We start from the raw sequence: 72,089 nt of genomic DNA, 5'->3' as shown, positions 1-72,089 counted from the left end.
AGTACAAATTGATATTTAGCTCCATCTTTTGTCATTTTAAAACTAACAAATTATCTTATTAAGAATGAAGTTTTTTCAATAGACAATACATTATTGGAGTTGAATGTAAAGGTATTGAAGATAATACCTTCACTATTGATGAATAACTTGAAGATTGCACAATTAGCTGATACTGGACTTTCTATTGGTGGCTCTGCTTATCTAAAGTATGTTTCTTTTATCCCCATTGAACATGATGCAGTGATTAGTTCTGTGGTTACTCTAAATGTGCATTTATATAGGTACGGAATCTAGGAGTATATTATTACATTAGCTATGTCATTGAATGATGAAATTCACAAAATATATCTTTCTAATTTTTTTTTATTTTGCTGACATGAAGTCCATTCTCTAATCTTACATCGGAAATATTTTATTGATGTCACTCGCTTACTGTTATATGACATGTCATATTTAGTTATCTGTCTCTTTGTATTGATCTCCCTTAAGATTCAGAAAGTTTATTGTATGATTGATGGGCCGCTACTGTCATCTGCTGGGATAATGTTTGTTTGATTATACTTATTGGGGTCATGCGATACTGAATTTTTTAGTCATCATGATTTAAATTCAAACACCCGCAATTGTGGTTGCTTTCCATCTGACCGAACAAATTTTGGTGCTATCAGTTTCTTTGGTGAGTTAATGTTGCTTTGATATTAGGTCAAAGAAATTACAAAAATCATAGAGAATATGAAGAAGTCAGAAATAATGAATGCCAATTTTTAGATATTTTGGTGGTCTTAAATGAAATAAAATGCAAAGTTAGCTTTCTTGAGGTATGAGAGTTCTCTCTCGGTGATTGTTATTTATCAAATCTTAAGAAGGATTAGTGACCAAATGACACTCCTATAATATGGGTTCTTTCTCTTCTCTTTTCAAAATTTTCTATGGAGTAGATGTTAATAAATCCAAAATTGAGAAATTTGTGGACTTTCTGCAACCTTGGGGTATGAGTTTTATCAATCATTTTAATCTGTTCATTTCCTAGGTAACAACAATTGCAATAGGTGGATATGGAGGATGCGATAATGTCACTTGGTAGAATGACTTTTCTTGGTTTTCAGCTCTTTTGTTGCATACTTCCGACTTTCAATAGTATTTCTAGAGTAATTGTGATCAAAATCTTTGTTAAACTTGCTTATCAAAATCAAATGATTTATATTGTCTCTTAAAAGGTTGCCGAAATTAAGTGTGTAATTCATACCCTTGATGTTGAAACTATATTTTTTTTATGAAATTAAGTGTAGTTCATTTATGACATCTGTATCGAATATTTACAATCTTTTTTGCTTATCATAGTATTATTTCTCACTCAAATTGAAATGGCTAGCAAGAAAACTATAAAAGTACTGAGAGAACATATTTGCTGCTTCTTAACTTGAGTTCAGGAAACGAGGCCTTTTAGTCATATGTTAAAACACTGGAATTTATCCACTCTTTGGAAGAACTCAATCGATTGTATTTAGATGATTATTTGAAGCTTTTATTGTTAATGTCCACCAGCTGAGCCTTGGTAGAATCATTAGGTTTGGGAATAGATGTATATGCATTAATGAATCATGAAATTTTATGATCATTTTCTATTGTGTATAAAACAAATTGCATTGTTAGTTAATTCTTTATGTTGTAGTTCTTCTTTTATTTTTCATGTGCTAAGGTATCAAATCTTCAGTATTGACCCTACGGTGGTCCCTCTTGGATTCTTGTGCTATATATGTTGCTGTCTTTGCTTTTTCAAGTAGTTTTGGGTACCAATTCTGATTTACTGTCCTGGACTGATATGGTGTACCATGGTATAACTAAGCAATGATTTCAGGTATGACTGATACACATAGTATGCCGGCATGTATCATGGTGCATTTTTCATTTTCCGTGTTTTTTTCGCGGGGGGGGGGGGGGGGGGGGGGGGGGGTGGGAGAAGAATGAAGAAGAAAAATGGATAAAGGGGTAGAGGAGAAAGATAAATACTAAAGATCAAGTCATAGCGGGTGGTGGGCAGTAGAACATGAGTTTTGGGTGATGGCTGAATGACAGCATAGAGATGTATATAACATGCAGCAATAGTCACACAACAGTATGGAGAGGAGAATGAGCATGCAAGGAGTTGAGAGCCCTAAAAGGGAACATTTCGAGTAATTAAAAAAAAAAAGTGGTTCAGTTCAGATCCTTGTAAAGAAAAAAATTAGACCCAAAATCATTTTCTAACAAAAAAAACTAGACCTAATTGTTTGAAATGGTGTGGTTTGCATCTCAAGATATGCGGTATGTACTGGTCGATACAAATCAAATCGGACAAAATGAATTCATCTAAAGTTTTGTTTTTGTCTTTTTAAAAGAGAGATTTCATATTTTTTCATTATTTTTTGTTATGAGTACATATGTTTTTAACACCGTCAATGTCGGTCCCAAGCCCGAATGAGAAAGGTGGAGGGTTGCACAAGGCCATTGAGGGTCAGTGTTCAAAAAAACATATCAAAACTCATAATATATGTTTATGCCTTTTATATTGGCCTATGTTTATGCTTTTTATATTGGCCTACGTTACCAAATCAAATGAGAAGTTTCAGAAAATTTAGATGAAATAATATAACGTAATCTTTTATTGAGAACTTATGATTAAAGATACTTGAATGATTATACAAGGAAAGAACATGGTGAATTTAGGGGAATATTTTACTAGAGTTAGGTGGCAGAACTTTAAAGACATAATTGATAGTTTTGTTTAATATTAATCCTATGGACTTTTAATGAACAATTTTCTGGATTGTGAAGTTAGAAAAAGAAAGATCAAATGCTGACATAACGTTAGGATTTTGATAAGGATGATGATCACAAGATACTTGTTAAGAATATGAAGCTAAAGGAAAGATAGAGAATTTTTTAATAAATTAGCTGATGTGCATTCTATACATAGCTTAGTTTTTTAGGTAAATAATGGTCTTGAAACCCCACCTAGATGAGCCCTTAGGGGCGTTCTCCAACTTTCTTAGATTGTAATGAAAGAATATGCTTTAACACATTCTTTTGGTCGATGTACTTTAGGCTGTAGATTGTTTGGAACATACCAAATACAACACTAGCGATGATGTGGAGTATCTGAAAACTCAAATCATTTGTGAGGCAGCTGCTCTACAATCCCAAACCTCTTTCTGCTTGTCTAGCATCTTTTGTTAAAACAAACTCTACATAGATCTTTTGTCACAGCATTAACGTCATGATGGTGTCTTCTTCCCATCCAACGCCGGTGATTGTTTCCGATGTCTATTATTGTCGTGTTCTTCGTGACATGATCTACGTGGACGAGATAAGCTGAAAGAATGGGAGGATCAGAAGGAAGATGCTACCGGTGCCACACCACCATGATTGAGTTTTCTCGTTGAATTAGTGGATGACACGTATTTTTGTGTTGAGGGTGTGGAAGAACGTGCATGGATGTATAAAACAGAATACTAACGAGCACATTAAATAATATTGATTCGAGAGATAAAGCTTATAACATAATTATAAATATAGATGTGGTATTCTTGAAGGTCTTCTCTTCTAAAGGTGTGGAAAGATTGGGAAAGAAATAAAAGTTAAGTTTTAGATTTTTTAGACAAATTGAGGTCATTAAGAGGATTGATTCTACTTGCCACCATTCTTGTGTCACATCTATGATATATGTTATACATCGATGTTATATATATATATATATATAATCATTAAGTATGAGCTAATTGTGATGAATAAATATTTATCTTATGCGGAAGAGCTACTCGGATCATTGATAAAAAGGAAAAGATCCCGAGTAATAGGATTATTCATCTCATCAAAATGATTTGAAAACACTCATTGAAATTACTTGAGAGCTAGAGAAAGAAATAAAAAAGGTTTACCATTTTCTTTTCGTCGATTAAGGTGTCATAATTTAGAAGGCTATTTTTTTTTAAGAGGGGAGTGTGTAATATCATTTATTTTTGAATTATTTATGATATCCATGATTTTTGTTTGATTATTGTAATGAGGATTTATTTAATATTTTTTTATATTAAATAAGTTTATATTGAAGCTTATTGCTAGGGACCTGATTGTGAATCTTAGAATTTGTATATAAATTATGAAAGATTCATATTAAGTTAGAAAAAAAAAGAAAAGGTGAAGGACACATGTCACTGGCTAACATAAGGAAACTAATGATACCTATGCTTCTTTGATGTATATTTGTTATATTGTCATTTTTGTGTTTGCTTACCGGAAGTAATTAGAGAAGAAAAGTAAAAAAAAACTTATCAAATGAGAATCTTGCTACAACCCATCTTAAACTAGAGAAGAGAAGAGAAAAGAAATTGAAGGAGAAGGAGAAGTGTTGATTTGGCTTGAGGATTTGGACCAATTCATCACTCTTGGGATTAAATTTTTCTAAGACAAGTATTCTAGCCCATCCTATAGTGATTTCTATCTTTAATTTCTTCCTATTTATGAGTAATTTATAGAGGTTTATCCTTTCTAGTGGCATTAACCTCATTTGAGCTACAAATTTACTAATATAGATTTTTTTAGAATCCTGACCTCTCTACCTTGTTTTAACTATAACGTTTTGTATAGAATTTTAATTTGGCAAAACTTAATTTTTTGAAAAATAAACTCTTATATCTTTATTTTACTACCTTACTTGTGCAATTGCTTACCCAAATTCTTGTTTTTTTTATTATTTAGATTCTGTAAAACAAAATTAATATTTTCTAATATCTCTATGCTAAATTACTTGTAACTTTTTATAGTCAATTTTAATTTATATAAAACTTTATCTAAAAATAGACTCATATATCTTCTATATGATACCGTGTTTGAGTAAATTAAAGTATAATTTATTATCTAAATAACTTCAGCAATATACCTCACAAATTCTATCGACATTGATTTATTTTTAAATTTACCTATTCTTGCTTCTATCAACTTGATTTTAGCTAAAATTTTCCTCTTAATTGACCCTTATGTGGTTGCTTTAAACTCTTGTATTTCTTGATATTAATTTTTATCATATCCAAATGAGTTATGCAAAAGTTCATGTTTGCCTAATATGATTTCATATGTTCTTATCATACCTCACGATATTATTTCATATTATTTTACATGTGCTTCTTACATATGCTAACTTTGTTATTCACAACATCCTTTTGTATTTGGTATTTATGGGATAATATAAATATTTGTCAGAAATGAAAAAAAGAGTTGTGAACCTTTGTTAGAATTGGGAAAGAGAGTAATGTGTAGAGCCTATGATGCTTTTGCTAGGTGGATGAAGCTCCCAAACGTAGAAGACTAATGTTAATGATTATTTAGAAATGAATGAATTATGTTATTTTGTGAAATTACTTTACCCTCTATATATATTTTTGACATGTTTGGATGGATATAAATAAAATGTCAAATGTGATTCTTAGGCTTATATTTTGTATTTGTTTTTTGATATGCTTCTATAATACTATTTCCTCTGTTGTTATGAATGAATTAATAGAAATATCAAATATGACTCTATTCTTAAGCTAGTAACTTAGCATTTTGATGTTGAGTAGCTTATATGATGCTCTTTGCTCTTTTGTTAAGTATGTTTTTAATAAAATGACATCTATATTTCTTGTATTTATGCCTTACACCTTGGTTTTTAGGTTATATGATCTATCATCTCTTCACCATAGATATCTTAGTCACTTGCTGAGTTTTATAGCTCATCTTGTTGTTATATAAATTTTTTAGGTTAGCTTGTTAGTACTGTGATGTTGTTATAAAAATATATTTTGTTTGTAATGTATTTTCAAACAAATCCGAATTGATGTGTCTTATAAAAATTAAAAGGACATTTCATATTTGGAAGTTTGAAAGGTTTAGTTTTAAAGTTTTATGTTAATATTAACTTGTGGTAAATAATTAATTTTATAATTATGTTAATTCTTACTCTTGTGTATTTATAGGTGATTGTTAATGATTTTTGAGTTGGTTTATATGAAATGATTATAAATTCTATAGGTTTTATAGATATAAATGAGAATTAAAGAATTAATGCTCTGACTATCCTCAAATATTATATCTTTTGGTCCTATATTTGGATTATAGATAAATCATAATTTCTTGATTTAAGATTGATTTAAGATAGATTCACTTGAATATTATTTGAAGGTGTGACAATGTCAAAGAACCCAGTTTGTCGGTCCACTCAAAGTCATGCATCATCTCTCTGTTAATAAGAGGGCATTCAATAAGTGTCGGTACTAATTCCCGTACCTGCTTAATATAATTGCATTGAAAGAAGAGATGTTCCACAGTTTGAATTGATTCATTACAGCAAATACAAGTAGGATTAACACTCGTTCAAAGTTCAACGAGTTCGGTGGCAATAGAAAGATTACAATGAAGGAGTTTTGAATAAAAAAATCTTGGTACTCCAAAGACATTTAGGACTTGAAGAATTTGTAAGCAAATATCCTTGTTATGATTGTCAAAATTCCATAACAAAATATCCTTGTTAGGATCCATATGAAGATTAATCCTAAATATTTTTTCCATCAAAGAGGGTCCAATAAAGCATATAATAACTCATAATTCCATCCGTCATCACAAAACAAGGAACCAATATGAGAATCCAAAGAATCGAATTGAAAGAATCAATAAAAAATGGTTTATGTGAAATAGGCAAATCAAAAATCCATGTATCTCAAACTATATGGTTGGAAGAACCATTATTTATAAATTTAAAGAAACCCATTTTCAATTGATCCAACTATTACTGAGTTAATGAGGATCACTTTCCCAACGAGCCATGTCAGTAACTAAGTCTATTAGAGATTTGCTGTATGATATGATCATGAGAATGAATTAATGGAGATTCTTTAGGGGGCAATAAAAGTGGTAAGATGTTTAAAAGAAAACATAGCCTATTAGATTTGACATCGATTATAAATATCCTATCTATTGTCTCTCGAAGTATTATTCTTAGGAAACTCGATAGTCAATTTAAGCTTATTGACTTTAAGATTGGTCAAAGATTCATACAACTTTAGGATCTGCATAATAGAGTCACAAAATTTCTTATTCACATAAAAAACATAGGAGGATGTCATCCACATAGAGAGAAGATAACATAATTTATATGTATTTTTGAACCAAAAAGGAGTGATCAGACTCCTCTCACAAGCTTGATTTAAAAGCATGCAAAGAAGTTGTAAAACAATGACAAAAGGTACGGGGAAAGGGGATCCTCTTGTCTAAAATCATATGTCTTCCCTTAAAGAAATAAGAGGGTTTACCATTGAGCAAGCAAGCAAAGGAAATACAGGAATAAGTCCAGCATATAGACTTATATGGAAATTTGGCTAGTTTAAGCATCATAAAGATAATCTCTTAAGAAAGTTTATCATAAGTTTTTTTTCAAATCAATTTTCATATGGATGTAATCATTCTTACTTCTAGAGTAATGCATAGAATATATAATCTCTTGAGCCATAAGAATATTATTATGAATATTATGATTGGCCATAAAAGTAAATTATTTTTTTAGAAATAAGGTTATTAAGAAAAAAAATAATCCGGTTAGCTAAAACTTTGGCTATCCGGTTAGCCCAATTATCATCAAGTTCATAATATAATTAGAAGTGGTCACGTCAGAATCCAATATAATTTATAATGAGCTTTTACCATTGGTAAGGGATTTTAAGGTAACAACAATTTCAACCATGCAAAAAGTTTAGGAGAGAATATATATATATATATATATATATATATATATATATATATATATATATATATATATTGTACGTATCCGCCTGCTATATATATTTTGCGTTGTCAAAGGAATTACTCCTCCATACTACCGAAGTTGTTAGGCTGGCAGCCCACAAATTCAGTCCACAGCCCACACCCCCTCTTAACCTAACCCTAATTAACATTAGGGGGTATGGTGGCTACATTTTGGAGGTAGAAAAATGTATAAATAGGACAGTAACATGGGAGAAGAATATAGCCACGGGATTCCAAAGAAAAGGAGGAAAACAAGACAGAAAAGGAAGAGAAAGAAAGGGAAGAAGATAAGGACAACGCAGAAAGGTTATTCTCAATCATCTAGTAGTGTTCTCAATCATCTAGCAGTGTTCTCATCTCAGGTTAGATCAAATCTAGAGTAGACTCTTGCTGTGATTACTTGGGGAGGTTTTAGATATTGTAGGCAGTGACATGATGCTTGTATCCCAGTTATTCTCTTGTGATTGTTGCTAGGGTTTAGGGCAAGAGATTGAGATTTGTATATTCATTATTCTCATAGTGGATTATCTCTAGTTTGCCCCGTGGTTTTTACCCTTCACATTGGAGGGGTTTTCCACTTATATCTTGGTGTTATGTTTGATTGTGCTTCCATTTAATTCTGCTGCGTATTATGGTCTTCTAGTATTTGTTCATATACAAAGGTTATTTCTGTTTATATCCCCATCAACTGCTATCAGAGCAAAGGGTTTTGGTGATTTAATTTTGTATTTGAACATGGAGGCCAGTAATGTTTCTCGCATGATTAGTTTAAATGGAAACAATAGGATGATATGGAAACCAAGAATGGAAGATCTCTTGTATTGTAAAGATTTGTATGGACCTTTGCAGGGGGATAGTGCAAAACCCACAACTATGACAGATGATGAGTGGAAGAGGTTAGATCGAAAAACAATTGGGTTTATTAGACAGTGGTTTGATGATAGTGTCTTTCACCATGTTTCTACTGAAATTTCTGCATATTCTCTTTAGAAAAAGTTGGAAAGTCTATATGAAAGAAAAACAGCTGGCAACAAAGCTTTTTTGATTAGAAAACTTGTGAACCTAAAATATAGAGAGGGTGCTTCTATTGCTGAACATTTGAATGAAATGCAAAGTATTACTAACCAGTTATCCTCTATGAAAATGTCTCTTGATGATGAGTTACAAGCATTGTTACTTCTCAGTTCATTACCATAAAGTTGGGAGACACTGGTGGTTTCTCTCAGTAATTCTACGCCAGATGGTGTTGTTACTATGAGTCAAGTAACAAGCAGTTTGTTGAATGAGGAGTTGAGAAGAAAGAGTTCGACAACATCTCAGAATGATTCACAGGCACTTATCTCAGAGAACAGAGGAAGGTCAAAGTCTAGAAGTAGTTCATGCATGGGTAGAAGCAAGTCAAGATCAAGAAAAGATATTGTTTGCTATAACTGTGGTGAGAAAGGACATTATAAGAACCAATGTAAGCAACCTAAGAAGAACAAGATAAAGGGAAAAGAAGTGGAGTCTACAAAGTCAAAGGATAATATCACAACTATAGTGCATGGTGGTGATTATTTGATTTTGTCTCCTTCTGATGATATTTTTTCTTGTGTGTGTCAGGATCTTAAGTGGGTGATTGACATAGGTGCTTCTTATTATGCTACACCACGGAGGGAGTTTTTTGCTACATACAGGTCTGAAAATTTCGGTGTTGTCAAGATGGGCAACTATGGCACTGCAGACATCATAGGTATGGGTGATATCCATTTAAAGACCAACCTTGACTGCAAGTTGGTGCTTAAGGATGTGAGGCATGTGATTGACTTGAGGCTGAATTTAATTTCAGTTGGAAGACTAGATGATGAAGACTATGAAAACAGATTTCACAAAGGGCAGTGAAAGCTCAGTAAGGGTTCTCTTGCTATAGCTAGTGGAAAGAAATGTCATACTTTGTACAGGTTGCAGGCTAAAGCTTATGGTGAGCAGTTAAATGCTACAGAGAAAGACTTCAGTATGGAGTTGTGGCATATGCAATTGGGACACATGAGCGAGAAGGGGCTGCAAGCTCTTTCTAAGAGAGAAGTATTACCAGACCTCAAAGGTATACATTTGAACTCTTGTATTGATTGTTTGGCAGGTAAACAACATAGTGTTTCATTTGCTAGTCTTGCTTTGTCTAGAAAAATGCATGTCTTAGACCGTGTTTATACAGATGTATGTGGTCTTTTGAGGACAAAAACTCATGGTGGATCTGTTGATGTTCTTGGTATAAGTGGTGCACTTTATTTTGTCACTTTTATAGATGATTTTTCCAGAAAAATTTGGGCCTATGCTTTGAAGAATAAAGATCAGGTGATTAATATCTTTAAAGAGTTTCATGCTAGGGTTGAAAGGGAGACAGAAAGGAAATTGAAATGCATAAGATCAAATAATGTTGGTGAGTATACAGGATTGTTTAATGACTATTGTAGGTCACATGAGATCCAACATGAGATGACAGTTCCTGGTACACCTCAGCATAATGCAATTGCAGATAGGATGAACCGCACCATCATGGAAAAGATCAGATGTATGCTTTCACAGGCCAAGCTACCCAAAAAGTTTTAGGATGAGGCTTTGAGGACTGCAGTTGATGTGATCAACTTATCACCATGTACAACCCTAGATGGTGATGTTGCAGAGCATGTATGGTCAGGAAAAGATATTTCCTACAAGCATTTGAGAGTGTTTGGTTGTTGTGTATTTGCACATGTTCCAAATAATGAGAGGTCCAAGCTGGATGGTAAGACTAAAGAATGTATTTTTCTTAGTTATTCACATGATCATTTTGGTTACAAGCTTTAGGATCCAGAAAAACAGAAGGTGTTTAGAAGCATAGATGTAGTCTTTTTTTAGGATCAAACTTTTGAAGATTTGAAGATGAAGACACCGGCCAAGACTTCTGCAGAAGGATTAACAGATTGTGACCCAGTTATTCCTCCAATATATCAGCGTGATGGGGGAGATGTGCAGGAAGATGGTGTAGAGCCTGACGTTGATATACTTGCAGGACATGTTGAGCAAGAAGAAGTAGGAGAGCAGGTTCCAGCAGAACCTCAGTTGAGAAGATCTTCTAGACAACGTCAACCTTCCAGAAGATACTCTACAGATGAGTATGTGATGCTTACTGATGCAGGTGAACTAGAGAGTTACCAGGAAGCAGTTGAAAGTGAGTAGAAAGAGAAGTGGTTAGTTGCTATGCAGGAAGAGATGGATGCTCTTCAGAAGAACCACACTTATGATTTGGTGCTGCTACCAAATGGAATGAAGACCTTACCAAAAGAAAGGCAGGAGATATACCGACAACTGGTCGGCATGGCTTCACATTGAGGAGTCATGGGACAGCCTCCCTTATGGGATGAAGGGGGAGGTTGTTGGGTTGACAGCCCACAGATTCAGCCCACAACCCACACCCCCTCTTAACCTAACCCTAATTAATATTGGGGGGTGTGGTGGCTGCGTTTTGGAGGCAGAAAAATGTATAAATAGGGCAGCAACATGAGAGAAGAATATAGCCACAGGATTCCAAAGAAAAGGAGGAAAACAATGCAGAAAAGGAAGAGAAAGAAAGAAAAGAAGACAAGGACAACGCAGAGAGACTGTTCTCAATCATCTAGCAGTGTTCACATCTCAGGTTAGATCAAATCTACAGTAGACTCTTGCTGTGATTACTTGGGGAGGTTTTAGATATTGTAGGTAGTGACGTGATGCTTGTATCCCAGTTATTCTCTTGTGATTGTTGCTAGGGTTTAGGGCAAGAGATTGAGATTTGTATATACATTATTTTCATAGTGGATTATCTCTAGTTTGCCCCGTGGTTTTTATCCTTGACATTGGAGGGGTTTTCCACGTATATCTTGATATTCTGTTTGATTGTGCTTCCATTTAATTCCGCTGCGTATTATGGACTTCTAGTATTTTTTTATATACAAAGGTTATTCCTGTTTATATCCCCATCAGAAGTAGCCTATCATGGGGTCGAAGGCGGACGGCAGTAGTAATTGCTGCTGCATCCCCTCGGAGAGGGAACTGTGGGGCGGTGGGGCTGACTGTTAGGGCGCAATGTAATCTCCGCTTTCGCTTCCTTCACAGGGGTCGTCTCCCCTCTTGCTACTACCATTTCAAACAATGCACAAAAGACATGCATAAGATCATTAGAGCTCGATGCAGATCGAGAGTAGATAGTTCTCAGAGGCGTAAACAAGCTTTAACTCACGGCATGCAGCAGCTGACCTGTGACGAGGAAGACGACGATGACGAGTGTGAGGAGGAGAGAAGCACGACTCTTGACGACTGTCCTCATCTTATCGTCTTCAGAGTCGTGAGAGGGTTGGCTTTTATAGAGAAGGAGAAGCGATATTTGGGACTTGCGTCACAGCGATAACGTCATGATGGTGTCTTCTTCCCATCCAACGCCGGTGATTGCTTTTCTTCGTGACATGATCTACGTGGACGAGATAAGCTGAAAGAATGGGAGGATCAGAAGGAAGATGCTACCGGTGCCACACCACCATGATTGAGGTATCTCGTTGAATTAGTGGATGATACGTATTTTTGTGTTGAGGGTGTGGAAGAACGTGCATGGATGTATAAAACAGAATACTAATGAGCACATTAAATAATATTGATTCGAGAGATAAAACTTATAACATATTTATAAGTCAATCATAATTACTAACAACTACAAGTATGATGAGCAACAGATGCTTTAACTGATAAGAACATGCATTTCTGACGTACAAAATGACCACTTATAGAGAGTCTTGTTTCATAGTTTCTTACACTAAGCTAAAACCTAAATTAAACATGAGACAGCTTATAACAAATTACCTGACATGCACATTAAAGTATCAGCAAGAGATATAAATCATAATTACTATAACCATGTGATAAGGGATCATTTGGTGCGGACCGTAAGCTCGCAAGGAATTGTCTGTGGCCCTTTCGGAGCGCTTTGGGCGATGGGTCCTTTCGGAGCATGTGAGCTCTAAAAAAACACCATTGAAGGTAAGGGAGACCTGATGGACTTATGAGCCATTGGTTCCCCATACTCCTCAACCAATGTGCAACTAAATGACCTTATCAATGCTCCTTCTGGTAGGGGAGTCAAGGTGAACGACTTATGATAAAGGACCATTTGGTCGATTGGCCATTGGTGTGGCCCGTAAGGAATTGTCCACTTTGACGATGACGTACTTGCACATTTTTTTTCTTTTCGAAGCATGTGAGTTTTAAAAAGCACCTCTAAAAGTAAGGTAGACTTGACGGACTTATGAGCCCTTGGTTCCAATGCTCAACCAATGTTGAAGTAAATGATCTTATCACCACGAGACTTAAGAAATTAATGAATGATTTATCCTTTATAGTTTTTTAAAACTTTACTAAGTTCCCCTTCTTATTCAGAAAACACTTTAAGCTAAGCAAAAAAATAAAAAACACTGTAAAAACTAAACCCGGTTTGTATTGCAAAGTAATGCAACGAAGACAATTGTTTTACTGTTTTTGCTGATCCATTTACCAGAAATCATCAGCCTCCTACTCTCAGAGCTGTCTCTCCAGGGATGGTTGGCTGCTGCCATAGAGCATTATTCTCGGAAGATCCATGATCGACCAAGATTTAAAAGTCCAGAAAAAAGGTCAAGCCCTCTGGTCTTAGTTCTATCCAATAAAACCTATATCTATTTTTTCTTGCAAAAGTAGATACATGCATACCAAGCTGTATTCAGTGAATTACTCAAGCAACTGCATAGCATCTCTAGTGACATTAAGTAATTAACGTTCGTGATCAATTTTGTATCTGCTTCTTCTAATAATTACTAGGGCTGGCTTTTGATTAACTTTGCTAATATGCTTTTCTTTTTCTTCTTCTTGTTCTTCTTCCACCTTTAAATCAATGAGTTTCACTAGCTTCCTTTTTGTTAGAGACATGTGTTGGGCTGATAGCCCATATTCAGCCCATGTGGGCTAGGGCAGCCCATAGCCCACACCCCCTCTTAACCTAATCCTAATTAAGATTAGGGGGGTGTGGTGGCTGTATTTTAGAAGCAGAAAAAGGCTATAAAAAGGCAGCAACGAGGCAGATCTTGAGTGCCACGAGATTCCAAAGAGAAGAAGGAGAAAGGCAAAAAAGGAAGAGAAAGAAAGGGAAGAAGATAAGGACAACGTAGAGACTGTTCTCAATCATCTAGCAGTGTTCTCATCTCAGGTTAGATCAAATCTACAGTAGACTCTTGCTGTGATTACTTGGGGAGGTTTTAGATATTGTGGGCAGTGATGTGATCCTTGTATCCCAGTTATTCTCTTGTGGTTGTTGCTAGGGTTTAGGGCAAGAGATTGAGATTTGTATATTCATTATTCTCATAGTGGATTATCTCTAGTTTGCCCCGTGATTTTTACCCTTCACAATGAAGTGGTTTTTCACGTATATCTTGGTGTTCTGTTTGATTGTGCTTCTATTTAATTCCGCTGCGTATTATGGTCTTCTAGTATTTGTTCATATACAAAGGTTATTCCTCTTTATATCCCCATCAACTGGTATAAGTAAGATTTGTAAGTATTTTTTTGTTTTTTCAATTGTTTAGAGAACTAAGTTACTCATAGGATAGGGAACTTAAATATACAAAGAAATATTTGATATTAAAATTTAGCTATTCTAAATTATCTCATGTATCTAAGAATTTACGATGAGGTTGGTATTGAGGGAAAAAAAAAATCAAGTATTCCTAGGATTTCTCTTAATAGATCTTGAAAGAGGGAAAAGATTATCCCATGTAACTCAAGATCTTATAATTTACTCTTACGATATTAGGATTTCTATTAAGAAACTAATAAAGTATTAAAATAATAAAATATAGGGATAAAGTTCAGAAAGAATTTGGAGGCATATGCCATCTCCCACAAGTTTCTGCCACAAGCTAGCGAGCTAATACATTTCTCAAGCATTGATGGAATATGAAATAATGATTTAATAAATCTAAATAAGTAAATATAAAATAGTAAAATAACTAGGTAAAAAAAATCAAGAGAGGTTAGAAGGCTCACTTTGGGTGGAAGGGCAAAAATAGAAGTATGCTAAGAGCTAGTTTTAAATAAGATATAATCAAGAGGTTGGATGACTTCTACTCCCCAAGTTAATACATTTCTCAAGCATTGATTGAAGGAAATATTTCTCCCATAAATAGCGCTTAACACAACTGAAAAAGATTTAATGCTTTTGGCCTTGGATGGTAAAATGGTGGTCAAGCAAATGGTGTGAGAAAAACAGTAGCACTTAGGGTGATGGTTATCGATAGGACTACGTTGATGACGATCGATGGCCAATGTGATTGCTCCTTTGGGTGGTGGTGCTGTTATGATAGGTTGAAGATAAAAGGAGAAAAGTGACGGGGAGGAGGGAAAGAATAGATTAGGTAGTGCCTATCATCCTTGAGAATTCTCTTCTCACTTGGGTGTCTAATCTAAGATTTTTTATGGCTACATGCACTCAATTCTTCATTCATTTATTCATTAATTTCAAAATGTGAAGGGTTTATAATGCTTTTATAAGAATAGATATTCCTCGGATGAGTGTCACATGCTTTCTTCTAGAAGAAAAATGACTAGGGATACATAGGATGGAAACAAGTGTTAAGAGAGGATAGAAGACAGGAATTACTGAAGAAGCTATCTTCGCATTAACATGTTCTCTCCCTATTTATATTTATACAGGTTAAGAGAGAGGATTTTTCTCAACAGAGTAAAGAGATTTTCTCATACAGTTAGGAAAATCTTATCTGCTATCATGCCCCCGCAAGATGGTACTCCTATCAAGGATACCAATCTTGGATTGATGTAATGCAAAAAGTTTATAAGCGAGATGCTTTGTGAGTGAGTTAGCTAATTGATCAGCCATATGTACATGGGAAAAACGAAGTTGACGGCGGACAACTTGATCCTGCACAAAGTGAAAGTCGATAGTGTTTATGATCTTATTTGCATTTTGAGTGACGTAGGAAGCTTCAATCAAAGAGAGACAATTAAAGTAAGAAGAATCATATTTGGTCGAAATGGAACATATTAGAAGATTATACGTTAAGCCGGAGGATCGATCGACATATTGACAGAAGGCTTCGGGCCATGGGTTTGGGCATCGGGCCAAGAAGAGTGAAAATTATGTTAAGGAAATTGGAGTTACGGAGGTCAACTAGCCGATTAGGCAATAGGCCGCAAGAGAGAATGATGCGCTAAAGAATTGGACAAAGCGTCGATGAACTAATGACATGTCGAATAACATTTGATTTAAGCTTTGTAATAATTGTCTAAATCGAAGAAGTTTTTAGGTGTAATTGGGTTGGAATTGGGCCAATTCAATTAGGGTCAAATTGTGCCAAAGTTTAGACTGTGTTGTACCAAGTGAAAGGCCCAAACAGTGATCCAAACAGGTGGAACCATTAGTGGCACAATATCCGAGATAGTGTCAGGTAGTGGTATTGCTAGTTTGGGTGGTGGTACCGCCCAGATATAGTCTCCTAGGCAATGGTACCACCTAGTGTCAATGCTGTAGGTGGTGGTACCACCCAACACAAGCGGTGGTACCGCCCAACATAGGTGGTGGTATCGTCAATACCCCGAAAATCAGGGATGAGACACTTATAGGCTCCAAGTTTGAATCCACTTAAGGCCTATAAATATCTCTCTCATCTCTGGTTAACATATACAAGCACAGAGAACTTAAAAGTGAGAAAACGTTGTAGCAATCACTTGAGAAATTCCCTCCTCTAGTCCTAAAGTTTAGAATTCTGTTTAGGGAGGAGTGAGTGCTTGTAAAAAGTTATCTCCTAAACATGTGAAAAGGAGAAGAGGGGTGTAAAAGGGTAATTGATCTTCGTTCGTTGAAAGAAGATCGTTAGTGGATGACGATGGGCTCGACGGAAGAGGAATCGACGGAGTGGATGTAGGTCACGATGACCGAACCACTATAAAAATCTGGTTTGCATTTATTTCTTACTATTTACCTTTATTGCAAACAGAATTCTTACTTTTACTACGCTTCGGCATGCTTTCAAGTTAAGCATTTTCGATATCGATTTTTATCGAACAAAAAGATTTTCAAAATCGACGTTTTTAACTACTGTACTAATTCACCGCTTCATCTTAGTACCGACTTGATCCTAACATATTGGCCTACCATAATCTTAACATAAGTTTGCTAATCTCTCATCTTCACAATATTAAAAGAAAATTAACTAGTTTTTGAGATATAGAGAATATATTGATATCACTGGAACAATTTATAGAGCTAATAATAAGATATAAATTTTAAAAATTATTACATGCGATAAACTCATGCCCCTTGTATATTCTTAGGTATACTTCAAATAAGTCATTAATGACTTCGTACCGACTCGATCCTAACATATTGGCCTACCATAATCTTAACATAAGTTTGCTAATCTCTCATCTTCACAATATTAAAAGAAAATTAACTAGTTTTTGAGATATAGAGAATATATTGATATCACTGGAACAATTTATAGAGCTAATAATAAGATATAAATTTTAAAAATTATTACATGCGATAAACTCATGCCCCTTGTATATTCTTAGGTATACTTCAAATAAGTCATTAATGACTTCGTACCGACTCGATCGTAATATATTGGCCTACCATAATCTTAACATAAGTTTGCTAATCTCTCATCTTCACAATATTAAAAGAAAATTAACTAGTTTTTGAGATATAGAGAATATATTGATATCACTGGAACAATTTATAGAGCTAATAATAAGATATAAATTTTAAAAATTATTACATGCGATAAACTCATGCCCCTTGTATATTCTTAGGTATACTTCAAATAAGTCATTAATGACTTCGTACCGACTCGATCGTAATATATTGGCCTACCATAATCTTAACATAAGTTTGCTAATCTCTCATCTTCACAATATTAAAAGAAAATTAACTAGTTTTTGAGATATAGAGAATATATTGATATCACTGGAACAATTTATAGAGCTAATAATAAGATATAAATTTTAAAAATTATTACATGCGATAAACTCATGCCCCTTGTATATTCTTAGGTATACTTCAAATAAGTCATTAATGACTTCGTACCGACTCGATCCTAACATATTGGCCTACCATAATCTTAACATAAGTTTGCTAATCTCTCATCTTCACAATATTAAAAGAAAATTAACTAGTTTTTGAGATATAGAGAATATATTGATATCACTGGAACAATTTATAGAGCTAATAATAAGATATAAATTTTAAAAATTATTACATGCGATAAACTCTCTCACATAAGTCATTAAAAATTTCTTCCACTCTCTTTAGATCTATTAAGAAAATCTTAGGTATACTTCAAATTTTATTTTTTCTTTCCATACTGACCTCCTCCTGTTAAATTATGAGATGCATGAGATAATTATAGAAAAACAAAACTTCAATATCAAAGATTTTTTCATGTACTTAGTTTCCTATCCTACTAGTAATTCTAGTTCTCCAAACAACTTAAAGAATTCAAAAATACTTACAAATCCTACCTCTCCAACAAAATGAGAGCCAGTGAAACTCATTGTCTTAAAAGGTGGAAGAAGAAGAAGAAGAACACAAGAGTAGCATGTTAGCCAAGTGATGATTAGAGGAGTATCCTTGAAGCAGATGCAGAATTGATCATGAACATTAGTTATTTAATATCACTAGAGATGATATGCAGTAGTAATGATCAGGAGGAGTATCAAGAATCATCATTAAAGCATTTGTTGCAGTAATTCACCGAATATAGCTTGGTGCGTATATATACAGAAAAGGGTAATAAGCACGCCAACTGATTGGCTAATTGGATAAGAAACAACAGATCGTCGTTTTTGTTAGAAAGAACAATGAACTATGAAGATCAGGGATGTGTTCTTTTAGATCTTTGAAATAATAAATTTATTTTTCTAAAAAATATATTAAGTTGATCACTCTTTTTGTCCTGATCATGATGGTAATGAATGTATCATGGATCTTCCAATCAAGAACAATGCATGATGATATCCATCAGAAGACAACCTATGAGCTCGTGATACAAGTCGACCATCTTGGGAGAGATAGGCTCTAAAATAGAAGTCGACTATTTATGAGGGTCATTTATGTAAACATACCATTAATTAATAGTTAATAATATCAAAGAGTAATCTTTTTTTTAATTATCAGGGCAAAATGCAAAGAAAAATTATCTTCTCAATTTTCTTTTTCTGACAACTGACCAATTATGTGGAGCTTCAGTACAACTTCAAACTATAATATTCTTTGCTCTATATATGATACAAAAGATAATTTAATTAATGTTTCGTGTAACAACAACATGTTAACTGTGTATACTTGTCAAGTACAATATAAATGAAAACATAATCACAGCCATCAAGTCTACAGCAATAATAACTCATTATGATGCATAAATTTTATCATCATTCATCTCTTATAAAAAAAAAGTTTAGTTAAATTATGTGCATATAATTATAATTAGCATCAAGGTTTTTAATTTCGAATGATATGGGTGGTACATGCTGGTCCATCAGCAGATCGGTATACAGACCGTCCGCTACCGGGTGATAGCATCGATTACGACTGTTTTCGTTCCTAAATCATAGAAGAAAGAGGTTAATGACAGAGAAGAAAGAAGAGGGAGAGGAAAAAAGAAAACTTGGAGATCCAATGCAGCGATGAAGCCTCAATGACGTCGTAAGGAGAAGCGATTTCTTCTCCCTAACAGAAGAAACCGTGTGAAGCTATGCCTTTCTCTTTTTTTTTCATGCAGGGAAACCAAGGCGATGTTGCCTTTCCCCTTTTTTTTCGCGGCGAGGAGAACTCCTCACGTGGGTAGAGTTGTCCACCAAGGCTATATATTCCGAACGGTATACTAAAATGTATCGCTCGATATACTTATATCATACCGTACCAAATTGAACTCAAAATTTTGATATGATAAGAAATTACAAACCTTCGTTAGCACATGTTCATGTCACCCAAAACAACACTTTCTCATATTTATTCTTAATTGAGAGCAAACCTAATTAATTGTTCATAACTACTAAGTAATCAAGTCTAAGTAACAATAATACATGTACACTTCTCATGTTATGAGGCAAACTGATGGAGGCAAAATCCGCATATAAATATAAATATATTTATATATTTATTTATATGACCTTTCACAAAAGATCCTGCAAAGTATAAAAGCACAACAGGGTTCTGAAACACACGCACTACAAACATGCACAACCATCCATACAGACAGTCTTATTGTACGTATCTGCCTCCTGTATATATTTTGCGTCGTCAACGGAACAACTCCTCCAGGCTGCCGAAGTAGCCTATCATGGGGTCGAAGGCGGAGGCGGAGGCGGAGGCGGAGGGGTAGAAGGCGGACGGCAGTAGTAATGGCTCCCGCATCCCCTCGTATAGGGTGTTCCACGGCGCGCGGGCTTACCGCTAGAGGCATGGTATATAATCTGCGCTTTCGCTTCCTTCACAGGGGTCGTCTCCCCTCTCGCTGCACCAGTTCAAAGAATGCACAAAAGACATGCATAGGATCATTAGAGCTCGATGCAGATTGAGAGTAGATAGTTCTCAGAGGCGTAAACAAGCTTTAACTCACGGCATGCAGCAGCTGACCTGTGACGAGGAAGACGATGATGACGAGTGTGAGGAGGAGAGAAGCACGACTCTTGACGACTGTCCTCATCCTATCGTCTTCGGTGGTGCACATATGATCGATTCAGAGTCGTGAGAGGGTTGGCTTTTATAGAGAAGGAAGGAGATGCGATATTTGGGACTTGCGTCACAGCATTAAGTATGTCTATTATTTGTCGTGTTCTTCGTGACATGATCTACGTGGACGAGATAAGCTGAAAGAATGGGAGGATCAGAAGGAAGATGCTACCGGTGCCACACCAACATGATTGAGTTATCTCGTTGAATTAGTGGATGACACGTATTTTTGTGTTGAGGGTGTGGAAGAACGTGCATGGTTATATAAAACAGAATACTAACGAGCACATTAAGTAATATTGATTCTTGAGATAAAGCTTATAACATAATTATAAATAAATCATAATTACTATAGCTACAATTATCATGAGAAACAAGTGCTTTAACTAATAAGAACGCGGGAATTTCTAACTTGCAAAATGACCACTTATAGAGAGTCTTGTTTCATAGTTTCATGCACTAAGGGAAAACCTAAATTAAACATGAGACAGCTTATAACAAATTACCCGACAAGCACATTAAAGTATCACCAAGAGATATAGATCATAATTACTATAACCACGAGACTCAAGAAATGAATGAATGATTTATCCTTTATAGTTTTTTAAAACTTTACTAAGTTCCCCTTCGTATTCAGAAAACACAATAAACTAAGCAAAAAAATAAAAAACATATATGCCTTCTCAACGATCTTTAATCGAATATAACTTCACGAAAAAGCTAAGATAGGTTGAATATACTTACATCTCTAACAATGTAGGTCTGTTGGATAGGAGGGGATGAAAACCCACAACACTGTAAACACAAGTGGAGAACATTTTCAAAGAATAAAACACACTAGGGAAACCACTTACCTCAAATATTGTCCTACCTACCTGAAAAGCATCATAATTTCTTTGAGGGAAGCCTCCCTATCACAATTCAAGATCAGAGATGGGAGAAAAGAGGAGAGAGAGTTGTTTTGATAGGTCTTTTTGAAGAAAAAGATTGAAAAAAAAGGGGAGTTAGAACGCTAAATAAGGTTTTGGACTCCAAACCACTCCTATGAATCCCTACCGATCTTCCCTAAGAACCCAATGTTTCATTCTAAGTCAAAGCATATAGATGTCAGATACCACTGGATTCGAAATGTATTTGAAGAGAAGCAGTTGCACCTTCAGAAAATTCACACAGATGACAACGGAGTAGATATGTTGACAAAGGCTTTATCAAAAGAAAGACAGGAGATATGACGACAATCGATCGACATGTCTTCATATTGAGGAGTCATGAGACAGCCTCCCTTATGGGCTGATGGGGGAGTTGTTGGGCTGACAGCCCATGTTCAGCCTATTGTGGGCTTTATCAGCCCAGAGCTCACACCCATTTGATATAACCCTAGATCAATATAAGGGGGGTGTGGTGGCTGCGTTTTAGATACAAGGTGATTGTGTTTTTTTGGGGAGAAAAACTACAACAATATAGACATCCTTGCAGCAGCAAAGAAGAGAAGAAAAAGATAGAAAAATAAGAGAAATAAAGGGAAGAAAACAAGGATTGAATTAGTGATTAAACTGCCAGGCACCTATTTTTGGCCACCTTTTTTTTTAATTTTAGGTTTATCAAGATTCATTTATTCAAGTTTAACATATTTAATTCCCTTCTAATAAAATTAAATTATTCCTCTCTTAATGATTTAGTAAAGATATCTGCTAGTTGGTATTTTATATAAACAAAATCTAAGAATATGTCATGATTGTTTATATGATCCCTAATAAAATGACGTCTAATGTCAATATACTTGGTAAGTGAATATTGAATAGGATTCTTTGACAAGCAAATTGCATTAATATTCTCATACATTATCGAGATATTTTTTAGGAAAAGTCCATAATCTTCTAAAGAAAAAAATTAGACCCAAAATAATTTTCTAAAAATAACTAGACCTAATTGTCTGAAATGGTGTGGTTTGCATCTCAAGTTATGTGGTATCGATGCGAACCAAATCGAACAAAAGTGAATTCATCTAAAGTTTTGTTTTTATCTTTTTAAAAGAGAGATTTCATATTTTTTTTCATTATTTCTTGTTATCAGTACATATGTTTTTAGCATCGCCAATATCGATCTCAAGCAAGCCCGAATGAAAAAGGTGGAGGGTTGTACAAGGCCAATGAGGGTCAGTGTTCAAAAAACATATAAAAACTCATAACTATGACCTTAAACATTTGATAATTATACTATATTATTACTTAGAATTGATGTGAGACATATTCACCATCTAAGTATCCTAAAAGGAGAAGGGTGGACGGAGGTCATATGCAATAAATCTATTATATCAATAGAGAAGTGTTTTCTTAGTCTATTTTGGACCAGCATGAGTAAAGAGTCTAAGAAATAGGATTCGGCTAATAACACAAAATATAGAAACATTTTCAGAAATAGGTTTAGATAAGATAGATACATGGAAGAAAATTTAATATATTTAATGTATAAGATACTTAGTGGGTAGGGTAAAAAAATGTTAGAGATTGCTAATACCGAAATAATTAGAAATATTAATTGTGTAAGTGGCTTTTGAAGATAAGGCTGAAAATAATGTTGTAAAATCAAAAGATATGAGAAATAATAATATTTCTATAATATTTATTATGAGAAAACATTTTTAATATATTTTTAAAGTTGAACGAGTTTAGTGGCAATAGAAAGGTTACAATGAAGGTGCCATCTATCCTACTTCTCACTAGGCTCACTGTTAATGGACTTCAAGAATTTGTAAGCAGATTTGACAGTAGGCTTACTTTGATTGTCAAAATACCACAACCAAATATCCTTGTTATGATCCATGATGGGGATATAAACAGGAATAACCTTTATATATGAACAAATACTAGAAGACCATAATACGCAGCGGAATAAAATGGAAACACAATCAAACAGAACACCAAGATATACGTGGAAAACCCCTTCAATGTGAAGGGTAAAAACCACGGGGCAAACTAGAGATAATCCACTATGAGAATAATGAATGTACAAATCTCAATCTCTTGCCCAAAACCCTAGCAACAACCACAAGAGAATAACTGGGATACAAGGATCACGTCACTGCCCACAATATCTAAAACTCCCAAGTAATCACAGTAAGAGTCTACTGTAGATTTGATCTAACCTGAGATGAGAACACTGCTAGATGATTGAGAACAGTCTCTCTGCGTTGTCCTTGTCTTCTTCCCTTTCTTTCTCTTCCTTTTCTGCCTTGTTCTCCTTCTTCTCTTTGGAATCTCGTCGCTATAAAGATCTGCCTCGTTGCTGCCTTTTTATAGCTTTAATCTGCCTCTAAAACGTAGCCACCACACCCCCCTAATCTTAATTAGGGTTAGGTTAAGAGGGGGTGTGGGCTGTGGGCTGATAAAGCCCACATAGGCTGAATATGGGCCATCAGCCCAACAACCTCCCCCTTCAGCCCATAAGGGAGGCTGTCCCATGACTCCTCAATGTGAAGCCATACCGACCAACTGTCGGCATATCTCCTGTCTTTCTTTTGGTAATGTCTTCGTCAACATGTCTGCTCCGTTGTCATCTGTATGAATTTTCTGAAGTTGCAACTGCTTCTCTTCAAATACATTTCGAATCCAGTGGTATCTGACATCTATATGCTTTGACTTGGAATGAAATATTGGGTTCTTACACAAATGGATGGCACTTTGGCTGTCACAATGCACCACATAATTTTCCTGTTTCAGCCCCAATTCTTGTAAGAATTCTTTCATCCATAACATTTCTTTGCATACCTCTGTAACAGCAATATATTCTGCTTCTGTGGTAGAGAGAGCAATACACCTTTGTAACCTGGATTGCCATGACACAGCTCCCCCTGCAAAAGTAAGTACATAACCTGAAGTAGACTTCCTCGTATCTATATCTCTTGCCATATCTGCATCTGTGTAACCTGTTAACACAGGTGGTCCACCTCCAAAGCTTAAACAAACCTTAGAGCTCCCTTTGAGATATCTAAAAATCCACTTCACTGCTGCCCAGTGCTCTTTGCCTGGATTTGCAAGAAATCTGCTAGTAACACCCACTGCATATGCGATGTCTGGCCTCGTACATACCATTGCATACATTAAACTTCCAACTGCTGAAGCATAAGGAACCTTTTGCATTTTCTCCTTCTCCTCATCACTTGACGGACTCTGTTCTGAGCACAACTTGAAGTGACCTGCAAGAGGAGAACCAACTGGCTTAGCATTGCTCATACTGAATCTTTCCAATACCTTCTCGATGTATTTCTCCTGTGACAACCAAATCTTCTTGTTTTTCCTATCACGAGAAATCTGCATGCCTAGTATTTGCTTTGCTGGCCCCATGTCCTTCATTGCAAAAGACTCACTCAGTTCCTTCTTCAACCTGTCAATTTTAGACATATCTTTCCCAAGAATAAGCATGTCATCAACATAAAGTAAGAGAATAATAAAATCCTCACCAAACCATTTGATGTATACACAATGATCTGAAGCCGTTCTTTTGTATCAATTTTCTGTCATAAATGAATCAAACTTTCTGTACCACTGTCTTGGAGCTTGCTTTAGCCTATACAAGCTCTTCTTCAACTTGCAGACAAAATTATCTTTACCTTTGACTTTGAAACCTTCTGGTTGCTCCATATAAATTTCCTCCTCCAAATCACCATGAAGGAAAGCTGTCTTCACATCTAACTGCTCAACCTCCAAGTCCTGGCTAGCAGCAATACCAAGAGCAACACGAATAGAAGACATTTTAACAACAGGAGAAAATATCTCTTCAAAGTCAATACATTTCTTTTGACCAAAGCCTTTCACAACCAATCTAGCTTTGTACTTTGGTTGAGAACAATATTCTTGAGTCTTCAACCTAAAAACTCACTTGTTCTTCAAGGCCTTCATTCCATTTGGTAGCAGCACCAAATCATAAGTGTGGTTCTTCTGAAGAGCATCCATCTCTTCCTGCATAGCAATTAACCACTTCTCTTTCTGCTCACTCTCAATTGCTTCCTGGTAACTCTCTGGTTCACCTGCATCAGTAAGCATCACATACTCATCTGTAGAGTATCTTATGGAAGGTTGACGTTGTCTAGAAGATCTTCTCAACTAAGGTTCTGCGGGAACTTGCTCTCCTACTTCTTCTTGCTCAACATGTCCTGCAGGTAAATCAACATCAGGCTCTACACTATTTTCCTGCACATCTCCCCCATCACCCTGATATACTGGAGGAATAACTGGGTCACAATCTGCTAATCCTTCTGCAGAAGTCTTGGCTGGTGCCTTCTTCTTCAAATCCTCAAATGTTTGATCCTCAAAGAAGACCACATCTCTGCTCCTGAACACCTTCTGCTTTTCTGGATCCCAAAGCCTGTAACCAAACTGATCATGTGAGTAACCAAGAAAAATACATTCTTTAGACTTACCATCCAGCTTGGACCTCTCATTATCTGGAACATGTGCAAATGCACGACAACCAAACACTCTCAAATGCCTGTAGGAAACATCTTTCCCTGACCATACATGCTCTGCAACATCACCATCTAGGGCTATACATGGTGATAAGTTGATCACATCAACTGCAGTCCTCAAAGCCTCATCCCAAAACCTTTTGGGTAGCTTGGCCTGTGAAAGCATACATCTGATCTTTTCCATGATGGTGCGGTTCATCCTCTCTGCAATTGCATTATGCTGAGGTGTACCAGGAATTGTCATCTCATGTTGGATCCCATGTGACCTGCAATAGTCATTAAACAATCCCGTATACTCACCACCATTATCTGATCTTATGCATTTCAATTTCCTTTCTGTCTCCCTTTCAACCCTGGCATGAAACTCTTTGAAGACATTAATAACCTGATCTTTGGTCTTCAAAGCATAAGCCCAAACTTTCCTGGAAAAATCATCTATAAAAGTGACAAAATAAAGTGCACTACTTATACCAAGAACATCAATAGATCCACCAGGAGTTTTTGTTCTCAAAGGACCACATACATCTGTATAAACACGGTCTAAGGCATGCATTTTTCTACACAAAGCAGCACTAGCAAATGAAACTCTATGTTGTTTACCAGCCAAACAATCAATACAAGGGTTCAGATGTATACCTCTGAGATCTGGTAATACCTCTCTCTTGGAAAGAGCTTGCAGCCCCTTCTCGCTCATGTGTCCCAATCGCCTATGCCACAACTCCATACTGAAGTCTTTCTCTGTAGCATTTAACTGCTCACCATAAGCTTTAGCTTGCAACCTGTACAAAGTATGACATTTCTTTCCACTAGCTATAACAAGAGAACCCTTACTGAGCTTCCATTGCCCTCTGTGAAATCTGCTTTCATACTCTTCATCATCTAGTCTTCCAACTGAAATTAAATTCAGCCTCAAGTCAACCACATGCCTCACATCCTTAAGTAACAACTTGCAGCCAAGGTTGGTCTTTAAATGGATATCACCCATGCCAATGATGTCTGCTGTGCCATAGTTGCCCATCTTGACAACACCAAAGTTTCCAGACCTGTATGTAGCAAAAAACTCCCTCCGTGGTGTAGCATGATAAGAAGCACCTGTGTCAATCACCCACTCAAGATCCTGACACACACAAGAAAAAATATCATCAGAAGGAGACAAAATCAAATAATCACCACCCTGCACTATAGCTGTAGTATTATCCTTTGACTCTGTAGACTCCACTTCTTTTCCTTTTTTCTTGTTCTTCTTAGGTTGCTTACATTGGTTCTTATAATGTCCTTTCTCACCACAGTTATAGCAAACAATATCTTTTCTTGATCTTGACTTGCTCCTACCCATACGTGAACTGTTTCTAAACTTTGACCTTCCTCTGTTCTCTGAGATAAGTGCCTGTGAATCATTCTGAGATGTTGCCGAACTCTTTCTTCTCAACTCCTCATTCAACAAACTGCTTGTTACTTGACTCATAGTGACAATACCATCTGACGCAGAATTACTAAGGGAAACCACCAGTGTCTCCCAACTTTCTGGTAATGAACTGAGAAGTAACAATGCCTGCAACTCATCATCAAGAGACATTCTCATAGAGGATAACTGGTTAGTAATACTCTGCATTTCATTCAAATGCTCAGCAATAGAAGCACCCTCTCTATATTTTAGGTTCACAAGTTTTCTGATCAAAAAAGCTTTGTTGCCAGCTGTTTTTCTTTCATAGAGACTTTCCAATTTTTTCCAAAGAGAATATGCAGAAATTTCAGTAGAAACATAGTGAAAGACACTATCATCAAGCTACTATCTAATAAACCCAATTGTTTTTCGATCTAACCTCTTCCACTCATCATCTGTCATAGTTGTAGGTTTTGCACTATCCCCTTGCAAAGGTCCATACAAATCTTTGCAATACAAGAGATCTTCCATTCTTGGTTTCCATATCATCCAATTATTTCCATTCAAACTAATCATGCGAGAAATATTACTGGCCTCCATGTTTAAATACAAAAATTAAATCACCAAAACCCCGCTCTGATACCAGTTGATGGGGATATAAACAGGAATAACCTTTGTATATGAACAAATACTAGAAGACCATAATACGCAGCGGAATAAAATGGAAACACAATCAAACAGAACACCAAGATATACGTGGAAAACCCCTTCAATGTGAAGGGTAAAAACCACGGGGCAAACTAGAGATAATCCACTATGAGAATAATGAATGTACAAATCTCAATCTCTTGCCCAAAACCCTAGCAACAACCACAAGAGAATAACTGGGATACAAGGATCATGTCACTGCCCACAATATCTAAAACTCCCAAGTAATCACAGCAAGAGCCTACTGTAGATTTGATCTAACCTGAGATGAGAACACTGCTAGATGATTGAGAACAGTCTCTTTGCGTTGTCCTTGTCTTCTTCCCTTTCTTTCTCTTCCTTTTCTGCCTTGTTCTCCTTCTTCTCTTTGGAATCTCGTCGCTATAAAGATCTGCCTCGTTGCTGCCTTTTTATAGCTTTAATCTGCCTCTAAAACGTAGCCACCACATCCCCCTAATCTTAATTAGGGTTAGATTAAGAGGGGGTGTGGGCTGTGGGCTGATAAAGCCCACATGGGCTGAATATGGGCCATCAGCCCAACAATCCATATGAAGATTAATCCTAAATATTTTTTCCATCAAAGAGGGTGGGTCCAATGAAGCATATAATAACTCATAATTCCATCGGTCATCACAAAACAAGGAACTAATATGAGAATCCAAAGAATTAAATTGAAAGAATCAATAAAAATATGTTTATGTTAAATAGGCAAATAAAAAATCCATGTATCTCAAACTATATGGTTGGAAGAACCATTATTTATAAATTCAAAGAAACCCATTTTCAATTGATCCATAGCCCTTAGTATGGTGAATTGCTTATTGTCCCAAGTGAAAACCTTGCCACATTTATCATAGACCACATTAACTCATATGGTATCCTTATGATTTAGGTATTGAGCAATACAAATTGGTTTGAAGGATAACTTTAACCAAGTGAATGTCTTTAATCGCCAAGCCATCTTTTTGTTTAAGCATAATGACATGATCCAAAAAGATCATGTGTAAACCTCTAGAGCCATCAGATTTTTGCCAAAAGATAATTTCTAATACTCTGATTGATATTGTTGAGAATAGTGTTTGACATCTAGCTGACACTTAAAAAAAGAATATAGGGAAAAGCTTTGAAAACTGAGTTAATGAGGATCACTTTCCCAACTAAAGAAACCTAAGGAGCCATGTCAGTAACGAAGTCTATTAGAGATTTGCTGTATGATATGATCATGAGAATTAATGGAGATTCTTTAGGGGGCAATAAAAGTGGTAAGATATTTAAAAGAAAACATAGCCTATTAGATTTGACATTGATTACAAATATCCTATCATTCGTCTCTCTAAGTATTCTTAGGAAAATAGATAGCCAATTTAAGATTATTGACTTTAAGATTGGTCAAAGATTCAGACAACTTTAGGATCTGAATAATAGAGTCACAAAATTTCTTATTCACATAAAAACATAGGAGGATATCATCCACATAGAGAGAATATAACATAATTTATATATAGTGATCAGATTCCTCTCACAAGCTTGATTTAAAAGCATGGAAAGATGTCGTGAAACAATGACAAAATGTACGGAGAAAGGGGATCCTCTTGTCTAAAATCATGTCTTCCCTTAAAGAAATTAAAGGGCTCACCATTCAGCAAGCAAGCAAAAGAAGAAGAGGAAATACAAGAATAAATCCAGCATATGGACTTATATGGAAATTTGTCTAGTTTAAGCATGGTAAAGAAAATCTCTCAAGAAAGTTTATCATAAGCTTTCTTCAAATCAATTTTCATATGGATGTAATCATTCTTACTTCTAGAGTAGTGCATAGAATATATAATCTCTTTAGCCATAAGATTATTATTATTATGAATAATATGATTGGCCATAAAAGTAAATTGTTTTTTAGAAATGAGATTATTAAGAAAAAAATTAATCCGATTAGCTAAAACTTTGGCTAGAATTCTATAATTCACATTACAAAGATATATCGATTGAAAGTACGTGATATTAAGAGGAGTAAGACATTTAGGGTTAAAATGGATAAAAGTCTTAGCCCAATTATCATCAAGTTCATAATATAATTAGAAGTGGTCAACATCAGAATCCAATATAATTTATAAATTCAATAGTATATCCATCAGGAGCTTTTACCATTGCTAAGGGATTTTAAGGTAACAACAATTTCAACCATGGAAAAAGTTTAGGAGAGAAGATATATATATATATATATATATATATATATATATATATATATATATATATATATATATATATATATATATATATATATATATATATATATATATATATTGTACGTATCTGCCTCCTGTATATATTTTGCGTCGTCAAAGGAACTACTCCTCCATGCTGCCGAAGTAGCCTATCATGGGGTCGAAGGCGGAGGCGGAGGCGGAGGCGGACGGGTCGAAGGCGGACGGCAGTAAACATTGTTCCTGCATGCCCTCATATATACATGGAGTTTGTCTACTAATTCCCTAGTAGTATAAGGCTACATCAAGTATCTATATTATTTTATAAATATTTTTTTATTGATAATAGGTGAATTTACTAGTATTTATTGTATTGTGTTAATTAATGAGAATTTAAATGAAATTAATTCTAACATGGAGTTATAGAGATAAACTTAGGCACTAGAGATTTTAGTTCAAAACTTTGATTTGAATATGGCCTTAGGAAATGAATCATTGAAAAGAGTCAATAGTGTTTTCCTCTTTTTCTTCCATCTATCTCTTGGCTTTTGAGCATTTCTCCATCCATAAGGGTAAAAAAATTATTTCTCGATGGAGTATAAAATATATGGTTACATCATGATAAGAGTTGACGGAGACTACACCCTTAGTTTTTGAGTTTATAAAAGGCACGTGCTACTTGTCCAATACAATGATCTCAAAGGCTCTAAGATATTTTGTGATAGTAATATATATATATATATATATATATATATATATATATATATATATATATATATATATATATATTGTACGTATCTGCCTCCTGTATATATTTTGCGTCGTCAAAGGAACAACTCCTCCAGGCTGCCGAAGTAGCCTATCATGGGGTCGAAGGCGGAGGCGGAGGGGTAGAAGGCGGACGGCAGTAGTAATGGCTCCCGCATCCCCTCGTATAGGGTCCTCCGGGGGGCGCGGGCTGACGGCTAGGGGCATGGTATGTAATATGCGAGTTCGCTTCCTTCACAGGGGTCGTCTCCCCTCTCGCTACACCAGTTCAAACAATGCACAAAAGACATGCATAGGATCATTAGAGCTCGATGCAGATCGAGAGTAGATAGTTCTCAGAGGCGTAAACAAGCTTTAACTCACGGCATGCAGCAGCTGACCTGTGACGAGGAAGACGATGATGACGAGTGTGAGGAGGAGAGAAGCACGACTCTTGAGGACTGTCCTCATCTTATCGTCTTCGGTGGTGCACATATGATCGATTCAGAGTCGTGAGAGGGTTGGCTTTTATAGAGAAGGAAGGAGATGCGATATTTGGGACTTGCGTCACAGCATTAACGTCATGATGGTGTCTTCTTCCCATCCAACGCCGGTGATTGTTTCCGATGTCTATTATTGTCGTGTTCTTCGTGACATGATCTACGACGAGATAAGCTGAAAGAATGGGAGGATCCGAAGGAAGATGCTACCGGTGCCACACCAACATGATTGAGTTATCTCGTTGAATTAGTGGATGATACGTATTTTTGTTGAGGGTGTGGAAGAACGTGCATGGATGTATAAAACAGAATACTAACGAGCACATTATGTGAGCTTTAAAAATAACTTCTAAAAGTAAGGAAGACTTGAAGGACTTGTGAGCTTTTGGTTCCGATGCTCCTCAACCAATGTGGAATTAAATGATCTTATCACCACTAGACTTAAGAAATGAATGAATGATTTATCCTTTATAGTTTTTTAAAACTTTACTAAGTTTCCCTTCTTATTCAGAAAACACTTTAAACTAAGCAAAAAAATAAAAAACACTGTAAAAACTAAACCCAGTTTGCATTGCAAAGTAATGCAACGAAGACAATTGTTTTACTGTTTTTGCTGATCCATTTACCAGAAATCATCAGCCTCCTACTCTCAGAGTTGTCTCTCCAGGGATGGTTGGCTTCTGGCATAGAGCTTATAGGTTGTCTTTCAGTGGATTTCATCATGCATTGTTCTCGGAAGATCCATGAGACGCCCATAACCATGACGACGAAGACAAAAAGATCGATTAACTCAATATATTTATTAAAAAATAAATTTGTTACTTCAACGATTTAAAGTCCAGAAAAAAGGTCAAGCCCTCCTCTGCTCTTAGTTCTATCCAACAAAACCTATATCTATTTTTTCTTGCAAAATTAGATACATGCATACCAAGATGTATTCAGTGAATTACTCCAACAACTGCATAGCATCTCTAGTGACATTAAGTAATTAATGTTTGTGAACTGCTGCACAGAGATCTACAACTGTCTTCTCCTTCAAAGAAAACCTCATTTGCGAACAACCCACCTTAGGTGACACTGATCTACACCAACACCTCTTCCTCCCTGATCATTGTCATTGTTGTAAACTTCTAGTTGCTCTCATATTTTAGTACATATCTTCCATATGTCCTCATCATCTACCTCTTATGCTCCAATTATTGTTCCCGTAGGGAACCACAATACTTTTCCACATACAAGCATCTCCATAAATGCAACAACCCTCATCCTCTTTAAATTATCCAAAGGTGGCAACTACGCATCCTGGCATGCTTAATTCTCTAATCTACTATTTGACTATGATCTTCTAGGCTATGTCGATGGCTCTCTTCATTGTCCATTGGCGATGCTCAACATCCTAGGTGCGCCTAGTCTAGTACCAAATCCGAACCGCAAACTATGATTACGCTAGGATCGTTTCATCCTTCAAGCAATTCAATCATCGGTCACTGGTTCCCTCGCCCCACTCATTTCTTCATGTGACACTGCTGTCGAAGTTTGTTGCAAGTTGCAAACCACCTTAGCCAATCGTTCACGCACTCGCATGCTTAGTCTCCTATCCAGTCTCATGAAGATAAAACAAGAGGGAAGTACTGTTGCTGATTATCTATACAACATAAAGATTATCATCGATAACTTGGCCTTGATAGGTCGTTCCCTCAGTGATGAAGAAGTTATTGTCTATATCCTTAATGGCCTAAGAAATGAGTACAATGAATTGATAATAGTAATACAGGCACGTGATTCACTAGTGTCATTCGAAGAACTCTACGATAAGCTGACTGAGTTTGAGATATATCTAAAGTGTGAGGACATACTGCCAAGACTATCCATCATTGCTCAAGTCAATCAAAAATCTACGAGGAGAGGTAATTTGTATACCAAGACTGTCAACAAAGGTTTGACCAGAATGCCTTCTGACCCTATGAGCTCCAAATAAACCATCCCTCCTCCTCATCATCAACATTCCAATCATAATAACCAAGGTCGCTACTTCAATCATTAGTAGTCCTGGCGCCCTCAACACACAAACCAACAAAAAGTTGTTTGCCAACTATATGATAAAGTTGGTTACTTTGCAAAAGTCTATCGATCTCGACCTAGACTTCATGCTTAATCACATTGGCCTCAAACAAATCTCACGACTACTCTAAACACTAGTGATCATAATTAGATCGTGGACTCTAGCGCATCTCACCACATCACCTCTGATCTCCAGAACTTGTCCATCCACAACAACTATAGTGGAAATGAGGACATCTTCATTGGTGATGGTAAAGGAATTCCTATTAATCATATTGGTTCCACATTGCTTAATTCACCTACCATAACTTTTACACTCAATAATATTTTGTGTGCACCTTACATTAAACGAAATCTCATTTCTGTTTCTCAATTTTACAAATAAAATAATACCTCCATTGAATTCTTTCCTAACTCTTTTCTTGTCAAGGATTTGAGCACGGGGGTATCCTTGGTCTGAGGCCAGAGTAAAGACAATGTCTATGAATGGTCGTCAGTTCCACAAATAAACCAGCCCACTGCTTACTCCTCAGTTGCAGCTCCAATTGATGTGTGGCATTGTCGTCTTAGTCATCCCTCTCTCTTGATACAAAATAAATTACTTTCTTGTTATTCTCTTCTTACTCTTACAAATAATAGCATTCTCACTTCTTGTGATGCTTATTTTAGTAATAAAAGTCATAGACTCCCTTTTGGCACTTCCTCCATATCATGTTCTACACCATTTGAAATTATCTATATTGATGTTTGGGGCCTTGCTCCTATCACTTCTTTTGACAAGTTTAGATTTTATGTTATTTTTGTAGACCATTTTACTAAGTACACATAGATATACCATCTTCGTCTTAAATTAAAAGTTTCAACAATCTTCACCAACTTTAAAAAGCTGGTTGAAAACCTCTTTCAATCACAATTAAAATAATCTACTCTAATGGTGGAGGTGAATATCAAGCCCTCACGTCCTACCTCTCAACTTGTGGCATCCAACACCTTAAGTCACCCTCACACACTCCTCAACTAGTTGGCTTTACTGAATGCAAACATCGACATATCGTAGAAACTGGTCTCACACTTCTACATCAAGCCTCCATGCCAGCAACCTTTTGGTCTGCCGTCTTTTAAACTGTCGTCTACCTTATTAATCGTCTGCTCACTCTAGTTCTCTAATACTAGTCTCCATTTGAAAAATTATTTTTCAAATCCCCAAACTTTAAAAAACTCAGAATATTTGGTTGTTTATGTTATCCGTGGCTACATCCCTATGCCCCACACAAGATAGCGCCACAATCTAAACCTTGCATCTTCATAAGATATTCTTTTGAACATAATGCCTTTCGGTGCTACGAACCAAAAACTCAAAAAGTCTTTATTTCACCTCATGTTGTTTTTGTGGAGTTTGTCTTTCCATTTCAAAACTATGAGTCTCTTACTATGCAGGCCACTCTAATAAATATACATCACTAGAGTATACCATCGATCCCCTCAAACAAACCTCTTCCCACACCATCCAGTCCTTTTCTTAAAGATTCACACTCCTTTGTTCTCCCGGTTCAACTACTTCCCACTCCCTCCATTCCTTCTCCTCTTCCTTCTTCACAAGCTTCCCCTACTACTGACATAATATCCTTAGAATCACAACAACCTTCTTTACCTAGTGCCATTGATGTATCTCAACCTATCCCAACCCTTGTCGATGCCTCTCCATCACTTACACCAATAACACAACCTACATTTCTTGGACAACTAATGACAACACGCTTAAAAAGTGGTATCTTTAAACCACGTCAGGTTCTCGACTTACATGCTCTCACTAAATCCGCTCTTGAGACCTGTGAACCAACCACAATTACTCAAGCCTAAAAATCTCCACATTGGCATAAAGCCATGTGTGAAGAATATGATGCTCTACTCCATAACTCCACATGGACTTTTATACCTTTTCATCCTACACAAAACATCATCGGGTGTAAATGAGTCTTCTGAATTAAGCGAAACCTCGACAGGTCTGTTGCTTGATATAAAGCACGTTTAGTAGCCATAGGGTTTCATCAACGATATGAAGTTGACTTCACAAAGACTTTTAGTCCTGTAGTTAAACTCACAACAATTTGGCTTATTCTAAGTTTGGCCATCTCCAGAGACTGGCACATATGACAATTGGATGTTAACAATGTCTTTTTATAGGGGACTCTAATTGAAGATGTCTTTATGCAACAACCCCCTAGCTTTGTTCATCATCAGTATCCAAGACATGTCTGTAAATTATAAAAAACCATTTATGGACTCCGTCAAGCTCCAAGAGCTTGATATACTGAACTTGGATCGTTTCTGATATCAACTAGCTTCATCAATTCCAAGTCTGATACCTCTTTATTCCTACGATAATAACATGGAAATACAATATATCTTCTAGTATATGTAGATAATATTATTGTCATATACAATGATCCCTTGGGGATTCAGACATTTCTAAAGCAATTGGCTGATCGATTCTCCTTTAAAGATTTAGGACTATTAAGTTACTTTTTAGGATGGAAGCAACATTTACATCCTCAGGTCTCCTCCTCTCACAGAGAAAGTATATTTAAGAATTATTTTCAAAGACACATATATAGATGCAAAAGAAGTTGCTACTCCTCTCTCTACTAGTGAATCACTCAAATTATGTAATGGCAGCCCTACCACGGACTCAACTCAATACTGACAAGTACTAGGCTCCTTACAATACTTGGCTCTCACCAGTCTAGATATCTCATTTGCAGTCAATAAATTATCTCAATACATGCACCAGCCTTCTGCTATGCATTGGTCTACGGTTAAATAAATTTTGCGATATCTTAAAGGGACCCTCAATCATAGTCTTTTTCTCTGCAAAACCACTCCACTTCATCTCCATGCCTTTGCTAATGCTGATTGGGTGGGAAACTTTGATGATAAAATCTCAACGTGAAGGTATGTCATCTTTCTTTGGTCTAATCCAATAAGTTGAAGTTCTAAGAAGCAAAAGACAATCGCCCGGTCTATAACTAAAGCTGAATATCGTGCCATTGCTACTGTTGTTGCCAAACTCAATTGGATTACAAATCTCCTCAAAGAACTCAAAATTAGCTTTACCCTTACTCCTACAATATATTGTGACAATGTTGGAGCTATCTACTTATGTGTCCATCCAGTATTCCACTCATGCATGAAACACATGGCCATCGGCTTTCACTTCGTGTGAGATCAAGTTGTCAGACATTAACTTCGTGTCTCTCATATCCATATGGCTGATCAACTAGCAAATTCACTCATAAGCCTCTAGCCCGCAAACTATTTTTGCTACATCGGTCCAATATTAGTATCCTTGACAGGAGCTCGATCTTGCGGGGGCATGATAATAGAGTGATTTCCTCTGATAACAAAGATATTTCCTCAATTGCACGAGGAAATCTTGGTGCTCAGTTAAGGAAATCCTCTCTTTCATCATGTATAAATAGACACCACATGATAATAATTGAAACAAGCTTTTCTTTGCCTTTGCGATTTCATTCTTCATTCTATCATATACCATCTCCCACAAGTTTCTGCCACAAACTAGCGAGCTACCCTAGAGGGGAAAATTCGGGAATGACTAGAGTCATGCGATGCAAATAGATCATATCTAATACATAAATAGATTTGATATTCTTATATGGTCTAGGATATTTTGATTTTAAAATAAGTTGACTAATTAGTAAGAATAAATTGTAACATGAAGAACTTTAATGTGAATATTGAAATCTAATATACTATATATCAAGGATAGATTGTAAGTACCTGCTAATGTTATAATCAATACCTTTATTAATATAGGGGGTGAGTGATAGTGTTTGGTGAGCAAAAATAAAAGATAAAGTAGGAGGTGATGAAGTCAAAGAGCTTAGGAAAGAAGTGGTAGCAATAAGGATGCTAACACATCAACCCAATCATTGACTTGACTAACTTTCAATTAGTATGAAAAATGATTAATAAATCTAAATAAGTAAACATAAAATAATAAAATAACTAGGTAAAAAAAATCAATAGAGGTTAGAAGGCTCACTTTGGGTGGAAGGGCAAAAATCAAAGTATGCTAAGAGCTAGTTTTAAATAAGATATAATCAAGAGGTTGGATCAATTCTACTCTCCAAGTTAATACATTTCTCAAGCATTGATGGAAGGAAATATTTCTCCCATAAATAGCACTTAACACAACTGAAAAAGATTTAATGCTTTTGACCTTGGATGGTAAAATGGTGGTCAAGCAAATGGTGTGAGAAAAACACTAGCACGTAGAGTGGTGGTTATCGATGGGACTACATTGATGGCGATCGATGATCGATGTGATTGCTCTTTTGGGTGGTGGTGCTGCTATGATGATTGAAGATAAAAGGAGAAAAGTGGTGGGGAGGACGGAAAGAATAGATTGGGTAGTGCCTATCATCCTTAAGGATTCTCATTTCACTTAGGTTTCTCATCTAAGATTTTTTATGGCTACATGTACTCAATTCTTCATTCATTTATTCATTAACTTCAAAATGTGGAGGGTTTATAATGCTTTTATAAGAATAGATATTCCTTGTATGAGTATCACATGCTCTCTTCTAGAAGAAAAATGACTAAGGATGCATAGGATGGAGACAAGAGTTAAGAGAGGATAAAAGACAGGAATTACTAAAGAAGTTATCTTCACATTGACATGTTCTCTCTCTATTTATATAGGTTAAGAGGGAGGATTTCCCTCAACAGAGTAGAGAGATTTCCTCATACAGTTAGGAAAATCTTATTTGCTATCATGCCCCCACAAGATGGTACTCCTATCAAGGATACCAATCTTGGATCGATGCAATGCAAAAACTTTATGAGCAAGAGGCTTCGTGAGTGAGTCAACTAATTTATCAACCGTATGTACATGAGAAAAATAAAGTTGACGGTGGACAACTTGATCTCACACAAAGTGGATATCGATAGCAATATGTTTCATGTGGGAGTGGAATACTGGATTAACGCATAGATAGGTAGCGTCGACATTATCACAATAGATTGTAGGAGTGGAATTGATGTTGAGTTCCTTGAGCAGATTTATGACCCAATTGAGTTCTGTAGTGATAGTGGCGATGACATGGTATTTAGCTTCAGTTGTAGACCGTGCGATTGTCTTTTGCTTCTTAGAACTCTAACTGATTGGATTAACATCAAAGAAGATAATATACCCTGATGTGGATGTTCTATCATCAAATTGGCTGCCCAATCAGCATCGACAAAGGAATGAAGATGAAGTGAAGAGTGTTTACAAAGAAAGAGACTATGATTAAGGGTCCCTTTAAGATATTGCAGGATTCGTTTGACTACAGACCAGTGCATAGTAGACGGCCTTTTCATAAACTGTGATAATTTGTTGATTACAAATAAGATGTCTGGACAAGTGAAAGCTAAGTACCGTAAAAAGCCAATAACTTATCGATATTGAGTGGGTTCGGTAGCATGACTTCCATCAGATAATTTGAGAGATCCACTAGCAAAGAGGGGAGTTGTAACTATATTTGCGTCCTGCATGTTTGTCTTTAATAATAAATCTTGAATGTACTTTCTTTGTGATAAAAAGAGACATGAAGATGTGTATATTGCTTCTGTGCCCAGAAAATAGTTCAAGGTTCCTAGATCTTTAAATGAGAATTGATCTGCCAATTATTTGATTAATGCTTGGATTTCTATAGAATTATTGCCTGTAACAATAATGTAATCCACATATACCAGAATATATATTGTGCCTCTATGGTATTGTCGTAGAAATAATGATGTATCATATTTGGAGTTCATAAATCCAACTGAAGTAAAAAAAGAGCTAAGTTTGTCAATGTCGAATCATGAGAGCAAATTATCGAAGTAGAAGAAACAAACATTATGTCGAGAAAAGTATCATACCAGAAATTGGACATTGAGTTGAAGGATTTATTAATGTGCCGAAGATTGGACTTCATGCTATAAGTTCGGGCATCATGCAGGAAAGATCAACAGACATTGTGCCTAGCAGTACAACTACTAGTGCATACTGTCAAATGATGATAGCATCGCCCAAGCTAGCGATACTACCGCTAACAACTCGACTTAGCCCTATTTCGTTAGGGTCGATAGTAGATCCGTCGTAACTCACCCTCTAACTCATTCCTCTCCCTAGCCAACCTCTCCTCCTCTCTTCCTCCCTCTAAACCTTCCTCACAATCCTTTTTCACCATCTTTCATCCTCTTCTTCCTCAAAATCTTTAAACCTCCCCCTCTTCTTTTTTTCATCTTCTCTTCGGCTAAAGCCCAAAGACACTCATCCCTCCTCCCTCTACAAGGCTAAAGTTCAAGTTTTAGAATTCGATCAATCCTCTTGGTAATTAAGAAAGAGACTTGACTTGGCAAAAAGCTAGACTACTAAGGTAACCTCTAAATCCTCCTCTTGTTCTTCATTTATTGTTTGATCTTATCAGTATTTTTATAATATATATCATAGTCTTCATGTCACTTAGAAAATCCTCGAAAGATAAAGGAAAGAGAAGAATAGATGAAACCTATGATACTACTCTTTTTTATTCCTATGAACATGTCCTTAGATTTTCAAACTTCGAATCTAGGATAGTCCTAGAAGATTTGAGTGATTTAGAAACAATTTAATGGCTTACTAACTTAGAAATAATTTAAGGGAGAGAGATGTTTTACCACAAATTTCCTACATAATTAATAAAAAAAAGGAGAGAGAGAGGTATAGAGAAAAGAACTAGATTAAACTTAATTTCCAGAGTTTATTTGTTATAGATGACCACTAAAATGAAACTAGAATGCTTACGAACTATAGCGAGCATTGCATATTGTATAAAGCATATTTGACATTGAAGATAACATTATCGCTAGCTGATTGTAGGTATTCGTAAGCACCAGGTGTCCACACGAACTGTGCATATCTTAAAAAGGTTTTCTATATGTATATATTTAAAATAAAATAAAAAATTATATTAATTAATTTAATCTATATGAATGGCTTACACTATTAGAAAATCTAGGAAAAGGAGAAATACTTGTGACTCTAAGATAATCTATAAGGAAAAAAAATAAAATCAGAGAATAAGTTTTTCAAAAAACAAAAAATAAGAGAGAGAGAGTTGCTTGACAAAATTGACCACTTCAAACGAGTCAGGTTTGATCCAAAGTGGAGAAAGTTAAGAAGCTTGAAGCTGCTTTGAGGCCCTCCAAGAGTGCAATTGTTTCTGTCATAATTGGACTTGAGGTGGTGCAACTGCAGCCTCCTATCCATGGGTGCTTATTCATTGAATTCTTCACTACAAATCCAACGACATATGTTGCAATTTTTCACCACAGCATGAATACATAGGCAAAATATAATAATAACAACAATAATAATAATAATAATAATAATAATAATAGTAGTAGTAGTAGTAGTAGTAGTAGTAGTAGTAAAGAATCCCCCAAAAATAATTAGTACAATAGTGAAGTTTTTGGGTTAGTTCTGAATCTGCTACTTCAGCACAGGTTCATATTCACCTTGCTAGACTTTGCTTTTACAAAAGATGCTAGACAAGCAAAAAGAGGTTTGGGATTGTAGAGCAGCTGCCTCACAAATGATTTGAGTTTTCAGATACCCCGCATCATTGCTAGTGTTGTATTTGGTTGTCTTCCAAACAATCTACGACCTAAATACATCGACCAAAAGAATATGATAAAGCAAATTCTTTCATTAGAGTCTCAGAAAGTTAGAGAATACCCCTAAGGGCTTATGTAGGTGGGGTTTCAGGATCATTATGCTAAATGATATACTTTAATGTTATGAGCAACTACACGCCTTCCCTAGTACTAAGTATAATCGTGATCCAGAGGATACAATGAGATCATAAGTAAGATTGTGTTGATCATATGGCGTTAAGGCATAACCCTATGACACCAAGGTATCAATCATGTGATACCGATGTGTTAGGTTCGTGATGCTATCCACGTGACACCTAAGTGTCAATCATATAATACTGAGATATCGAGCTCGTGATTAGCTATATCATTGTTCAATATTATTTAAGATATAATGATCAACAAATGAAGCACAATAAATGTCAAAGACTTATATATGTATATATATATATATATATGTATATATATGAATATGTATATATATATGTATATATATATATGTATATATATATATATGTATATATATATATATATGTATATATATATATATATGTATATATATATATACATATATATATATATATATATACATATATTATGTATGTATCTGCCTCCTGTATATATTTTGCGTCGTCAAAGGAATTACTCCTCCATGCTGCCGAAGTAGCCTATCATGGGGACGAAGGCGGACGGCACTGATGTTTCATGCATTGCATCGGATGGTAAGCTGCGGGGTGGTGGGCCTGATTGTTAGGGCGTAAGGTGAACTACAGCGACTCAACTCGGTGGCATTCTTTACTATCGCCTTTCCTTTGTCCCTTCCTACAGAAGCAGAGCTGACGTCAAGAATCCTCTCTGCCTCGACGCAGCCCCGCGACCACTTCTAGGCTAGCGTACACCGTCACAGCTCTGCAACCACTTCCCGACCTTCCGGATCTACCTCTCCCGCCTTAGTACACTGAACTTAGCTCTTTTTTTACTTCAGTTGGCTTTATGAACTCTAAATATGATGCCTCATTATTTCTACGACAACACCATGGAGGCACAAAATATATTTTGGTATATATGGATGACATTATTGTCATAGGCAATAATTCCATAGAAATCAAAGCATTCATCAAATAATTGGCAGGTCAATTCTCGTTTAAAGATCTATGAACCTTGAACTACTTTATGGGCGTAGAAGCAATATACACATCTTCATGTCTCTTTCTGAAAGTCATACTACGGAACCCACTCAATATCGACAAGTCGTTGGCTCCTTACAGTACTTAGCTTTCACCTGTCCAGACATCTCATTTGCAATCAACAAATTATCACAGTTTATGCAAAGGCCATCTACTATGCACTGGTCAATGGTCAAATGAATCCTGTGATATCTTAAAGGGACCCTCAATCATGGTCTCTTTCTTTGTAAACACTATCCACTTAATCTTCATGCCTTTGTCGATGCTGATTTGGCAAGCAACTTTGATGATAGAACATCCACATCATGGTATATTGTCTTCTTTGGCGCTAATCCAATCAGTTGGAGTTTTAATAAGCAAAAGATAGTCGCATAGTCTACAACTGAAGCTGAATACCATGTCATCGCCACTATCACTACAGAACTCAATTGGGTCACAAATCTGCTCAAGGAACTCAACATCAATTCCACTCCTACAATCTATTGTGATAATGTTGAAGCTACCTATCTATGCGCTAATCCAGTGTTCCATTGTCGCATGAAACATATTGCTATCGACTTTCACTTTGTGCGAGATCAAGTTGTCAAGTTGTCTATCGTCAACTTTGTTTTTCTCATGTACATATGGCTGGTCAATTAGCTAACTCACTCACGAAGCCTCTTGCTCATAAACTTTTTGCATTGCATCGATCCAAGATTGGTCTCCTTGATAGGAGCACCATCTTGCGGGGGTATGATAGCAAATAAGATTTTTCTAACTGTATGAGGAAATCTCTCTACTCTGCTGAGGGAAATCCTCTCTCTTAACCTGTATAAATAGGGAGAGAACATGTCAATGCAAATATAGCTTCTTCAGTAATTCCTATCTTCTATCCTCTTTTAACATGGTATTAGTGCCTTTCTTGATTTCCTCCTCAACAACATCAAGTCTTCTCTTCTCGCACATCGGTCGATTGTCTCAAAATCGATAGACGGACTTCAAGCCCATTTTCGACTATTGTCGCTCATCTCCGTGAAGGTGGTCCCGAGCAGATCTTCGCGAAGGTCCACTTATAATATCTCAATGTGGACCCACTTCCCCGCCGAACTCCACCTCAACTGCATCGTCATCGGGTCGAACTACAGTGACTCGGCCCGATGGCATTCTTTATTGTCGCCATTCCTCTGTCCCTTCCTGTAGAAGCATAGTCGACACCAAGAATCCTCTCTGCCTTGATGCAGCCCTACGATTGCTTCTAGGCCAGTGTACACCGTCGCAGCTCTACGGCCACTTCCTGGCCTTCCGGATCTGCCTCTCCCGCCTTGGTACACTGAACTAAGCTCTTTTTTTACTTCTGTTGGCTTTATGAACTCCAAATATGATACCTCATTATTTCTATGACAACACCATGGAGGCACAATATATATTCTGGTATATGTGGATGACATTATTGTCACAGACAATAATTCCATAAAAAACCAAGCATTCATCAAATAATTAGCAGATCAATTCTCGTTTAAAGATCTAGGAATCTTGAACTACTTTTTAGGCGTAGAAGCAATATATACATCTTCATGTCTCTTTTTATCACAAAGAAAGTATATTTAAGATTTATTATCAAAGACAAATATGCAGGATGCAAATGTAGTTACAACTCCCCTCTTTGCTAGTGGATCTCTCAAATTATCTGATGAAAGTCATGCTATGGAGCCCACTCAATATTGACAAGTCGTTGGCTCTTTACAGTACTTAGCTTTCACCTATCCAAATATCTCATTTGCAATCAACAAATTATCATAGTTTATGCAAAAGTCATCTACTATGCACTGGTCTGCGGTTAAACGAATCTTACGATATCTTAAAGGGACCCTCAATCATGATCTCTTTCTTCGTAAACACTCTTCACTTCATCTTCATGCCTTTGCCGATGCTAATTGGGCATACAACTTTGATGATAGAACATCCACATCAGGATATATTGTATTCTTTGATGCTAATCCAATCAGTTGGAGTTCTAAGAAGCAAAAGACAGTCACACGATCTACAACTGAAGCTGAATACTATGTCATCGCCACTGTTACTACAAAACTCAATTGGGTCACAAATCTGCTCAAGGAACTGAACATCAATTCAACTCCTACAATCTATTGTGATAATATCGAAGCTACATATATCTATGCGCTAATCCAGTGTTCTACTCCCATATGAAACATATTGCTATCGACTTCCACTTTGTACAAGATCAAATTATCCACCGTCAGCTTCGTTTTTCTCATGTACATACGACTGATCATTTAGCTGACTCAGTCACGAAGCCTTTTGCTCATAAACTTTTTGCATTGCATTAATCCATGATTGATATCCTTGATAAGAGCACCATCTTGTGGGGGCATGATAGCAGATAAGATTTTCCTAACTGTATGAGGAAATCTCTCTACTCTATTGAGGAAATCCTCCCTCTTAACCTGTATAAATAGGAAGAGAAAATGTCAATGTGAAGATAGCTTCTTTAGTAATTCCTATCTTCTATCTTCTCTTAATATGGTATCCGAGCCTTTCTTGATTTCCTCCTCGGCAACATCAAGTCTTCTCTTCTCGCGCATCGGTCGATTGTCTCGAAATCGATAGACAAACTTCAAGCCCATTTCTGATTGCTATCGCTCATCTCCATGAAGGTGGTCCTGAGCATATCGCCATGAAGGTCCGCTTCTAACATCTCGAAGTGGACCAGCTTCCCCGCTGGACCCGCTTCCCCGTCAGACTCCACCTCAACTGCATCATCATCGGGTCGAACTACGACTCGGCCCGGTGGCATTCTTTACTATCGCCTTTCCTTTGTCCCTTCCTACAAAAGCAAATCCGATGCTAAGAACCCTCTCTGCCTTGACGAAGCCCTACGACTACTTCCAGGCCAGGGTACACCATCGTAGTTCTGCGGCCACTTCCCGGCCTTCCGGATCTGCCTCTCCCACCTTGGTACACTAAACTTAGCTCTTTTTTTTACTTCAGTTGGCTTTATAAACTCCAAATATGATATCTCATTATTTCTATGACAACACCATGGAGGCACAATATATATTCTGGTATATGTGGATGACATTTTGTCATAGGTAATAATTCCATAGAAATCTAAGCATTCATCAAATAATTGGCAGATCAATTATTATTTAAAGATCTAGGAACCTTCAACAACTTTCTGGGTGTAAAAGCAATATACACATCTTCATGTCTCTTTTTATTATAAAGAAAGTACATTCAAGATTTATTATCAAAGACAAACATGCAGGATGCAAATACAGTTACAACTCCCCTCTCTGCTAGTGGATCTCTCAAATTATCTGATGCAAGTCATGCTACGGAACCCACTCAATATCGATAAGTCGTTGGCTCTTTACAGTACTTAGCTTTCACCTATCTAAACATCTCATTTGCAGTCAATAAATTATCACAGTTTATGCAAAAGTTGTTTACTATGCACTAGTTTGCGGTTAAATGAATTCTGCGATATCTTAAAGGGACCCTCAATCATGGTCTCTTTCTTCGTAAACTCTCTCTACTTCATCTCCATGCCTTTGTCGATGTTGATTAAATAGGCAACTTTGATGATAGAACATCCACATCAGGGTATATTATCTTCTTTGGTGCTAATCCAATCAGTTGGAATTCTAAGAAACAAAAGATAGTCGCACAGTCTACAACTGAAGCTGAATACCATGTCATCGCCACTATCACTACAGAACTCAATTGGGTCACAAATCTGCTTAAGGAACTCAATATCAATTCCACTCCTATAATCTATTGTGATAATGTCAAAGCTACCTATCTATGCGCTAATCCAGTGTTCCACTCCCGCATGAAATATATTGCTATCGACTTCCACTTTGTGCGAGATCAAGTTGTCCACCATCAACTTCATTTTTCTTATGTTCATACGGTTGATCAATTAGTTAACTCACTCACGAAGCCTCTTGCTCATAAACTTTTTGTATTGCATTGATCCAAGATTGGTATCCTTGATAGAAGTACCATCTTGCGGGGGCATGATACCAGATAAGATTTTCCTAACTATATGAGGAAATCTCTCTACTCTGTTGAGGGAAATCCTCTCTCTTAACCTGTATAAATAGGGAGAGAACATGTCAATGCGAAGATAGCTTCTTCAGTAATTCCTATATTCTATCCTCTCTTAACATTTGTCTCCATCCTATACATCTCTAGTCATTTTTCTTCTAGAAGAGAGCATGTGACACTCATACAAGGAATATATATTCTTACAAAAGCATTATAAACCCTCCACATTTTGAAGTTAATGAATAAATGAATGAAGAATTAAGTATATGTAGTCATAAAAAATCTTAGATGAGAAACCTAAGTGAAATGAGAATCCTTAAGGATGATAGGTACTACCCAATCTATTCTTTCCCTCCTCCCCACCACTCTTCTCCTTTTATCTTCAATCATCATAGCAGCACCATCACCCAAAGAAGCAATCACATCGACTATCGATCGCCATCAACGTAGTCCCATCGATAACCACCACCCTACATGCTACTGTTTTTCTCACACCATTTGCTTGACCACTATTTTACCGCCAAAACAATAAATCTTTTTCAGTTGTGTTAAGTGCTATTTATGAGAGAAATATTTCCTTCCATGAATGCTTGAGAAATGTATTAACTTCGGGAGTAGAATTTATCCAACCTCTTGATTATATCTTATTTAAAATACTTTGATTTTTGCCCTTCCACCGAAAGTGAGTCTTCTAACCTCTATTGATTTTTTTTACCGAGTTATTTTAGTATTTTATATTTACTTATTTAGATTTATTAAATTATTTTTCAAACTAATTGAAAGTTAGTCAAGTCAATGATTGGGTAGATATGTTAGCATCTTTATTGCTATCACTTCTTTCCTAAGCTCTTTGACTTCATCACCATCACTCACCCCCTATATTAATAAAGGTATTGATTATAACATTAGCAGGTACTTACGATATATCCTTGATAATATCCTTGACACAGTATATTAGATTTCAATATTCACATTAAAGTTCTTCATGTTACAATTTATTCTTACTAATTAGTCAACTTATTTTAAAATCAAAATATCCTAGACCATATAAGAATATCAAATCTATTTATGTATTAGATATGATCTATTTGCATCGCATGGCTCTAGTCATTCCCGAATTTTCCCCTCTAGGGTAGCTCGTTAGCTTGTGGCAGAAACTTGTGGGAGATGGTATATGATAGAATGAAGAATGAAATCGCAAAGCCAAAGAAAATCTTGTTTCAATTATTATCATATGGTGTCTATTTATACATGATGAAAGAGAGGATTTCCTTAACTGAGCAGTGAGATTTCCTCGTGCAGTTGAGGAAATCTCTTTGTTATCAGAGGAAATCACTCTGTTATCATGCCCTCGTAAGATCGAGCTCCTGTCAAGGATACTAATATTGGACCGATGCAACAAAAATAGTTTGCGGGCTAGAGGCTTTACGAGTGAATTTGCTAGTCGATCAGCCATATGGACATGAGAGACACGAAGTTAATGTTTGACAACTTGATCTCGCATAAAGTGAAAGCCGATGGTAATATATTTCATATGTGAGTAGAACACTAGATTGACACATAAGTAGGTAGCTCCAACATTGTCACAATATATTGTAGGAGTAAGGGTAGAGCTGATTTTGAGTTCTTTGAGGAGATTTGTAATCCAATTGAGTTCAGCAGCAATAGTAGCAATGGCACGATATTCAACTTCAGTTATAGACCGGACGATTGTCTTTTGCTTCTTAGAACTCCAACTTTAGATTATACTAAAGAAAGATGACATACCTTGACGTTGAGGTTTTATCATCAAAGTTTCTCGCCCAATCAGCATTAGCAAAGGCATGGAGATAAAGTGGAGTGGTTTTGCAGAGAAAGTGACCATGATTGAGGGTCCCTTTAAGATGCCACAAAATTTATTTATCCGCAGATCAATGCATAGCAAAAGGCTGGTGCATGCATTGAGATAATTTATTGACTGTAAATGAGATATCTGGACGGGTGAGAACCAAGTATTGTAAGGAGCCAAGTATTTGTCAGTATTGAGTTGAGTCTGTGGTAGGGCTGCCATCACATAATTTGAGTGATTCACTAATAGAGAGAGAAGAGAGAGAGGAGTAGCAACTTTTTTTGCATCCTAAATATGTCTTTGATAATAATTCTTGAATATACTTTGAGAGGAGGAGACCTAAGGATGTAAATGTTGCTTCCATCCTAAAAAGTAACTCAAGGGTTCTAAATCTTTAAGGGAGAATCGATCAGCCAAAAGACAAGCTATAAGCATGATGCATGATGAAATCTTCCGAGAACAATGCATGATGAAATCCACCGAAAGACAAGCTATAAGCTCTATGCCAGAAGCCAACCATTCCTGGAGAGACAGCTCTGAGAGTAGGAGGCTGATGATTTCTGGTAAATGGATCAGCAAAAACAGTAAAACAATTGTCTTCGTTGCATTACTTAGCAATGCAAACCGGGTTTAGTTTTTACAGTGTTTTTTATTTTTTGCTTAGTTTAAAGTGTTTTCTGAATAAGAAGGGAAACTTAGTAAAGTTTTAAAAACCTATAAAGGATAAATCATTCATTCATTTTTAAGTCTCGTGGTGAAAAGATCATTTACTTCTATGTTGGTTCAGGAGCATTGGAACCAAAGGCTCATAAGTCCGTCAAATCTTCCTTACTTTTAGAGGTACTTTTTATAGCTTACATATGCTTTGAAAAGAAAAAAATATGCGGGTACGTCATCATCCAAAGTGGATAATTCCTTAGGGGCCACACCAATGGCCGATCGACCAAATGGTCCCTTATCATAAGTCGTGCACCTGAACTTCCCTACCGGAGGGAGCACTGATAAGGTCATTTAGTTCCACATTGGTTGAGGAGAAGTATGAGGAACCAATGGCTCATAAGTCCGTTAGGTCTCTCTTATCTTCAATGATATTTTTTAAAGCTCACATGCTCTGAAAGGACCCATCGACCAAAGCGCTCCGAAAGGGCCACGGACAATTCCTTGCGGGCCATACCAATGGCCGACCGATCAAATGGTCCCTTATCACATGGTTATAGTAATTATGATTTATATCTCTTGGTGATACTTTAATATGCTTGTCGGGTAATTTGTTATAAGCTGTCTCATGTTTAATTTAGGTTTTAGCTTAGTGTAAAAAACTATGAAACAAGACTCTCTATAAGTGGTCATTTTGTACGCAGAAATGCTAATGTTCTTATTAGTTAAAGCTTCTGTTGTTTGTGATACTTGCAGTTATTAGTAATTATGATTGACTTATAATTATGTTATAAGTTTTATCTCTCGAATCAATATTACTTAATGTGCTCGTTAGTATTCTGTTTTATACATCCATGCACGTTCTTCCACACCCTCAACAAAAATACGTATCATCCATTAATTCAACGAGATAACTCAATCATGTTGGTGTGGCACCGGTAGCATCTTCCTTCGGATCCTCCCATTCTTTCAGCTTATCTCGTCCACGTAGATCATGTCACGAAGAACACGACAATAATAGACATCGGAAACAATCACCGGCGTTTGATGGGAAGAAGAGACACCATCATGACGTTAACGCTGTGACGCAAGTCCCAAATATCACATCCCCTTCCTTCTCTATAAAAGCCAACCCTCTCACGCCTCTGAATCGATCATAAGAGCACCACCGAAGACGATAAGATGAGGACAGTCGTCAGGAGTCGTGCTTCTCTCCTCCTTACACTCGTTATCGTCGTCTTCCTCGTCACAGGTCAGCTCCTGCATGCCGTGAGTTAAAGCTTGTTTACGCCTCTGAGAACTATCTACTCTCGATCTACATCGAGCTGTAATGATCCTATGCATGTCTTTTGTGCATTGTTTGAACTGGTGTAGCGAGAGGGGAGACGACCCCTGTGAAGGAAGCGAACCCGCATATTCCATACCGTGCCCTGCGTCCTAGCAGTCAGCCCGCGTCCCGCGGAAGTCCCTATACGAGGGGATGCAGGTACAATGTTTACTGCGGTCGGTCTTCGACCCGTCCGCCTCCGCCTCCGCCTCCGCCTCCGCCTTCGACCCCATGAAAGGCTACTTCGGCAGCATGGAGGAGTAGTTCCTTTGACGACGCAAAATATATACAGGAGGCAGATACGTATAATATATATATATATATATACGCACGGATGTTCCCTCCATCAGTTTGTCTCATAATACGAGTAGTGTACATGTATTATTGTTAATTAGACTTGATTACTTTGTAGTTATAAACAATTAATTAATTAAGAATAAAAATGAGAAAGTGTCGTTTAGGGTCACATGAACATGTGCTAAATAGATTTATAAATATTATAGTGAGATAATTAGTATTAATGGTAAATGTAGAAAGAGAGAGGGAGAAATAAGAGGACTCTTCCAAGGACTATATTTAAGTGCACTTAATTTAGCCAAACTATTTTTTATAAGAGTTGAATGGATGGTAAAATTTATGTATCCGATCCTTGAAACATAATGACTTAATATTGTTGTAGACTTGATGGCTGTTATTATGTTTTCATTTATATTGCACTTGACAAGTATTCACAGTTTACATGTTGTTGTTACGAGGAAAATTAATTATATTATCTTTTGTATCAAAAATAGAGTAAAGATTTGAAGCGCTATTGAAGCTCCACATAATTAGTCAGCTGCCGTCACAAAAAGAAAATTGAGAAGATGCGTTTTCTTTGCTTTCTGATATGGTCGGAATATTTACCAAACACCTTTCCTCCAATTTAAATATTACTCTTTGATTCGTATTAAAAAAAAAAGATTATTCTTTGATGTTATTAAGTATTCATCAATGGTGTTTTTACATTACTGACCCTCGTAAACAGCAAAATAACATACATATCCCTTAATAGATTTATATGTATAATGTATAAATATGACACAATATGTCTTGGTAGTTAGCCATGTCTCTTAACTAAATTTTTTATATAACTACTGTATGTTCAATTCAAAACCTTAGTGCATTTGTTTGATTTTACTAATTTTGATACAAAATCGAGATAGAGAGGGGAAATAATTTTTAAAACTAGGCTCAAGTCTATTCATTCATTTTGTATGTTTTATAAGTCTTTGACATTTATTGTGCTTCATTTGTTGATCATTATATCTTAAATAATATTGAACAATGATATAGCTAATCACGAGCTCGATATCTCAGTATTATATGATTGACACTTAGGTGTCACGTGGATAGCATCACGAACCTAACACATCGGTATCACATGATTGATACCTTGGTGTCATAGGGTTATGCCTTAACGCCATATGATCAACACAATCTTACTTATGATCTCATTGTATCCTCTGGATCACGATTATACTTAGTACTAGGGAAGGCGTGTAGTTGCTCATAACATTAAAGTATATCATTTAGCATAATGATCCTGAAACCCCACCTACATAAGCCCTTAGGGGTATTCTCTAACTTTCTGAGACTCTAATGAAAGAATTTGCTTTATCATATTCTTTTGGTCGATGTATTTAGGTCGTAGATTGTTTGGAAGACAACCAAATACAACACTAGCAATGATGCGGGGTATCTGAAAACTCAAATCATTTGTGAGGCAGCTGCTCTACAATCCCAAACCTCTTTTTGCTTGTCTAGCATCTTTTGTAAAAGCAAAGTCTAGCAAGGTGAATATGAACCTGTGCTGAAGTAGCAGATTCAGAACTAACCCAAAAACTTCACTATTGTACTAATTATTTTTGGGGGATTCTTTACTACTACTACTACTACTACTACTACTACTACTATTATTATTATTATTATTATTATTATTATTGTTGTTATTATTATATTTTGCCTATGTATTCATGCTGTGGTGAAAAATTGCAACATATGTCGTTGGATTTGTAGTGAAGAATTCAATGAATAAGCACCCATGGATAGGAGGCTGCAGTTGCACCACCTCAAGTCCAATTATGACAGAAACAATTGCACTCTTGGAGGGCCTCAAAGCAGCTTCAAGCTTCTTAACTTTCTCCACTTTGGATCAAACCTGACTCGTTTGAAGTGGTCAATTTTGTCAAGCAACTCTCTCTCTCTTATTTTTTGTTTTTTGAAAAACTTATTCTCTGATTTTATTTTTTTTCCTTATAGATTATCTTAGAGTCACAAGTATTTCTCCTTTTCCTAGATTTTCTAATAGTGTAAGCCATTCATATAGATTAAATTAATTAATATAATTTTTTATTTTATTTTAAATATATACATATAGAAAACCTTTTTAAGATATGCACAGTTCGTGTGGACACCTGGTGCTTACGAATACCTACAATCAGCTAGCGATAATGTTATCTTCAATGTCAAATATGCTTTATACAATATGCAATGCTCGCTATAGTTCGTAAGCATTCTAGTTTCATTTTAGTGGTCATCTATAACAAATAAACTCTGGAAATTAAGTTTAATCTAGTTCTTTTCTCTATACCTCTCTCTCTCCTTTTTTTTATTAATTATGTAGGAAATTTGTGGTAAAACATCTCTCTCCCTTAAATTATTTCTAAGTTAGTAAGCCATTAAATTGTTTCTAAATCACTCAAATCTTCTAGGACTATCCTAGATTCGAAGTTTGAAAATCTAAGGACATGTTCATAGGAATAAAAAAGAGTAGTATCATAGGTTTCATCTATTCTTCTCTTTCCTTTATCTTTCGAGGATTTTTTAAGTGACATGAAGACTATGATATATATTATAAAAATACTGATAAGATCAAACAATAAATGAAGAACAAGAGGAGGATTTAGAGGTTACCTTAGTAGTCTAGCTTTTTGCCAAGTCAAGTCTCTTTCTTAATTACCAAGAGGATTGATCGAATTCTAAAACTTGAACTTTAGCCTTGTAGAGGGAGGAGGGATGAGTGTCTTTGGGCTTTAGCCGAAGAGAAGATGAAAAAAAGAAGAGGGGGAGGTTTAAAGATTTTGAGGAAGAAGAGGATGAAAGATGGTGAAAAAGGATTGTGAGGAAGGTTTAGAGGGAGGAAGAGAGGAGGAGAGGTTGGCTAGGGAGAGGAATGAGTTAGAGGGTGAGTTACGACGGATCTACTATCGACCCTAACGAAATAGGGCTAAGTCGAGTTGTTAGTGTTAGAGCTAGCCCCAGAAAATTTACCACAAGGTAATTTTGGCAACCCAACAAGACAATAAAACAGAAAGAATAAAAGCGAGACAAGAACACCAGATATACGTGGTTCGATCAATTGACTTTGACCTACATCCACGGACGAAAGAGGAGCAAATTACTACTGCAAAAGAGGGACAATTACAAATGCCTTAGGAAGATGTTCCTAGGCCATAAAACACCCGAAAATACTAAACAAAAAAAACCTCAACTATAAGCCCAAACTATTGAACTGAGTATGGACTTAAACCCAAAGTAAACACTTAGGTTTTTCTTGTGGTGTTACTTGTGGTGCATCTGACTTCAAAGCCCAAGCCCTTATTTATAGTTCCAAGACGAGACAACAAGTCTGATTTTCCCGATGTGGGACTATGGGACTTGCCAAACTAACAAATCTCCACCTTGGCATGTCCCAACAAAACTTGCTCCACCTTCTTCATAACAGCCCCAACGGGCAATCACCAACAATGAACACCAACCAAGTCCAAGCACTACTTGAACTTGTAAACCGGAAGAGGCTTCGTAAACATATCAGCTGGATTGTCCTTCGTATGAATTTTCTGAACAAGGACTTTTCCCTCAGCAATGATATCCCGAATAAAATGAAACTTCACATCGATGTGTTTTGTCCTCTCATGATACATCTGGTCTTTAGTCAAATGAATAACACTTTGACTATCACAGTAAATTGTAGTAACACTTTGATGCAGACATAATTTGCTGAACAATCCTCTTAACCATAAAACTTCTTTGATCGCCTCTGTCACTGCCATATATTCTGCCTCTGTAGTAGATAAAGCTACGACAGGTTGTAAGGAAACTTTCCAACTAACTGCACAACCGGCAACGCAAAATACATAGCCTATCAAAGATCTTCGTTTATCAAGATCCGCAGCATAATCAGAGTCGACGTAACCAACCAAAGTGTCACGATTTTTCCCAAATTTCAAACAAACATCTGAAGTCCCTTGCAAGTATATGAGAATCCACTTCACAGCCTGCCAATGTGTTTTACCTGGGCGAGTACAAACCATTGCATACATAATACTACCGATGGCACTAGAATATGGAACTTTCACCATATACTCTTCCTCTTCAACTGATTGTGGTGACTGAGCAGCACATAGCCGAAAATGACTAGCAAGAGGAGTACTAACTGGCTTAGCATTTTTCATGCCAAACCTCTCCAAGACTTTCTTGAGGTAATTTTTCTGAGTCAGAAATAATTTTCTAACTCCTCGATCTCTTTTGATCTCCATGCCAAGAATTTTCTTAGCTGCTCCCAAATCTTTCATTTCAAATTTACTACTCAGCTGCATTTTCAAAGTGTGAATTTCTGACAAATTCTTAGCTGCAATAAGCATATCATCAACATAAAGCAACAAATACACAAAAGAGCCATCAGTTAACTTCCGGAAGTAAACACAACTATCATACATGCTCCTCGTGTAACCATGACTCAACATAAAAGAATCAAACCTCTTATACCACTGTCTTGGAGACTGCTTCAATCCATACAAGGATTTCTTTAACAAGCAAACATAGTCTTCCTTACCATCAACTTCAAATCCATGAGATTGCTCCATATAAATTTGTTCTTCAAGTTCACTATGTAAGAAAGCTGTCTTGACATCAAGTTGCTCCAATTCCAAATCATACATGGCAACTAAAGCAAGCAAAACACGAATAGAGCTATGTTTAACAACGGGTGAAAATACGTTATTAAAATCAACACCATGTACCTGACTATAGCCCTTTGCAACCAATCGTGCTTTGTACCTTGCATTTTTAACCCCTGGAATACCTTCCTTCCTTTTGAAGACCCATTTGCATCCAACAATTTTCTTACCCGAAGGCGGCTTCACAAGATCTCAAGTTCTATTCCGATGGAGAGACTCAATTTCTTCATTCATTGCAATCAACCACTTAGCGGAATTATCACAAGAAACTGCATCTGAGTAGGAAGTAGGCTCACCAACTTCACTTGTCTCTTTTGCAACAGACAAAGCATATGCAACCAAATTTGCATATCTTTGTAGTGGTCGAATTTCTCTCCGTGGTCTATCCTTGGCTATGGAATATTGCTCTTCCTCTGGATCATCTGCGTTAGTAGACTCGAGACCACCTACTGGCATTCTTTGAGTAGAAGAGTTCGACTTAAAAGAATCTGAACTACCAATCTCAAGCTCCACCTGCTTCTGCGCACTATCATTTGTACAACTAGTAGAATCCTCTTTGGAAGATAACATAGATAATTCATCAAAAGTAACATCTCTACTGATTATAAATTTTGGGGATTTGGGATCAGAACACCATAATCTGTATCCTTTCACCCTAGAAGCATACCCAAGGAAAATGTATTTTTTAGCTCGAGGCTCTAATTTTCCTTCATTTACATGCATGTATGCTGGACACACAAAAATTTTTAAATCAGAATAATCAGCAGGAGTACCTGACCAAACTTCCTCCGGAGTTTTAAAGTTAAGTGCTGCAGAAGGAGCGCGGTTGACAACGTAACATGCCATATTAATCGCCTCTGCCCAAAAGTCCTTTGTCAACCCTGCATTTGAGATCATACATCTCGCTCTCTCCAAGAGTGTTCTGTTCATACGTTCGGCCACACCATTTTGCTGAGGCGTCATCCTAACAGTGCGATGCCGAACGATTCCTTCATTTTTGCAGAATTCTTCAAAATCACCTTCACAAAATTCCATGCCATTATCTGTTCGAAACCGCTTAATCTGTTTACCTGTTTGCTTCTCAATCAAAGCCTTCCATTGTTTAAATGTTAGAAAAACATCATTTTTATGCTTCAGAAAATAAACCCAAACTTTCCTGGAATAATCATCAATGAAAGTCAACATATACCTGGCACCACCCTTAGATTGAACATGAGCTGGACCCCAAAGATCTGAATGAATATAGTCAAGAGTACCTTTTGATTTGTGAACTGCCGGAGAAGTGAAGCTGACTCTTTTCTGCTTTCCAAAAATGCAGTGTTCACAAAAGTCCAGTGGCCCAGTACTCTATCCGCAAAGTAGGCCCCTTTTGCTCAATATGTTCAAACCTTTTTCGCTTATATGACCCAAACGCATATGCCATAATTTGGTGATGTCAGAATCAGACAATGATGATGACGAAACTGCAACCGAACCTGTGACAGTAGTTCCCTGCAGAATATACAAGCTACCAGACCTACAAGCTTTCATAACAATAAGGGCACTTATAGAAACTTTCATAACTCCATCTTCAGCTGTGTATTTACACCCAAGGGCCTCTAGGGTGCCTAAAGAGATGATATTCTTTTCCAAATCAGGAACATGTCTAATATTAGTGAGCGTCCTCACAATACCATCATGCATTTTAATTCAGATTGTACCTCTACCAACAACATCACATGCGGCATTATTGCCCATCAAAACAATTCCACCATTACAAGATTCATATGTGGAAAACAAATCCCTATTGGGACACATGTGATAAGAACAACCTAAATCTAAAATCCATTCATTTTTAGACCTCGTCCTATCATCAATAGCAGAAAAAATATTTCCAACAATCTCATCAGTTGCTACACTAACTTCAGCGGATTCAGTAGTTTTTTCAACAAATTTTTCCTTTTGCTTTAATTTATTTTTCAATTTAAAGCAATCAGATTTAATGTGCCCCATTTTATGACAATATCTGCATTCCAAATTTCTATGCCTGGATTTAGATCTACTACTGTCAAATTCTCTTTTATCCATTCTCCCCCTAACAACCAGACCCTCAGCCTAATTCTTTCTACTTTCCCTAGTGATATTCTTGTCTATCTGCTCCTTAGATTTCAGTGCAGATTTAATTTCTTGATACAAAACTGTTTCTTTTCCATAAATCAAAGTATCACGGAAATGCTTAAAAGATTGGGGAAGAGAACACAAGAGTAACAAAGCCTTATCCTCATCATCAATTTTTGCATCTATATTCTCCAAATCCATAACCAAAGAATCAAACTTATCAAGATGCGAGAGTATAGATGTACCTTCAATCATCCGAGGCATATACAGACTCTGTTTCAAGTAGAGACGATTCTCCACTATCCTCTTCATGTACAAGGCTTTAAGCTTGTCCCACATGCTCTTAGCCGTAGTCTCCATAGCTACCTCCCGTAAAACCTCGTCAGAGAGATTTAGAATGATGCTTGATCGGGCCTTCTTATCCATACCCGCAAGCTCTTCTTTTGACATATCATCTGGAATGCTCTCGGCTCTCTGTAGTACCAAATCAACTCCGTCTTGAACTAGAATGGCCTCCATCTTGAGTTGCCACAAGCCGAAGTTGACATTTCTGTCGAATTTCTCGACAACAATCTTTGTTATTGTCATCGTTGCCAAAAGATCCCAAAACCAGGCTCTGATACCAGTTTGTTAGAACTAGCCCTAGGAAATTTACCATAAGGTAATTTTGGCAACCCAACAAGACAATAAAACGGAAAGAATAAAAGCGAGACAATAACACTAGATATACGTGGTTCGGTCAATTGACTTTGACCTACATCCACGGACGAAAGAGGAGCAAATTACTACTGCAAAAGAGGGACAATTACAAATGTCTTAGGAAGATGTTCCTAGGCCATAAAACACCTGAAAATACTAAACAAAAAAAACCTCAACTATAAGCCCAAACTATTGAACTGAGTATGGACTTAAACCCAAAGTAAACACTTAGGTTTTTCTTGTGGTGTCACTTGTGGTGCATCTGACTTCAAAGCTTAGGCCCTTATTTATAGTTCCAAGACGAGACAACAAGTCTGATTTTCCCGATGTGGGACTATGGGACTTGCCAAACTAACAGTTAGCAGTAGTATCGCTAGCTTGGGCAATGCTATCATCATTTGGCAGTATGCACTAGTAGTTGTACTGCTAGGCACAATGTCTGTTGATCCTTCCTGCATGATACCCGAACTTATAGCATGAAATCCAATCTTCGGCACATTAACAAATCCTTCAACTCAATGTCCAATTTCTGGTATGATACTTTTCTCGACATAATGTTTGTCTCTTCTACTTCGATAATTTGCTCTCATGATTCGAGTCTTTGATTGATGTATTTTTTACATCACTTATTTCAAAAGCATATTAGTTCATAAATTTATCAATTAATTTTATTATTAAAAATTCAGCATTCAATAGGGGTGAATTAGTGCTAGTATAGATTTTTCATCAACTTGAATTTTCAGTTTGAAAAAAATAAGTATCAAAAATAAAATTAAATGGAAATTTAAGCACAAGTAAGAAATACAAACTAAAGAGAGAGATACACATAATTTAAAAATATTCGATTTTCTCAACTTATGTCCACGCTTAATTTCTCTAATTATGAGCCTATCAGTTTTTACTAATGATCTTTCTTTCAATAAACAAAGATCAATTATTCTTTTTATAACCTTCTCTTTCTCGAGGTTTAAGAAAGAATCTTGCATTCAATCATTTACAAAGAACTCTTGCCTCCTCGTTTAAAGTGACATATTAACTCAAGAAAATAAGGAGTCCCAAACAACAAAGAGTTCAAATACTTTACGAGCTCAAGGATAAATGCTCCACTAACCAAGCCTGCATATGTATATATGACCCACAAAAAACTTTAAAAATAAAATCAAAATATTCAAAATCTTATGATATTGGGATACTAGTACAACCATTAATTTCAGAAGGTACTACATGCAACTTTTAACATAGACCAAAGTTATTAACTTAGGTACAAGCGGTACCATTATTGTTTAACTTAGGCGATACCATTATTGTTTAACTTCTAAGGGCCCACAATTTAAAGCCTAATGATTGTTATAGTAAATGAGCTCTATTTTAGCCCAATTTGAATTTGACCAATGTTATTAAACATCAACCACTCTTTGGGCACATTATGAAAGCTTCTAGTAAGTTTTCAAACTTTCTAGCACATTATTAAAACTTTCAACATATTATCCAAACTTGTAGCATGCCATTGAATATTCCAACATATCACCCTTTCCTCTAGCTTAAAATTTAATTTTTGGAATATCGATCAATTCTCTAACTCGATGTTGAATTCCTCGGCTTGATGACTTTTGGACATGATGACCAATTCTCCGGATTAATATTTGACTATGAATCTTTAGTCAAGGTATTTTTTATACCACTTATCTTAATAAACATTAGTTTCTCTATTTTTTTTAAATTGATTTCATCATCAAAATTTGAGATTTAATAGTTATCACACTTCTCAACACCAATGTCTCATCTTCGAGGATTGAGGGTAGAGGTAAAGGATTAAAATATTATGAAACAAGCCTTGAAATAGTCCTTCTAAGCGTCGATAGAGGTAATAGTCCATTGGCTTTGATAATGTAAATATAACATTTCAAGTTGATGGATGGCCTTAGGAAAGGAATTATTGAAAAGAGCCAATAGTGCTTTCCTCTTTTTCTTCGATCTATCTCTTCGCTTTTGAGCATTTCTCCAACCACAAGGGTAAAGAAATTATTTCTCGATGGAGTATAAAATATATGGTTACGTTGTGATAAGAGTTGAGGGAAACTACACCCATAGTTGTGGGAGACTACAAAGCATGCACTGCAAGAATCAAGCTCACTAGTATTAAAGCTTATAGAGGATATTTTCAACTCTTTAAGTAGGGTTATATGATGGTCAAGGAGACTACAGAGACCAACAGAAAGACCTTGAGTATATTTTAAGAAAAATTGTTACACCTTCAATCGATCGTAAATATATAGAGGAGAAATACCATAATTAAAGGCATGATAAGGGATCTTAGGGAAGGAGTTGTTATATATTCAATGAACAATGTAAGAGTTGCAAACTGAGAATGTTGAGTTCGATCTAGGAGTGTAGAATTTGGAGAAATTGATATTTGATCTATAGGTGTTGGTAAATGAGTTTTGGATCATAGGGATGTGGATCTCTTATCTAGATATAGAGTATAAATAGTTTGAGATATTCAAGAATGATCTTTTCTATTTTTCTAAATAGATTTATTAATATGGTTATAATTTTTATTCTGTTTGAGCCACAATGTATAAAATAGATATATTTATGTGTCTTGACATCACACTAGACTCTAGCTCGAATACAATGTATAAAATGGATTAGTTGGTTCTACAACACAATAGGAAAATGCTCAATCATGAGCTAGAGCTATCTAAATTGCACCTCATGCCTCATCATTTGTATAGGGGTTTAAAGTGGCAACTTTCAATTCTAATGAGAAAATGATTTCCAAACTAAAAGTGTTGACAAATGAGTTGAAGGTCATAGGAATCGTGGTACTGAGTATAAATAGTTTTAATGATTCAAGAATGGTATTCATTATTTTTAGTTTGGGGAAATGCTTATATGACAAACTAGAGCTAAACAAGTGCCCGAGGACACTTGTAATAATTCTTCGTAATCTTCACCCCATGTGGGCATAGTAAGCTGGTGTGGACTGCAAAGGAGGGCTTCCTTCTAGTTCTAGTAGTTGCTAACCATCCTTATCATGGTTAATGGGAGCAAGAGTAGATTTGATTGTCATGAAATTGCCCATGCGCCTCATTGTTTGAGGAGCATCTTAGGGCTAGTGCAACCAATAGAGTCTCAACTCTCCTACTTTTGAAGGGCAATCTATCTTTAGGCATACTAATACCTTGTATTTCTAGTATTGAGGCGGGCCAACCTTTTTTTATAAGGCTTCTTCCTTAGCTTTTCTAGGGGAATTGTATTTTGGTCTTACATCTTATGCTTCATCAACCTTATATTTTATATTTCCTTTTGTCTGATATCTTTTTTTCTTATCGGCCTTATCACTTATACTCCAATTTATCTTTTATGTCATTAAAATATTATTTTCTAAGTTATATCTGGCTTGTATACTCTTTTTTTTTATTTTAATTGTTTTCTTCAAAAGATTATAGCTCTATCTCAAACCGACATGATTATCATACCCTGAATATGAAGATATGTTATATGAGAGTCTTAACCCTAATATTAGAGATGAAAAAGTTATATTCTAACTTGGGCTCTCAATTTCAAAGGATATGAGCATCTCTTTCCTTTTAGATTTTTTATTTTTATTTTGATGAATAAATATTTTCTCCTTTGTATTAAGTTTATGTGATCTAATTATTATAATACCATAGATAGATAATAATACTATGAAATTGACAAGTCATGTTTGAGTTTAGGGACCCCTTAATATTGCCTTAGTGATGTATACGATTACCCGATGTATACATTTCAACTTGGAGACTAAAATAAAACTCATAGTATGATTGAGCTGTCTAAACTTGCACAAAGGGTTGGAGATTTATTTGCTTGAGTGAGATCACTATCAAATGTTTGGGGTTTAGGAGTTCAAGGGCTAGACCTTTTAGCGATTAGCTATTAATGGTTTAGGGTTTACTTTTATATCTATAGACCTTCAAACCGAGATTATACTTTTAGTTTTATTAAATATTATATCTTTATGTCGAGATCAAACTTATAGTTTAGTTAGTTCTTATAGATTAATAGATAAAAGTTATTATTTTTGACGTGACATACCTACTCGAGTATGCTAATCCCTTTTAGACTTAGATGGCCAATATATAGAAGCTTCCAAAATGTACACAAATATGAAGGCATTTTGTAATGAATTATCAATATGTTTTGAATGTCCATTTTCTTGAATTTATTTACGACCGCAAAGAAGTGAGCATCTTATATTTGTAAATAAAATATATGATCATCATGTTACACAGGATAAACATAAAATGGTAGTGCTGCTTATATGGTTGTTATATAAAAATCATTTGACTATGTCTAGGTAGGCATATTAGATCGACATCAACTACTAAGATGTATGATATCATCTTGAATGATACAATATCACAAAATCTGTATAGCGCCTCATTCATCATCATAATGAATGTATAATAATAAAAATTTATATTTGGATTCAAGAAACTACCAATTGGATGCTTAATTCATGTGAAACAAGATTACTCTTACATGTATTAAAAGCTATTAATTTTAATATTAAAATTAAAATATCTGCTAGATGTGATTGATTATATTGTGAATTGACACTCATAACAATTATATTAATAAAAATATTATTATTTTAATATATTAATTAAGAATGATAATGCCAAGAATTGTTTTCTTAATACAAATGAAAAAGGTAAAAATAAGTTATATATATATATATAACGGTATGATTTAAAATTACACTGCTATGTATTGGTTAGTTGAGTATAACGGCATGATTTTGAAACATAACGCTTGCTCGGTGGTATTTATATAAGCGGAGCCCCCTCCATTGCACACCTAACAACCTCTCCCTTCCCTCCCTCGCGCTCTCCCCTTGGCTCTCGGCTCTCCTCTGCTCTGTTTGCGATCTCGTCGTTCTGTCCGGGTCGGAGCTTCTCGCCGGCGAACGGGCACAGTTGGGAGCGAGCACCCTCCTCTTCGATCTGGGGGGGAAGAATTTAGATTCTTATTGCGGTGATCTCATTCCGTCTCCTTTTCTGAAGGTTCCGTTTCGCTTGGTTCTTGAACAGTCTAAGTTTCGATTCGGGTTCAAGATTTTGTTGGATTTTGATTTTTCTTCGTTGTGATCGATCGTAATTGACGTTTCCAGCGACTTGAATTTTGTTGTTCTTGGGGTTCTTGATCAATTCTTGGTTATCGATAATCTAGGTTTTCGAGTTTCTCTCGAGAAGATCAATCTTTCTTGTTTTCTTGATCGTTTCTGGTTTCTTGTTTTCTTGATCGTTTCTGGCCACAAGGCCGATTCTCGTTCTGTTTTCCATTGGCAAAAATGGCTTCTTCTCGTTCTAGGCGTGTGGAGTACGACCGCTTCATCCCGTTCCGGTCGGCGATGGACATGGACTACGCACGCTTTGCCCTAACCATGCCTTCGCGACCGCAGCGTGATGGTTCGAGAGAATCCCCATCGAGCGTGGCGTACCAAAAGCTTCTTGATGAGTGCATTTTGAAGAACAGGTCTCGTATCTTCGCTTTCAAGAGTGCACCCGAAGCGCCGGCCAGCATGCTGCCCCAATTTGACGAGCCCATTCGGCCGCAGAAGAAGCAGCAGAGGCGAATCCCTAGAGAACCAGAGAGGGTTTTGGATGCCCACGGCATGTTGGACGAAGATGGTTTGAATCTCCTTGACTGGGGAAGCAATAATATGTTGGCGATTGGCCTCGACGACACAGTGTGCCTCTGGGATGATGCAAACAAGTCGACTAAGGTGCTTCTACAAGCCGTAGAAGACAGCGGACCTATCACTAGCATCAGCTGGTCGCCGGATAGCACAGTTCTTGCTGTCGCATTAGGCAATTCAGTTTTAGCCTTGGTTGATCCGGCAACAGGACAAGATGTGAATGTGACGGAAGAAGATGAGAACCAGACCCCTGTGTTGTCACTTGCCTGGAGAAGTAATTCAATCTTGACGGTTGGAAGATCTGATGGCACTGTTGTTGATTATGACTTTAGAAAGGATGATACGTCCATCTGTTTCTATAATGGGCATCGGCGTGGAGTTTGCAGTCTTAAATGGTCTGCGTTGTCGGGGCGATATTTGGCTAGTGGAGGGCATGACAAACTAGTGCACATATGGGATGCCTGCATGCCGGTCTCACATCACCATCCACGCCGACATCAGTGGCTTCACCGCATTAGCAGCCACACTTCCATTGTGAAGGCCCTTGACTGGTGCCCAACTCGGAGCAACCTGCTGGCTTCTGGTGGAGGTCGCAATGATCATTGCATTAAGTTTTGGAACACTGTTAATGGTTCTTGCTTGAAATCGATCGATGCTGGCTCTGAAGTTTGTGCATTGTTGTGGGACAAGAACAAATCCGAATTACTAACCTCCCATGGTTCGCCGAAGAATCAACTCACCCTATGGAATTACCCATCCATGACGAGAGTGGCTGAGCTTTCCGGTCATTCATCCCGGGTTCATTTCTTGGCTGGGAGCCCATTGGGAGGTGTAGTAGCTTCTGCAGCAGCAGATGAAACACTCAGGTTTTGGAATATCTTTGAGACTCCCAAAACAACAAAACCTGAATTGCCCTTTGCCCGATTTAGTGTCATAAGATGAAAAGGCTGATAGGTGGAAAATATTATGAGAGCAATATGAAAGACTTCTCTGGTGCTTGACTTGAAAATCCATTGTTGGCAGAGTTGCACAGAGAAGTTTGGTGGAATTAAATTGACAACACATTTTCATAGTAAGAATGAGTGCAAGCGCCTATGGTAAGTTAGAAGCCTTACAACATTTTACAGCAGATTACGAGAGCAATATGGAAGAATTTTCTAGTGCTTGACATGAAGATCCATTGTTGGCAGAGTTGCACAGAGAAGTTTGGTGGAATTAAAGTGGCAACACATTTTCATAGGAGTATGACTGCAAGCGCCTAAGGTAAGTTAGAAGCCTTACAACAGTTTACAGCAGATTATGAAAGCAACGTGGAAGACTTATCCAGTGCTTGACATGAAGATTCATTGTTGGCAGAGTTGCACAAAGAAGTTTGGTGGAATTAAAGTGGCACCACATTTTCATAGAAGTATGAGTGCAAGCGCCAAAGGTATGTTAGATGCCTTACAACATTTCAGCAGGCATAGTTACGGCTTAACTATGTGGTTGCAGCTGCAAGCCTGATTTTTGTATCCAATTTTACTTTCAGCTTTGCATAGTAATCGATAGAATCTTTGCCTGCTTGATGAAACATGCTTTCTATGACCACTTCATCATTGCTGCCACATTTTATTAAGCTTCAAGCCTTAATAATTATAACAATGTTGAGTTTCTTCCTCTCCTTACTGTATGAGAAACTGTGTTGACATTATTCTTTGGTTTCTTATGTTAACCATGCATAAATAGATCAAAGAGGTTGATGCTTATATTTTTTGTTTTTGCTTTGATTTTTCGAACTTTTGTCAAAGAGGTTGAAAAAATTTGGAAAATTGTGGAGTTTTACAACTAGAATTGTGTTTGACAGTCAAAAGAACTGTGCTGATCAACCACTCAGATGTCATGTGAAAAAACTGCTTACGAAATGGATAACTTCTAATCTGAAATGGTTCCATTATATTCATACATAGTGAATAATCTCCAAGGACAAGATAAGTTCAGGAGTGAAATCCAAGCCTAAATTATTCTGATTTGAGTAAGATGTGTCATAATTTCTGTACAGAGCAGTTACTAGACCTATGAGAACTGTAAACCAAATTGAATACTGTAATTCTTAAGAGAAACCAAACAAATAAATCTGTGTTTGATAAAGATGAGGCATTATAATTCTGTTTATTACTTTTTTCTTTTTCTCTGCGAAATGAACAAAGGTATCGAATTTACATGGCTTTCCATGAATATACTTGGTCCTCTGCAACATAGATACACTTCTGGTCCTAAGATAGGTCTTGAAAAATGGTGTAAAATGGGATATAATGCAAGTTCTAAAATTTGGATATACTAACAGTAACAAATGCTTTATTACAGTGATAGTGGAGTAGTACCTGTCCTTCTGGATAATGGGTCTTCATTGAATCCGAAGGTTCTGATTTATGATTATTTCAGTCTGCTAGAATTATCTTGCTGAATGTGCTTATTTTTGTATTTTTGAATCTATTTGTCTATCTAATCTGTCAAATACATACATGAATTTAATTGTACATATATGCTGGCAGCTTGTACATTACAATACATAGTAGAAATTGCTCTTATTTACTATCTAATTTTGGGCCCCTGTTTGTGAGTACCTAACTGGTAGAGGAAAGTAGGTGGTGCGATGCATCCATTATCCTTATGTTAAACGATAGACTTCTAGAAAGATCTCATCGAAATGGTTGTGAAATAAGTAAAGATTATATGTGGGTTGTGATTATTCTTAACGTAACTTATGATTGCCTTGTTAGTCTAAGTTTGTGGCGTCGACAATGATTGTGTTTGGTCTAGTTGTCTGGATCTGACCATTCTAGTAAGTTTGGTTTGAAAAATTTTAACCTAGTAAAGTCTGACCATTCTAGTAAGGTTGGTTTGAAAATCTTCAACCTCACGAAGCGACTCTCATATTCCAAATCTAAGTGGAATTGGGTCCAATATTTCTTGTTTGATTGAGCTCAAGTTATAGCTTTAGTAGACTACACAGTGCTTCGTATCTATTATGATCACACAATACAATTTAACCCAGACCGTTATAAAATAGGAGGTATATATTGGTTTGAGCGTGAACTTGTACACAGATTGGCCCCCTATTAGCAGTCTGTCCTTACCTATTATAGAAAGAAAAAAGCCTATTTAACGCTGGTTTGGGGCTCGTGCTTGCGAGCCCATTGCATCATACTCGTAGAGCCTGCAAGCCACCTGTCATCCGCCGAGTGCTTCCAAAATGCTTCCTCCTCTTCTCCTTCTTCTACCTTCGTCATCCTCCTCCTCCACCACCACCACTTCCTCTTTCTCCTTCCTCTTCCTCAGCCTTCTTCCTTCTTCTTCCTCCGCCTCCTCTTTTTCCATCCTATTCCTCGTAATTCCTTCTTCCTCCTTTCCTCCACCATCATTTGTTCCTTCCTCTTCTCCTTCCTTTTTCTTCCTCTTCGAGTCTTTCGTATGCATGTACCATCTGTCAATACAAACAATATGCATCAGTCTAACCGAGGACTGATCTAGTTGGTCAGTACGAGATGACAGTCCATCATGACCATCTTTGTCAAGCTGTATCAATTTGGCTTTTTTGCTACATATTTTACTTAAGGCTAAGATGTATCTCCATATTGATTGACAGATAGGGAAAATAAGCAGGATCAGATTCAGTTTTTCTTTCTTATACCATTTTGGTGATCATACCACTGAAGGCCCTATTTATTTTCAGCTTTGTACAATGAGGTTTCAACCTAACATCACTATGATTATAGATTAAGTTGTTAGCAAATTGCTTCACTATTAAAGATATTTCACCTCCAACAATATTCTCATAAACTGTCATTTGTGATGCTTCAGTCATATGTTGAGGCTTACCTTTTTTTATGTTATGATCAAGTCACATTCCTTTTTTGTTTGTTATTCAGGGACAAAGAAACTCAGAGCATTAATGCTTCACTTACTGGACTTGGGAATCATGTTCAAGTATCCTTTGGTTGTTGAAGCTTTTGTATTATTCCTTTACTAAGTATCTTTGGTGGTTTATCAAATTTTATTATTAAAAAATTATAGTGCTTAAATTGATTCTCTTTCTTGTCTAGCTACTGGCTTGCCCCTTGACATTTTGTAGTCTTTCTTGCAAATTAGTTATAATTACTATAAAGGAATTCCGACTTCTGTTAGTTTTTCTGTTATGTAGGAAAGAAGAATGTGACATTATCTAATTCTTGAATTACATTATAGATATTGCTTTTTTATTACAAGTCATTCATCAATAATATTTTTCGAGATATTTTGATCCCTTTAGCCTTCTTTCTCTTTTATTTGTCTTTCGCTTTGCACTTTCCTAGCAAAATATAGTACAAATTGATATTTAGCTCCATCTTTTGTCATTTTAAAACTAACAAATTATCTTATTAAGAATGAAGTTTTTTCAATAGACAATACATTATTGGAGTTGAATGTAAAGGTATTGAAGATAATACCTTCACTATTGATGAATAACTTGAAGATTGCACAATTAGCTGATACTGGACTTTCTATTGGTGGCTCTGCTTATCTAAAGTATGTTTCTTTTATCCCCATTGAACATGATGCAGTGATTAGTTCTGTGGTTACTCTAAATGTGCATTTATATAGGTACGGAATCTAGGAGTATATTATTACATTAGCTATGTCATTGAATGATGAAATTCACAAAATATATCTTTCTAATTTTTTTTTATTTTGCTGACATGAAGTCCATTCTCTAATCTTACATCGGAAATATTTTATTGATGTCACTCGCTTACTGTTATATGACATGTCATATTTAGTTATCTGTCTCTTTGTATTGATCTCCCTTAAGATTCAGAAAGTTTATTGTATGATTGATGGGCCGCTACTGTCATCTGCTGGGATAATGTTTGTTTGATTATACTTATTGGGGTCATGCGATACTGAATTTTTTAGTCATCATGATTTAAATTCAAACACCCGCAATTGTGGTTGCTTTCCATCTGACCGAACAAATTTTGGTGCTATCAGTTTCTTTGGTGAGTTAATGTTGCTTTGATATTAGGTCAAAGAAATTACAAAAATCATAGAGAATATGAAGAAGTCAGAAATAATGAATGCCAATTTTTAGATATTTTGGTGGTCTTAAATGAAATAAAATGCAAAGTTAGCTTTCTTGAGGTATGAGAGTTCTCTCTCGGTGATTGTTATTTATCAAATCTTAAGAAGGATTAGTGACCAAATGACACTCCTATAATATGGGTTCTTTCTCTTCTCTTTTCAAAATTTTCTATGGAGTAGATGTTAATAAATCCAAAATTGAGAAATTTGTGGACTTTCTGCAACCTTGGGGTATGAGTTTTATCAATCATTTTAATCTGTTCATTTCCTAGGTAACAACAATTGCAATAGGTGGATATGGAGGATGCGATAATGTCACTTGGTAGAATGACTTTTCTTGGTTTTCAGCTCTTTTGTTGCATACTTCCGACTTTCAATAGTATTTCTAGAGTAATTGTGATCAAAATCTTTGTTAAACTTGCTTATCAAAATCAAATGATTTATATTGTCTCTTAAAAGGTTGCCGAAATTAAGTGTGTAATTCATACCCTTGATGTTGAAACTATATTTTTTTTATGAAATTAAGTGTAGTTCATTTATGACATCTGTATCGAATATTTACAATCTTTTTTGCTTATCATAGTATTATTTCTCACTCAAATTGAAATGGCTAGCAAGAAAACTATAAAAGTACTGAGAGAACATATTTGCTGCTTCTTAACTTGAGTTCAGGAAACGAGGCCTTTTAGTCATATGTTAAAACACTGGAATTTATCCACTCTTTGGAAGAACTCAATCGATTGTATTTAGATGATTATTTGAAGCTTTTATTGTTAATGTCCACCAGCTGAGCCTTGGTAGAATCATTAGGTTTGGGAATAGATGTATATGCATTAATGAATCATGAAATTTTATGATCATTTTCTATTGTGTATAAAACAAATTGCATTGTTAGTTAATTCTTTATGTTGTAGTTCTTCTTTTATTTTTCATGTGCTAAGGTATCAAATCTTCAGTATTGACCCTACGGTGGTCCCTCTTGGATTCTTGTGCTATATATGTTGCTGTCTTTGCTTTTTCAAGTAGTTTTGGGTACCAATTCTGATTTACTGTCCTGGACTGATATGGTGTACCATGGTATAACTAAGCAATGATTTCAGGTATGACTGATACACATAGTATGCCGGCATGTATCATGGTGCATTTTTCATTTTCCGTGTTTTTTTCGCGGGGGGGGGGGGGGGGGGGGGGTGGGAGAAGAATGAAGAAGAAAAATGGATAAAGGGGTAGAGGAGAAAGATAAATACTAAAGATCAAGTCATAGCGGGTGGTGGGCAGTAGAACATGAGTTTTGGGTGATGGCTGAATGACAGCATAGAGATGTATATAACATGCAGCAATAGTCACACAACAGTATGGAGAGGAGAATGAGCATGCAAGGAGTTGAGAGCCCTAAAAGGGAACATTTCGAGTAATTAAAAAAAAAAAGTGGTTCAGTTCAGATCCTTGTAAAGAAAAAAATTAGACCCAAAATCATTTTCTAACAAAAAAAACTAGACCTAATTGTTTGAAATGGTGTGGTTTGCATCTCAAGATATGCGGTATGTACTGGTCGATACAAATCAAATCGGACAAAATGAATTCATCTAAAGTTTTGTTTTTGTCTTTTTAAAAGAGAGATTTCATATTTTTTCATTATTTTTTGTTATGAGTACATATGTTTTTAACACCGTCAATGTCGGTCCCAAGCCCGAATGAGAAAGGTGGAGGGTTGCACAAGGCCATTGAGGGTCAGTGTTCAAAAAAACATATCAAAACTCATAATATATGTTTATGCCTTTTATATTGGCCTATGTTTATGCTTTTTATATTGGCCTACGTTACCAAATCAAATGAGAAGTTTCAGAAAATTTAGATGAAATAATATAACGTAATCTTTTATTGAGAACTTATGATTAAAGATACTTGAATGATTATACAAGGAAAGAACATGGTGAATTTAGGGGAATATTTTACTAGAGTTAGGTGGCAGAACTTTAAAGACATAATTGATAGTTTTGTTTAATATTAATCCTATGGACTTTTAATGAACAATTTTCTGGATTGTGAAGTTAGAAAAAGAAAGATCAAATGCTGACATAACGTTAGGATTTTGATAAGGATGATGATCACAAGATACTTGTTAAGAATATGAAGCTAAAGGAAAGATAGAGAATTTTTTAATAAATTAGCTGATGTGCATTCTATACATAGCTTAGTTTTTTAGGTAAATAATGGTCTTGAAACCCCACCTAGATGAGCCCTTAGGGGCGTTCTCCAACTTTCTTAGATTGTAATGAAAGAATATGCTTTAACACATTCTTTTGGTCGATGTACTTTAGGCTGTAGATTGTTTGGAACATACCAAATACAACACTAGCGATGATGTGGAGTATCTGAAAACTCAAATCATTTGTGAGGCAGCTGCTCTACAATCCCAAACCTCTTTCTGCTTGTCTAGCATCTTTTGTTAAAACAAACTCTACATAGATCTTTTGTCACAGCATTAACGTCATGATGGTGTCTTCTTCCCATCCAACGCCGGTGATTGTTTCCGATGTCTATTATTGTCGTGTTCTTCGTGACATGATCTACGTGGACGAGATAAGCTGAAAGAATGGGAGGATCAGAAGGAAGATGCTACCGGTGCCACACCACCATGATTGAGTTTTCTCGTTGAATTAGTGGATGACACGTATTTTTGTGTTGAGGGTGTGGAAGAACGTGCATGGATGTATAAAACAGAATACTAACGAGCACATTAAATAATATTGATTCGAGAGATAAAGCTTATAACATAATTATAAATATAGATGTGGTATTCTTGAAGGTCTTCTCTTCTAAAGGTGTGGAAAGATTGGGAAAGAAATAAAAGTTAAGTTTTAGATTTTTTAGACAAATTGAGGTCATTAAGAGGATTGATTCTACTTGCCACCATTCTTGTGTCACATCTATGATATATGTTATACATCGATGTTATATATATATATATATATAATCATTAAGTATGAGCTAATTGTGATGAATAAATATTTATCTTATGCGGAAGAGCTACTCGGATCATTGATAAAAAGGAAAAGATCCCGAGTAATAGGATTATTCATCTCATCAAAATGATTTGAAAACACTCATTGAAATTACTTGAGAGCTAGAGAA

General features: G+C 36.1%; 2 protein-coding genes and 3 long non-coding RNA genes across 21 annotated transcripts in view; 3 read left to right on the top strand and 2 right to left on the bottom strand.

The window, feature by feature from the left end:
- The window catches only part of LOC135671202 (cell division cycle 20.2, cofactor of APC complex-like), a 6,889-nt gene extending 5,164 nt beyond the window's left edge, over window positions 1–1,725 (top strand). For 7 of the 9 annotated variants that reach the window (XM_065179179.1, XM_065179173.1, XM_065179171.1 and 4 more), the window contains one exon: window positions 1–1,725. This exon is cut by the window's left edge and continues 431 nt beyond it. The gene's annotated coding sequence lies outside the window, so the exon portion shown is untranslated. The other 2 variants (XM_065179174.1, XM_065179172.1) reach the window with 1 other exon arrangement.
- An 18,436-nt stretch (window positions 1,726–20,161) lies between these two features.
- LOC135671173 (uncharacterized) lies at window positions 20,162–20,623 on the bottom strand. Its single transcript, XR_010512652.1, has 2 exons — window positions 20,486–20,623; window positions 20,162–20,363 (listed from the first exon to the last, which is right to left on the bottom strand). It is a non-coding gene; the product is annotated as an uncharacterized LOC135671173 (long non-coding RNA).
- Window positions 20,624–30,905: 10,282 nt separating this feature from the next.
- Window positions 30,906–31,610, bottom strand: LOC135671183 (uncharacterized). Its single transcript, XR_010512655.1, has 2 exons — window positions 31,487–31,610; window positions 30,906–31,364 (listed from the first exon to the last, which is right to left on the bottom strand). It is a non-coding gene; the product is annotated as an uncharacterized LOC135671183 (long non-coding RNA).
- An 18,593-nt stretch (window positions 31,611–50,203) lies between these two features.
- LOC135671166 (uncharacterized) lies at window positions 50,204–51,058 on the top strand. Its single transcript, XR_010512649.1, has 2 exons — window positions 50,204–50,303; window positions 50,426–51,058. It is a non-coding gene; the product is annotated as an uncharacterized LOC135671166 (long non-coding RNA).
- An 11,974-nt stretch (window positions 51,059–63,032) lies between these two features.
- Window positions 63,033–69,921, top strand: LOC135671204 (cell division cycle 20.2, cofactor of APC complex-like). 9 transcript variants are annotated; one of them, XM_065179189.1, is made up of 6 exons: window positions 63,033–63,222; window positions 63,530–64,954; window positions 65,048–65,120; window positions 65,214–65,286; window positions 66,201–66,255; window positions 67,766–69,921. In XM_065179189.1, exon 2 carries the CDS (start codon window positions 63,570–63,572, stop codon window positions 64,797–64,799), a length of 1,230 nt encoding a protein of 409 aa, XP_065035261.1. In that variant the 5' UTR covers window positions 63,033–63,222; window positions 63,530–63,569; the 3' UTR covers window positions 64,800–64,954; window positions 65,048–65,120; window positions 65,214–65,286; window positions 66,201–66,255; window positions 67,766–69,921. The 9 variants fall into 9 exon arrangements, with proteins under 9 accessions (XP_065035261.1, XP_065035253.1, XP_065035256.1 ...); XM_065179181.1 differs by having other exon boundaries at window positions 63,033–64,954; window positions 67,766–67,823; window positions 69,627–69,921; XM_065179184.1 differs by lacking the exon at window positions 66,201–66,255 and having other exon boundaries at window positions 63,033–64,954; window positions 67,766–67,823; window positions 69,627–69,921.
- The last annotated feature ends 2,168 nt before the right edge of the window (window positions 69,922–72,089 follow it).

The sequence above is a fragment of the Musa acuminata genome, unplaced genomic scaffold, assembly GCF_036884655.1.
Source record: "Musa acuminata AAA Group cultivar baxijiao unplaced genomic scaffold, Cavendish_Baxijiao_AAA HiC_scaffold_1138, whole genome shotgun sequence".
Lineage (NCBI taxonomy): Eukaryota > Viridiplantae > Streptophyta > Magnoliopsida > Zingiberales > Musaceae > Musa > Musa acuminata.
This window is presented reverse-complemented; position numbering and strand designations above follow the sequence as displayed.

Coding starts and splice junctions, on each gene's coding strand:
- LOC135671204 (XM_065179184.1), top strand. CDS start 63,510: ATGGCTTCTTCTCGTTCTAGGCGTGTGGAGTACGACCGCTTCATCCCG.